Source organism: Capricornis sumatraensis, chromosome 22 (genome assembly GCF_032405125.1).
Source record: "Capricornis sumatraensis isolate serow.1 chromosome 22, serow.2, whole genome shotgun sequence".
In the NCBI taxonomy this organism is placed as follows: domain Eukaryota; kingdom Metazoa; phylum Chordata; class Mammalia; order Artiodactyla; family Bovidae; genus Capricornis; species Capricornis sumatraensis.
This window is the reverse complement of record NC_091090.1, coordinates 24,754,171-24,807,651: the sequence shown is the minus strand read 5'-3', so window position 1 is coordinate 24,807,651 and position 53,481 is coordinate 24,754,171. Positions and strand designations below refer to the sequence as shown.

The following is a 53,481-nucleotide window of genomic DNA, read 5'->3' as shown; positions in this document are numbered from 1 at the left end:
CACCACGTGTTCACAACCTAGTGTGTGCTTTACGCCACAGGTGCCCAGCAGATTTCCAGTGCTGAGGACCCACGTGTATCTAGAAGCTGCTGCCCCAGGGAGCACAGCTTAGAGCATAATCAGGCACAAATGCTTCCGCTGTGCTGTTTCTTTTCTCTGTAGGAACACCAGGGTAGGAAAATGAATTTAAAACAGGCCTTGCCACATCATTCGGGCCCGTCTCTGCAGAGATGCTGCACATATGGGAGCTGGAGGGACCAGAAATCCATAATATTGGGGGTGGCCATGAAGTTCATTGGTGTTCGTGTTCATTCATGTTCGTTTGTAACAGCTTATGGAAAAATCCAAATGAAATTTTGGGCCACCCCCAATACTTTTCTTCCATACAACTCCTGCCCCTCCAAGCTGGCTTGAAAGCCACACTGTTATACCCTGTCCTTGGAGATCGCTGACAAGCATGGGGTATCAGCCCCGGAAAATGGCAGCTTCACGTCTTTTCCAGGAAGAGGTAAGGGCCCGAAGATCCCCATCGCCTTCTTTGTTGAAGGGAAAGCTTGAGGTCTCCTTGGCGGGATGTAGCAGAAAGCACATGGCTCCTGGAACAGAACACACCTTTCCTCATTCTTCTGGACCCTTCACAAAAGCTCTCTGGCCCTTGGTTTACCCATCTGAAAAATGGGAATCATTTTAATTACCTCTTAAGTCTATTTTTAAGCTCCCAAAGCATAGTTTATAGGAATATGTTTTGGAAGCGTCAAGTATCATGCAAGTAAAAGATCATTTTCAGGACTTTCTTGGTGGCCCAGAGGTTAAGAATCCGCCTGCCAATCCAGGGGACACAGATTCAAGCCCTGGTCTGGGAAGATTCCACATGCTGCAGGGCAAGTAAGCCTGTGCGCCACAACTACTGAGCCTGTGCCCTAGAGCTCATGAGCTGCAACTACTAAAGCCCGTGTGACCTCGGGCCTGTGCTCCACAGCAAGAGAAGCCACCACAATGAGAAACCCGCGCGCTACAATGAAGAAGGGCCCCTGCTCGCCACAAACAGAGAAAGCCTGCGCAAAGCAACAAAGATCCAGCGCAGCTAAAAATAAATAGAATTAAAATAACCTGTTTAAAGCAAAAGATCATTTCCAGTATCACTTTGAAAGGCAGAGAGAGGCTGACCACAGGGGAGCTTTGGGAAGGGGACAGTAAGCTCTGGTGACCCTAGTGAGAGTCCCAGGGAGTTCTAAGCCTGGGTGTCAAGGGTCATCAGGAGAGACACAGGGGTCATCAGGGTGGGTAGGGTACTCTTCATCAGATGCCCATGGGGGCATGAGGGAACACGGGACAAATGACTGACTTTGAAGATTTCCTCCAAGGAAATCGTCCTGCCGGTGACAAGATGACTTTTCTCCCAAGGACCCAAAGCACATGGGCAGGTTGGCAATCTTTGGGCAATGTTACTCCAAGACATGCCTTTACATTGATTTTCTGTACTTCCCACAAGGGTCCAGTCTGTCTTCCTGGAGTCCTAGGCATGACCCTGCCCCAGGCACACACAGCCCAGTGGGCATATACCAGACCCCTGTCACCCGCCAGTGTAGGGAGAGCCATCAGAGGCCCAGACCAGCCCCAGGTGCCTTCAGCCCTCCTGCAGGTGGGGACCCCTAGAGATTGACTTCTCGCCGTGACTACCTCAGGGCCCTTTGAGCTCAGGTCAGAGGGCCTGTCCCAGGGGATGAAAGCCCGGGGAAGCAGGAAAGCCTATGAAACCGTGATGAATGGGTTCCCAGGGGAGGCCTGCTCTGAATATGGCCTCCCCAGCATCAGATGGATCCCAGGTGTCCTCTCTCCCAGGAGCAGCAACATCACTCACAGGCCACCTGTCCCTCTGGGGGCTCATTGCAAATCACCCTTTATCTCCGCCAGTGTCAAGCAGTGGCCAAGAGCAGAGAGCAGAATTGCCCCCTGGGCCAGGCCTGACACAGCCCCCTGTCTCTCTGTTCCCATCCCAGGTCCTGAAGGAAGTGGGGTGGGGATGAAGCCCCTGATTGTTCCCATTTACCAACCTCACCGCCCCATCTTTCCTTGTGTCCTGGTGGACAGATGTCGAAGTTTATCCTCTTATATGCTCTCGAGAGGAAGCAATTTTCATGACTCTACAATTAACTGGATATGGAGCAGACAGGGAGAAAAAAGAAGAAAGATGGGCACAATTACTGAAGCCAGCCCTGTGCCAGACTCCTATTATTTATCTCCAAATACTAGTTTCCATGTGGTGTGGGTTTGATCTAGATACAAGCATCTTGTCTATTTTAAAAATAATTATCTAGACATCTCTTTTTTCCTTTTCACCTGAAAACTTTGAGGGGACAAACTGAAAGGTCATGAGTGTCCCCCTTGCACGAATGGGCCAACTTCGGGGATTACTCCAGCCCGTTCTTATCCCAAGGTTTTTATTTTTTCATGCAGAGCCAAGTCCCAAAGGAAGTATGCTGATGACTATTAGAAACTAAACAGCAAATTCAGAAGTCCAGAAAAAAAGCAAACAAAAAACAACAAGAAAAAAAAAAAAAAAACACCAGGGTCTTTCCTCATCATGAAAAGAAACAGGAACTGAATGGGCAAGTCCTGAGCAGATGGCTGCCACCTCCCACTTCCCACGTCCCTGTGTTGACTTAGGACCCCGCCTTTTTGGGAACCACTTTTGATGGGTATCATCCTGGGTCCTCCATCCTGCCAAACGGTCCACCCCTACCCGCCACCCCACTCAATGCAAGAGGGGCCCACCGGCTTCTCCTGAGGCTTGATCGCCACCTGCTGGTTATTAGAGGAAGCGCCTCCTCTGAGCACCTTGGCAGGACCTCGAAGGTGTGCAGCTACTGTTAGCTGGTGGGTGAGAGCCTGGAAGGCGTCGGGCAGAGGACAAGTAGCTTGGGACGGACGTATGAAAGGAATGACAGAACCAGGCACGAAGAATGACTCTCGATGCCCTCCTAACACTTTCATATTATGATCCTCGCAGGAGAAAAAGAAATGATGCAGAAAGCGATGTCAGATTACAGGCACGCAATTGCATTGGGTGTGATGGGTTTGCAGGCAGGCGTGCATTTCTGAGAGGTACTAGCCGGGATCACTCCCTCCTTCTGTCTTTTATCCTCCTTCATGGACAGAGTCTTATTTATGGATCTAAAAGCAAAGCTAAAAGCAGCCCCGGAAATCACCCGGCCCCCTCATTTCAGACAGGAGTGTAGAAGGCAACTTGAGGAAGTAAAACCAGGGCCTTCCAAGCTCCTAGGGACCTTCCCACTTCCCCCTCTATGCGCCTTCTAGAGGGTGAACCAGGATGGTCTTATTCCTTTTTTTTTCATTCACCCGCAGAAACCTACTGCTGGGCTGGGCTTTTGTTTTCAGGCTTTGTTGATTCTGCAGCTGTCTCAGGGCTAGGGACACATCAGCCAGCAGCCACGGCCAGCTGGTAAGGTTTTAGCCTAGTCTCTGGGACACACAGTGAAGAGGGGGCCACTGACTCTGCAGCCAAATGTGATCCAAGAAGATTCAGAAGTAAACAGTACAGCTGCCGAAAGGGCCGGCCCCTTGGGGCAGAGGGACAAGCTGACCCGGCTTTGCATGAGAGGCGGATGACTTCCGACTGCAGGGGAATGTCATATGCCTGGGAAATTACTCATAGCCCTCAGGATAGCTCTCAGCCCTTCTCTCTTGTGCAGGACATCCTTTTACCAAACAAAATCACAAGGAGAGATGAGGCTTAACATGGACCAACCTCCAGGAGAGGGACACAACATATGACAGGAAATGTACCCTCCATGGAAAACAGCTGATAACTCTCTATGTTAACCAACATTTATTGAGTTCTTGCTATTTATTTGGTGCTGTCCTAGAATTTAATTTAAGCCTGACAACAACCCCTGACAGGGTGGAGGAAGTATTCTTTTTCTCTTCATTTTACAGATGAATAAACTAAGCACAGAGAGGTTAATCACTTTCCCAGAGTCACACAGCTCAAGAATGATACCGAATGCAGCGTCTGACCTAGAACATGAGCACATCGCCACCTCACTTGTTGCTTTCCTGTGATGGAGACAGACTCCCACGGTGGGGAGTGTTCTGAACACAGGAAACAAGAGAGGGAGAATCAGATGACACAAAGGGTGGAGAAGTTAAGACATCTCCAACCTTAATTCCACTTTATAATTTCATCTTGGGGCAGCCCATGCTAGTGTTTTGTGCAAACATGGAACCACTTTCTTTTCCAGTCTCTGATGGAGCATGAAAGGATGCCAGCTTTGCTGAAAGTAGATCTCTCCAATCTGAAAGTTAGACAGCACTCTGCACATATTTTAACTCTACGCTCTTGTCTATCATCCCATTTTATTACTCTGTAACCCTGTAGATATTAAAGTGGGCTTAGAGACGTCGCTGGTGGTCCAGTGGCTAAGATTCTATGCTCCCGATGCAGCAGGCTGGGGTTTGATCCCTGGTCAGGGAAGTAGATCTCACATTCCACAACTAAAGATGCTGCAACAAGGACCCCATATGCTACAACTAAGACCCAGTACAACCAAATAAATAAACAGTTTTTAAATAAAATAAAGTGAGCTGGGAGGAGGTAGACAGCTATTACTTCCGTCTGACAGATTAGTAAAGGAAGACCGAGCGTATGAGTGATTTTATGACAGTTGCAGAGCAAGTTACTAATAGATGGCCCATTCAAGCCTGTAGCCAGGGAGCCTAAAGTTCAGGCCTCTTTTCTGTCCACTAAAGCAGCAGTTCTCGCATCAGCATCACCTGGGAACCTGCTAGATGTGCAAATTCTTAGACTCCATCCCAGAGCTACTGAATGAGAAATTCTGGGGGCAGTGCCTGTGATCTGTGTTTTAACCAATCCTGCTGGGTGCTAATGCAGCAAAGGTGCTGACACACCTTTGGCTGGAGAGTCGGTGTTGGGTGCAGAAGCTGCACCTGCTACAGACTCTTCTCACACCTGTGCATGAAAGGGACTCTTTTTAACCCCTTATGTTTATTTCCAGAATGGCCATGAAGTATATGCTTAGAAGGCTGATAATGTAACACTTTCCCAGGTGGCGCAGTATGGTGCAGTAGTGAAGAATCCACCTGCCAACGTAGGAGATGCAGAAGACTCAGGTTTGATCCCTGGGTCGAGAAGATCCCCTGGAGGAGGAAATGGCAACCCACTCCAGTATTCTTGCCTGGAGAATCCCATGATCAGAGGAGCCAGGCGGGCTACAGTCCGTAGGGTCACAAAGAGTTGGACACGACTGAGCAGCTGAGCACACACAAGGGATAGCCTGGACTACTCAGGCTCCATTAAGTACTGATATTTTCTTTTAGGAAACTTCTGGAGCCAGCGTTTTCTGGGGCTTGTGTTCACTGAGGATGGGAACCTCAGCTCTCCTTATTTGACCTCTCTCGCAGCTTTCTTGCCCTGGGCAGTTTTGTCTCCTTAGGAGCTGTGGAAAGAAAGTATGTCTACAAATACTTTCTTCTACCTGATACTTTCAATTTGTTAATAAGATAATTTTATATAGGAATAGTATATCAAATATATTTTAAAACTTAAAAAGAACTGAGGAAGACCTTTTGAATGATTATTCCCCGCCCCCCCCCCCACAATGGACACACACACACACACAAATTCGCATACAATTCTGGACGTTTTGAAGGTACTGACAAAATAGTTATTGAATTTATTAAAGATTTTCCCCTCAAATCGGAGGAGGAAAGCAAATGCTGTTGCTTGGAGAAGCCTTTATTTAAAATTCTTTAACACACAAGATCCTCAAAGAATAATAACACTATTGTGTCCGATGGAAAAACAGGTATTTGAGAATTGGATTCTGGTACAAAAAGAAGTGTGCATTTCATTGTCCATGTCTTACCTGCAGTCGAAAGCAGAGAGTTTCTATAGCTTAGTTATTCATTCAGATATTGGTCCATTCATTTGCTTTTGTTAAGTGATCCCCCGTGCTGGGCCAGGCAGGCTCCCAGGCATCGGGCTAACATGGTAAAGGAGGGTCTGCCCACATGGAGCTTACCGTCTTTGAGAAGGACAGTCTATTAAAGAAATAATTTACAATCAAGTGATATGAGTGCTGTCACAGGACACCCTGGGTACATTGGGAGCACGGAGCAGGGTAAGAGAACCATGTGGGGGCAGGGGTATAGAAAACAGAAGGGTCACACAGGAGGCTGGAGGCAAAACGAGGCTGAAGAAAACAGCCCCAAACTACACTGAGCAGCGGAAGCAAAGGGAGGGCCCAAGGGCAGGGGGCATTTCTGCTTCTGGCTGACGTCCTTGGGCATCATTGCCTTGACCTTTGGTAAAGGATGGAGATGATGGTGAAGGTCAAGAAGATCACGCTGGCCACGCCTCCGATCAGCAGGCCCAGGACGCTGCTGTGCACGTGTATGGCCTGACATCGCTCCCCTGTGTAGAAGAAGGCGTGACCTGAGACGCACCTGGGGAGACAGGACAGAGGGGAGGGTGGGAACCACATAAGCCCCCAGGGCTTCCTGACCAAGAGACCGACTCAGCAACAATAGCTTTGTTAAGAGCATTGGCATTCGTTAACCCCCATTTCTTGGCTTTGCTAATTGGAATTTGGTTACCGAAGATGTTGACTCTAAGTACCGGGAATTCTGTAGTATTGTATCAATGTATCTGCACATTTGGAATTATCTCAAAATAAAAGTTTAACAAAGAAAAAATAAAAGTTTAACAAAGAAGAAACAAAGCGGAGATCAAAAAATGCTGAGAAGGGAACTTCCTGGTAATCCAGTGGTTAGGATTCTGCACTTTCACTGCAGAACAGGTTCTGCATTGGGTTGGATCCCTGGTCAGAGAACTAAGATCCCACATGTCACAGAGTGTGGCCAAGAAAAAAATTTAGTAATTAAAGAAAATTTCCTTTACTATTAAAAAAAAAGGAAAAAATAATACAAAAATCCATGATGAATAAAAAAAAAGTCAAAGTTTAAAGAAAAAAAAGAGGTGAGAAGAAATGTTAATATTTTGAACGTATCAGACCAGCTCCCACATCTGCTACTATTGTGTCAAATGAAAGTGATGCTTCTGTCATCCCATACATCCTTTTATGAAATATTTTATACAAGTAACAAGCATTATCAAAAGAACTGTTAAATGTAACTAAGTACAGACAGTCAGACCTGGATGCAGGTCCCAGCTCCAACATTTACAGACAAATTACTTATGTCTCTAAGTTTCAAATTTCTTATGCCATAAAGGAAGGGACTTTATGTCACAGGGTGGCTGTGAGGAATAATTCAGATCATGAATACATACTGCTTGGGGAAGCACACGACATACAGTAAGCAGCCCCTAAATATCAGATATTTTTATTACTATCATTGAAAACATAACTATGATTATGGGACGAACTAGTGGACAGTAGAAATAATCATAATTAATAACTCATAATAATATCTGTAGTCAGGGAAGATTTAAGCTTGGTCCTGAGTCTCACCGTGATGGAGCATGGAAGCTAAAAGCTCTGGGTCACTTTCAGGACCAAGGAGGAGAGTTCAAAATTCCAACAACATTCAAGCTGTTGTTGACGATGCCCCAGAGGAGATTCAGGACTCTTCTGCTCTGGCAGGACCCTTGCTCTGCCCGTCAATTCAGGGCACAGCCTCGAAGTCAAGAGCAGCCACAGTTGACCATCTGATGCTACGGACGCCTGACCTGAGACTGTGCCTTCTAGCAGGGTAAGAAGACATGGGGCTCCTCTCTGCCACCCCTCACCTGTGCCCCCCCCCCATCACCCCAACCACAGAGCCTACCTGCAGCTCACCATGCCCTTCACGTTCACGCAGATACCCTCGTTTTGACAAGGGTTCGGGTCACACGGGTCTCTGAAGTACTGTGGCCAGTTGTGGTCCTCCAAGGGGCCCGTGTTGTCCACTGACCGCTTCTGTCGGCTGCTCTGCCCCTGGTCCAGGCTGCTCGGGAGGGCTGTCTCTAAGGGGGCCTTTCTCGAATCTTCTGAGGTCTGCTGCTCCTGGCCATGGAGAACAAGGCCTTGGGGGCTCAGCCTGCTGTTTTGAACTTGAACTTCAGTCTGGTTAAGATGGGTGATATCTTGAGGAAATAGACAAAGAGACATGAGGGCAACAATGCCCTTCCGCTCCCAGAGAAAGTCCCTGGGCCACGTCCACCTCTCTTGGACCTCACCTTTAGTGACACAGGAAAGTTGCTTTGAATCCAGTAGATTTTTTTCATGTCAGCTATTTATTTTTTATTGATGTATATAGCTGACAGATATTATATTAGTTTTAAGGTGTTCAGCATAGTAATTTGACATTTTTATAGATTACACTCCCCATAGGTAAAGGTGAAGTTGCTCAGTCGTGTCTGACTCTTTGCGACCCTGTGGACTGTAACCTACTAGGCTTCTCCATCCATGGGACTCTCCAGGCAAGAATACTGGAGTGGACTGCCATTTCCTTCTCCAGGGGATCTTCCCAACCAAGGGATCGAGCCCGGGTCTCCCGTATTGGAGGCAGACGCTTTAACCTCTGAGCCACCAGGGAAGCCCTAAGGTTATTATAAATATTGACTATATTCCCTATGTTGTACATTATGCGCTTGTAATTTATTTCATACATAGTAGTTTGTCCCTCTTAATCCCCTCCCCCTAATTTGTCCCTTCCTCTACTACTCTGGTTCTCTATATCTGTGAGTTTGTTTTATTATATTTGTTCATTTCTTTTGTTTTTCAGATTTCACATATAAGTGAAAACATAGAATATTTGGCTTTCTCTGACTGATTTCATTAAGCATAATACTCTCCAAGTCCATCCATGTTGTCACACATGGCAAGACTTCGTTCTTTTTATGCTGTTTATTTTTTAAAGTAGTCCAATCATGGTTTTATTTATTCTGACTTAAAAAAAGAAGCATAACATGAGCATGGATAGACTGATTGAGACTACACTGAAGTCAGTCTGAAAACTGTCACATTTGATTAATTATGCAAAAAGATGGCACTAAAATTGTAGTTTCTTCCAAGGACACTTAAAATCAAGATAGAAATCTTTGGGAAAAAATGAGTAAAACGTTGTTCCCTTAGAGCACATCTATTTTTTAACCTAATTGCCCCCCAGAATATCCCCACCTTTCATGAGCTGCTTAAAAATCCATGTAGAATCAGTAGAACACCCAGAACATAGGATTACATATTCAGGAAAGCCAGCAAAATACCTTCAAAGTCCACAAAAATTATCAGGTCATCATTTTTAAGGAAGCTTCTCCTTTTCAGCATTTGGTGGGAGATGACAGCACTCCAACCCCAGTCAATGCTTCTGAAACAGTGACAGCTGTTGTCATAGGACCCCACGACCGAGGGCCTGTCCCAGATGACGGAGCCATTTATAGCTGCACAGTTACAGATAATAGAAAGTCACATCATCGCTTAAGCTTTCACTTTCCATTTGTCTTTGATGAGTATAGAGAGTTTTGCGGGATTTTTTTAAATTAAAATATAATTGACTTACAATGGTGTGTTAATTTCTACTGTACAGCAAAGTGAGTCAGTTATACATGTATGTATATAAACATCTTTTAAACATTCTTTTCTATTATGGTTTATCATAGGATACTGAATATAGTTCTCTGTACTATACAGTAGAACCTTGTTTATCCATAAGGGCTTTGTTAATCAGAAAAAAATGTGTTGGAAAAAAATCAGGTTATTTACTTTTTCCAGGAGAATTAAAACTGAGAATTGGGAGAGGGAGGAGCAGAGAACCACTGCTCTGAAGGGTCATGGCCCACTCCTGAGTGACTTCCTCAACGAAGGGGAAGAGACAGCTATATCATCTTCCTTTCAAGGCTTACATCTCTTCTTTTGAAAAAAGCAATAATAATAACTTGCCCGTTCCTTTGTTATGCAAATTTGCTTCCTAGACATACTGGCAGTCAGTAATATTTTAGGAGTCAGTGCCTCAGTTCAGCACAAAGCCTCACAAATTCTGAGGATTTAATAGATGACTAGCAGGATCTGTCTTCTCCGACTGAGCTCAGTGAAGCAGAATCTGCCTGATTTGCTTGTATTCTAAGGAATTGGCACAGAATTTGGCACATTGCAAATCCTGACTAGATGCGCGATGGATGAATTTATGAACACGAGAGAAAATGACATCGAAAATTTTAATTGACCTAGAAAAACGAAGTTGTTACTAAAGGGGAAAAGGAGTACGGGGGATAAATAGGGAGTTTGGGATCTGCAGCTACAAACTACTGTATATAAAATAGATAAACAGCAAAGTCCTACCGGATGACACATGGAACTAAATTCAACAGCCTGTAATAAACCACCAGAGAAAAGAATATGAGAAAGAATATATATGTATGAGTGAATCACTCTGCTGTACACCAGAAACTAACACAACATTATAAATAAACTGTGCATCAATTAAAGAAAAAAGAAAAATTTAACTTAATGCTCCAACATGATGATATTTTTAAAATTTATTTTAAATTGGAGGATAATTGCTTTATAATGTAAACTGCTTTACAATGTCGTGTTGGTTTCCGCTGTACGACGTGAATCAGCCATAAGTATACGTATATCCCCTCTCTCCCAATCCCCAAACCCAGCCCTGCAGGCCATCACAGAGCTCCTGGCTGAGCTCCCCGTGCTATACAGCAGCTTCCCACTAGCTGTCTGTTTCAGGCATGGTAGTCTTAGCAGCAGCAGCAGCAGCAGTGGATATACCAATATGTGCCCAAGGAGGAAGTGTGAGAAGAAAGTTAATTTCTCCTACACAGACGGGAACCGGATCGGTTGGCCTTTCCAGGTGGAGGAGCAGTTCTTCCAACCACCTACCTGTAGACGTCTGGGTCTTGGAGGTAGTAAACACCATGCTGGAGGACATTCTCTTCCTGACATCAGCTTCTTGGTCGAGTATTGTCATGATCACCTGTCTGTTCTCCACTGGCCACTCGAGGACAGCATCGTTCTCTCCACTGCACAGGTGAAAGGCGAGTCCCAAGTACCCAGAGCTCCCAGAGCTCGTTCTGCCCTGAGGGTACAAGGTCAACCCCAGACCGTAGCCCTCTGAATTATAGAATCGAGGGCTCTGGAGTTTGTCCCCTTTCACCGTGTTCTGCAGGACCTGGGAGAAATTCCGGACTGTCCAAACCCCCGTGGGGCATGGGGTTTCCGTCAGAGTGATGTCATCCAAGTAAATTCCCCCACTCGAGTTCTGGGGGTCACCTTTTGTGCCCTGGAAAAGGTAGCGAAACTTCTTTTCCTCTCTGAATGTCACATGGGCAATTTTCCAATTGTGGTCAAAATCTCCTGAGGATAGAGAATAAAGTTGGTGACAACTGTGGCCAACATTTTTGGAGCAGTCTTTTGAGCCTGGTACTATAGCAAGCACTTTACATGAATGATCTCATGTAATCTTCACAAATGAACACAGGAGAGATCTGCTATAAACTTGTTAAGGAATGTTTCCAAAGTCACATATCTGATATGGGAAAACAGCTAAACAAGAAAGAAAGCAAAAAACGACCCACTCTGATTTATCATGAAAATCTTAATCATGAATTTGTTTTCTATTATTCATTCTGCAGGTTCTTTCCCCTGGTACAAATGCACCATATCCCTCGATATTAGCACTGCATGCTCCAAACAGACATTTGATAAGACAAAAGTCAAAAGATGGCAATTTCACATGTCCGTATTTACAATCCTTATAACACAGCAAATTCTTGCCTCTTTAAGGGCACCTACCTGTCATCCCTCCATTTAATAAAGATGCTCTGTAAATTTCAGCCAGAAAAGTGAACTCCTCAAAACCATTATTTGTAGCATTTTCTACTCACAGAGTGGCCTGAGTAGAGACAATCTGGGCCCCTGTTCTTCTGAGTAGTCTTTTACAAAGGAAGCCTCCTCCCTTCAAGAGCAGCGGCTTATGGGGACTTTTCTGATGGTACAGTGGTTAAAACTCCATGCTTCCACTACAGAAAGCATGGGTTCAATCCCTGGTCGGGGAACTAAGATCCCTCATACTCGGAGGCATGGCCAAAATATTAAAAAATATATAAATAAAACCAACATTGACTGGCTTTTGGGACTTCCCTGGCAGTCCAACAGTTAAGAATCCACTCTTCTAATAAAGGAGGCATGAGTTTGATCTCTTGTCAGAGAAATAAGATCCCACAAGTCCCATGGCACAGCCAAAAAAAATGTTTTTTTACGAAAGAGCAGCCACTTCTTCTGGAAGTACAGAGAATGCTTCCTTTACCTGGACTCCTCATTTAAATTGAGAAATTCTTTGCTGAATGAAAAAAATAGAAAAACACATTTTTCCCTCTCTGTTTATGAATGAACCACCACCACAATAAAAGGAATGTAAGTACTTAGCTTTTATAATCCTGGATCCTGATTTTCAGTCAGATTGCTCTCACATCCCCCTAACTACCTTGGCATTTTATTAATATGATTTTCGTGATCTTTTCATAGAAATACACAAAATATCACTTAGGAATATATAAATGATTTTTAATGACGTTAATGTATATGAATGGCTTACTTTCCACCGAATTCATGAGTAGGTTTCGAGGTACTTCAGTGTATTAAATAATGGTATTAAATAATGGTATCCTTCACTTTGCTGAAACAGATGCAGAAACAGCTGTGGTCCACTATCGAGCCACGTTCTTTCCCTCAGCATCAGTTCCTGCTTGCTTTAACCTTCCAGTCTCCACCCTTGAATCACCAGTTTTCTCTGTCCTGGCTTTCTCCAAAGTTCCAGAGAAAACTGGATTTTTACATTCCAACTATTTCCTTTCTTCTTTCCCTGATTGGCCTCTTACAATAGTATAGTTCAGCCTCACCTGAAACCGCAGCTTTTGAATGGTTAAAGCATCCATTGAATGGTTAAAGCATGCCAGGCATTATGCATTTGGGAGACAAGAAGGGAGGCCAAGGAAAAGGAGGAGACAGAGGAGAGGAAGATTGGGAGGATGTGGAGGAATGGAGACGGGCAGGAGGGTGGAAAGGGCGGGGGAGGGGAAGGAGGGCAAAGAGCACAGTCCTGGGTGTGAAGCCCAATCAGTCCCCGCAGGACGCCTCCAGGTACCTTGAAAGGTCTTCACCTTGACCAGCTTGCGCACGTTGCCAGTACTGTCATCCCTCCTGATCCAGACGACCAGTCTGTCTGAAGGGCTGCCTGACATTTTATAGAAAAACTGCAGGCATTGCTGCTTCCTCTTTGGGTAAAGAATCCGAGACTCCAACATGGCCGCCTCCTCCGCTGCCCCGAAGCTGGTGTTCAAGTACATGAAGTAGCCGGCGCCTATGGACAGAGGACCCCAAAGTCCCATCTCTGCCCATCCACACCCCCGGCTTCCCTCAGCCCAGGTAAGGGGACAACAGTGAGCCCCGGCCCTTATCCAGGCAACAAAGGCCAGAACTCTTTGGGGAAAATTGAAAGATTGTTTGTCAATAAATACTCTGTCTCCATAGACAGAACTGCTGGTCAAATCCGTAGCACTCCACTGTCTCTTTTTGATCACCTTTGTTCCCAAAGTTGGGGAATGTACACCTTTGACTTCAGGAAATACAGTGTTTAAGCAAAGTTTGATGGAATTTAGTGTCTATGAGATGAATTCCATCTTCTTCATTAAGTTTGTTGTTAAAGAGTCATCCCAAGGAAAAGAGCTGGCCTCCTAGTTATGTCGAAAACTGTGGGATTCAAAGTTTTAAGGGTTGGATTTTACATATTCACAATGATAAGGATTCAGTTTCAACCTTTTCTAGCCTAATAACTGGGTGTAGATCAGTAGTAAAGAATCACCTTTCCTATGTTGAAAGAAGAGGCATTCAAGGCATGTTAGGGACCAATTGAAGGTTTCCCCTGAATGGAAAGAAAGCCTTGGAAGGACACTTAAAATAGGAGGTAAAGGGTCTATATTTGTGCCAGAGGTTGGGTTCACCCAACTCAGGTATCTCAAAATTCTCTCCCTTCAAACAGGCAAGTGGCTAAATACATACATCACTTGGAAAACAGCTCACTTCTTCAAAGTCAAGGGCAATGAACAATTCTCACATATAAAGAAGTCATTTAAACTTACTCCAGTAGTCATGTATGGATGTGAGAGTTGGACTATAAAGAAAGCTGAGTGCCAAAGAATTGATGCTTTTGAACTGTGGCCTTGGAAAAGACTCTTGAGAGTCCTTGGACTGCAAGGAGATCCAACCAGTCCATCCTAAAGGAAATCAGTCCTGAATATTCATTGGAAGGACTGATGCTGAAGCTGAAACTCCAATACTTTGGCCACCTGATGCGAAGAACTGACTCAATGGAAAAGGCCCTGATGCTGGGAAAGATTGAAGGCAGGAGAAGGGAACAAGAGAGGATGAGATGATTGGATGGCCTCAGCGACTCAATGGACATGAGTTTGAGTAAGCTCCAAGAATTGGTGATGGACAGGGAAGCCTGGTGTGCTGCAGTCCATGGGGTCACAAAGAGTCGGACATGACTGAGCGACTGAACTGAACTGAACTGAACTGAATACTCAACCTCTTACCAAATGCTCCACTCAAAACATTTCACCAAGTAAAAAGGAAGTGAACATCTGGTACAGTTCTGCATTCTGTGACACTATAAATCCCTGCTTCATCCTGCCTCATACATGGGGCACATGCCTTCCTCATTGACTGAAAGCAATGATGTTTAAATAAGCTTTCCACAAAGCTGAAAAATACAGTAATGGCTTTACTATTTCATCAGGGAAAATTATATTTTCCTGTATGTTCTTCTCAATACTTGATCTTACAAGCCTGAGACTTACGTGTTGTGAATTGCCGAGGGCTTGGGTTAAGATAAACAAGAGCTCACAGGTCTAAGAAGGTGTCTAGGTGGTCCTTGATCAGGAATTCCACCAGACAAAGTCAGAAGTGTGAAGTGCAAATTCAATAACTCAGATCGGGGAGTTAGGAGACCTGAATTCTTGCCCTGATGCTGCCACTGACTGGGTGTGCACTCATCTCTCTGGGAATTGGGAAGTGGGAAGTGGCTTCTATCCTTCAAGCTCTTTGGGTCTATGCATCTACCCAAATAATGCAGTGCTCTCTAGCAGAGGAAACCTGGTCCCATTAAGTGCCTCCTGTGGAAGAAGCATAGTGGCTGATCAAGTTAACCTGATAGTTTTTCAAGATCATTCTTCTGGGTCGTGGTCCATTCCTTTCCTACTAAAGTGCTAGAATAGTCAGTCAGCAGATTCTTCTCACAGAGATCACGTTTCCGTTTAGCTGGAACTTGCACGTTAACCTAGTAGCAAGCCTACAGGAGAGATTAGATTAGAGGCTACAATGGGGATTGAGAGAGAACTTCAGGTAAAAACCACCCTTTGGACACTGGAGATTATACATTTAATAATCTGATATGTGACAGAGACTTTCACCCTCTATCAAGGTGGGAGGAAGAGGGGCCATGGTTTACAACCTCTGACAGTCCCCCTGGTGGCCTGGTATCCTGGTGATAAGCTGGGTTCCTTCTGTGAAGGAACTCTAACCAACAGTCACACAGGTATGGACTAAGGGACTTGATAACAGCCCAGTCTTTAAAGGGCAATTATAATCTGTTACCCCACCTGCTTGCAAATAGGGTTGCCATGATTTCAATACCAAGCACATAATAAAAGGGTCTTAAGATAGAAATTTAAAGATAAATAGAACCTCCAGAGAAAAGGGAAAGATGGGAGGAAAAAGTAATAGGGAGTGAAGCGGCTGGTCTGCCCTTTAAGGCTCTGTATGCTTTATCTCCTTCCATGCTCACAATGAAGTATCAATAGCTTGATGGCTTGTTATTGTTATTTAGTCGCTCAGTTTCGTCCAACTCTTTGTGACCCCATGGACCCCAGGCTCCTCTGTCCATGGGATTCTCCAGGCAAGAATACTGGAGTGGGTTGCCACTTCCTTCTCCAAGCTTGATGGCTTACAAAAGCCAAAAGACTTAACGGCAGCAACAAAAACAACTTCTTGTGGTCACAATTAGCCAGATGGAGCCAGATTTTAAACCCAGGTCTCCCCTAATTTTATGGCTTTTTTTTTCACTGCACAAATCATGTGTAGGAACTATCTGAAGTTATGCTATTCATTATGGTGGCTACCAAACATACATGCTGATCAATCATTTGAACTGTGGTCAGTCCAAAGTGAAATGTGCTTTAAGGAAAAAACACCACCAGAATTTCAAATACTCACTATAAAAAAGGGTGCAGTACCTCATTAATAGCTTTTATATTGATTACACATTGAAATGCTGATTTTGGATATATTGGATTAAATAAAATATATTATTGAAGAGACTCTTTTGTTTCTTTTTTTATTTGACTGTTAGAAAATTTTACATTACATATGTGGTTCGCATTGTAGTTCTATTGGAGGGCACTGCTCTAGAGACATTACCCTAATTTACAAACTTTCATCTTTTTTGTTTAATTAAAATTTTTTTATTGAAGTATAGTTGATTTACAGTGTCATAATAGTTTTAAGTATGCAGCACAATGATTCAGTTATATATATATAAACTGAATTTAGTGATTCAGTTTTATGTATATATATATGTATATTATATATATGTATATACTATAACTCTCCCTTATACGTTATTACAAAATAGTGAGTATAGTACCCTGCAGTACACACTATTGCATATAAAATAGACAATCTCTAAGTACAAAGTTGTATCTTATCAACCATCTGTCTGTATCAGTTTTGTTATTGCTTATCTTTCTTTTGCATGTCCAGAACCTGGATGCTTTCCATTGAGTTAATAATAAAGATATGAGAAATGTTTTTTGTCCTCATTTAGAGTGTCAGGTTTGATAACAAACATTCCTACTGAAGCAAAACCTGCGGCTGCCGTTTCCCCTTGAATCTGGTGGGCCACCTCAGCGTAGCTCCTCGCTGCCTTTACTGACCTGTGCATTGTCCCGCCAAGGTGTGATCCGCTTGTCCAGGCTGAGTACTGTCCTCATGGACCCAGTCAGTGTCATCTCTGGTACCCTGAATCATCCCACAGATGTTTGCCTTCTCAAAATCACAATGGTCCAAAAAGGTATGAGTTGTGGCTGCAAATGATATTTTTGTCACCTGGTTAAACACTTGAGGCATACAAAAAGAATGTGTCTCAGAAGACTAGTGAAGCCACTTTAGACAACGACTCCTCTCTGAGGATTAGATGACTCTAGGAGCCACTAAGCCCGACAAAGAATTCTGCAAGATGCAAAATACTTTCAAGCCTGTAACTATCTTGAGCTTTACGTGATGATGCATCCTTCAGAAGGAAGCCAAAGAAGAAGGACAATTCCAGCTCCTTTCATTGGTCCAATACTCTCATTTCATAAAACGCAACTACGTAACTGATTTTCGTAACCATTCTGTCAGGTAGGTGTTGTATTTTTTTCTAAGGAGAGAGAAACTTAGTTTATGTAGTCTGTGCATTTCCCTTAATGAAATGGACAGGAAATCACAAAATTAACACAAAGGAAAATGTACAGAAAACCTATAAGGTCAATGGGGGTACCCAGTCTTCAGACTCAGAGGTACTCACTGCAGTTGTACATTCGGTTCAGCCTCTCCAAATCAATGGCACTGAAATCCATACGCTGCCCAATGATGGAGTTAAACTCAGGGATCTTGGCCGTGATGGTAGGGACACTATCATTCTTGTTAAACGAGAGAGGCCGGTAGTGCATCAGAGACTCGTAATCATAGGGTGTGTTGAGGTCTGTGATGAAGTTGTCATCATAGGTATTAAAGTTGTGCTGGTAACCTGTCAGGAAGGGAGTCCATAGGTCCTGAGTAGTCATGCCATTTCTCTATCCTACCCTTTGACTAGATACTCAAGCAGAGACCAAAAAGGGGAGGGGGCAGAATAAAATTTCTTTGAGTACATATACACATTTAACATATTTTATAATTATATAATATATACGGAGAAGGCAATGGCTCCCCACTCCAGTACTCTTGCCTGGAAAATCCCATGGGCAGAGGAGCCTGGTAGGCTGCAGTCCATGGGGAGCCTGGTGGGCTGCCGTCTATGGGGTCGCACAGAGTCAGACACGACTGAAGTGACTTAGCAGCAGCAGCAGCATAATATATGTAATTATTATGTATTTATTAATATTTACTAATAATATTGCAATGTACTGTTGTTATTTAGCCGCTAAGTCACGTCTGACTCTTTGCAACTCATGGACTATAGCCCACCAGGCTCCTCTGTCCATGGGATTTCCAGGCAAGACTACTGAGGTGGGTAGCTATTTCCTTCTCCAGGGAATATTCCCAACACAGGGATCAAACCCACATCTCCTACACTGGCAGATGGATTCTTTACCAGTGAACCACCAGGGAAGCCCTATTATAATGTATTAGAATGCTATATAATAGTATATAAAATTATTATAATGAATATTAAAGTACATGTTATATTAGTAACAAATATACACATAGAATTGGTGCTTTTAAACTGTGGTGTTGGAGAAGATTCCTGAGAGTCCCTTGGACTGAAAGGAGAGCCAACCAGTCCATCCTAAAGGAGATAAGTCCTGAGTGTTCATTGGAAGGACTGATGTTGAAGCTGAAGCTGCAATACTTTGGCCACCTGATACAAAGAACTGACTCATTTGAAAAGACCCTGATGCTGGGAAAGATTGAAGGCAGGAGGAGAAGGGGAAGACAGAGGATGAGATGGTTGGATGGCATCACCGATTCAAAGGACATGAATTTGAGTAAACTTCAGGAGCTGGTGATGGACAGGGAGGCCTGGTGTGCTGCGGTCCATGGGGTTGAAAAGACTTGGACACGACTAAGTGACTGAAATGACTGATACACATATATAATAGTATATAATATAAAATGCATGTTGTTAAATGTATATTTAAATCAAAGTTTCATTTTTATACATACAAATGTGTGTGTATGCATAAGACTTTAAGAAAGAGAAGATGAGCTATCAAAGTGGAGGCAGATATTCCTTATGGCAGAAAAAAGGAATTTTTGAATTCAGAAAAATATTCAGGATTGATTCATCTCACTAACAGCCTAGTACCTCATCCACCAAGAGTTATACCTGGACAACTCTCCAACAGGTTAGGAAAAAGAAACCTGAGGGGCAAAGGGAAAGGTTAGCAGCTAACAAGAACATCGCATCCGATAAATCAAGGCTCACATTCTCCTTTTCCATAAAATTCCCCATGATGAAAAAAATAAAATAGGAAGAAAACAGACTTTCCTTTCAAAATAGAAAAGGAAAATATTTTTGATGAGATGAGGCCAAGGAAGAGAATACGCACTGTAAAGTGAAACGTCAAAATGAGACACCACTGAGATGTCCTTTTAATCCAGCAGCCACTAGTAACTTCCTGTTGTGGCTGTAGGAGTGGGAAGTTTACAGAGTTTTCATTTTCTCCTTAGGGAGTGACAGGAAAACTGAATGAGAATGCTTAACTCTCCCAATCATGACTTTCCACTTTCATCTCCCTCTCCCTTTTCAGCTTCCCATCCAACTGTATTTAATAATTAGAAGGAAATGTGATCACCTTTCAAAGAAATCAATGCAGGTACACTCAAGACTGGAGCACTCTGGCAGGTGGTCTCCAGATACTTTCGGAAAAGTCCGTGAACCCCTCTGATCAAAAACTTGTTTAACTATAAAACGAGAATGCTGATGTTTCATCCTTCCAATTCACAAGGGTTTTGTGGGGACTTAACCCAAGAGGGATCAAAGGTAGGACTGACTGCAAGAAATAAATGACCCAGATAGGGAAGGAAGAAAGTCATTTCTTCTAGAGCACGTGGTCCTTCGATGGCACTTAAGAGGGTAACATGATAAAAAGCATCAGAGTGGTATGAGGACTGAGGACTAAGTTCTGGGATCTCCTGGTGACTCTCAGCAGCATCTTAGGCAAGGCATTTTCAATTCACCAGCTGCTTTCCTTAACTTTCAATATAATCATTGGATTAGAAAAGATGACTTTATTCTTTATTATTCAAGGAGACTTATCAGAATGCTTTACCCAATAAATGTTTTAATACTTTTTAAAAGTTAATTCAACACAGTTTTGTCATGCCTACTATTTACTGGGAGCTGTGCTAGCTGTGGTGGCCCCTGGAAGTGACTAGGACAGGCATGGTCCTGCCTTCAAGGAATTCGTAACCGAGGGCTTGAAGAGGAAGTGACCTTGTAAAGCAGAGATCATAGGCAAGCCTTTTATGTAAAAGGTCAGGTAGAAAATACTTTTGGCTTTGCAAGCTGTATGGTGTCTGTCACAACTACTAAACGCTACTGATACAGCTGAAAACCAACCATAGGTAATACATAAACAAGTGGGAGTGGCTGTGTTTCCATAAAGCTTTATTTACAAAAGCAGATATGACCCACAGGCTGTAGTTTTGTAATTTGCAGATCCCTGCTAAACCTCGGAAGTGTTCTCCTTAATGGAAAAAAACAGATTCAGGAACCACAATTCTGACTTCAGAAACAGAGATGGATTTGGAGAGAGAATTGTGTTGCCAATAGAGTCTCTAAGGTAAAGTAAGGTAAGGTGAAGTCGCTAAGTCGTGTCCGACTCTTCGCGACCCCACGGACTGTAGCTTACCGGGCTCCTCTGTCCATAGGATTCTCCAGGCAAGAGTACTGGAGTGGGTTGCCATTTCCTTCTCCAGAGGATCTTCCTGACCCAGGGATCGAACCCAGGTCTCCTACATTGTAGGCAGACGCTTTACCCTCTGAGCCACCAGGGAAGTCTCTTGTTAGGTTAAATAATGAGACTGCCATCAGCTGGAGACAAGATGCAGCAAAAGTCATGAATTACCCTGAGTAATAATACTGCCATTGCTTATGATCTTAACTGGACTGAATGTCTCGCTTGAGAACATTTCTCCAGTGATGGTAGGCAGTTTAGGTATAAGGAGTTACACCTGATGAAAACATAGACCAGAGATGAGCAAACATGGTGAGTCATCCACGCTCAACCCAGAGCTAAGCACATCTGCAAATTCTCCTGGCAAATGTGCAGAATCCCTCAAGAAAAGGGATTTCCTATAGCCTTTGTTGTTGTTGTTTACTCGCCAAGTCATGTCTGACCTTTACGACCCCATGGACTGTAGCCCATCCGGTGCTTCTATCCATTGGATTTTCTAGGCAAGAATACTGGAGTGGGTTGCCATTTCCTACTCTAGGGGATCTTCCCAACCCAGGGATGAAACCAGTGTCTCCCGCATTGCAGGCAGTTTCTTTATATAAAGGAAGATCCTTTATATAGCCTGCATGCACGCTAAATCACTTCAGCTGTGTCTGACTCTTTGCAACCCTGTGGACTATAGCCCACCAGGCTCCTCTGTCCACGGGATTCTCCAGGCAAGAATACTGGGGTGGGTTGCCATGCCCTCCTCCCAGGGATCTTCCCATCCAGGGATCAAATCCACGACTCCTGCATTGCAGGTGGATTCTTTACCACTGAGCCACCAGGGAAGCCCTCATTTAGCCTAAAACCATCTTAAAAGCTCTGAGCATCATGTTCTTCAAGACCTGAAAAGGCGCATATTTTCTGCTTCCTCATGTCCTTTTCAGCAGAGTTAAGTGTACAGAGGAGACAGTGAGAAATTCAGGCCTCTAGCAAACACAGACAAAGTCTAAAACCCCCCTGAGCCTCATATTCTGAGATTTGCTTCTTTGACTTTTGACCTGCCCTCTTCTATCCCCTCTACTCCTTTGACTTTTGACCTGGCCTCTTCTGTCCCCTCTACTCTGGGTCTGGGTTCAGACTCAGATATTAAGCAATTAGACCTGGAGACAAGCATATGTTTTTGATCTATTATTTCATACCTGGTAATGGATTAGGGTTTTTGGTTAAGTTTTTATTGACACTGTTATAATATTGCTTCTTTTTTATGCTTCAGTTTTTTGGCCACAGGTGTGTGGGATCTCAGCTCCCTAACCAGGGGTCAGACCCGCACTCCCTGTATTAGAAGGTGAAGTTTCAACCCCTGGACCACCAGGGAAGTCCTTGGATTAGGATTTTACAAACCACATGCTTTCTCCTCCTCCCACCAGCACTCCACATTCATAAAATATCAGAATAGGAGGTGTCGAGAGGGACACGTACTGTAAACCCCATAGGTGCTTTTGATAGAATTAGCCATCTGTACGCCCTCCTCCTGTGAGAACCAGTGATGCGGCCTCCTCCCAAGGAGCTACTTCTGGCAGAAGTCTTTTGGGGATTCACATTTTATTTTAAAGTATGGCCAGTTCTTCCAAGTTCATAAAACTATTAGAGATGCACTACCATCCATGAAGTCATACGTGAAACTGAGATCTAAATGAAACAGATAATTACAAGGCCATGATTTGCTTCATGAAAACCATGAGTGGTCATTGCTAAGGCATTTCCAATCCATTAAGGTTTCATTAAGCTATCACTGCCAAAAATAATGCTTTTCCACCTCCTGGACTAATTCCTATTTAAAAACTAGGTGTTTTCAGAAACATGGCATGGAATTTTCCCCCACCCATTGGGCAACTCTTTGATAATAATATTTTCATGTACTCAAAAGCATTCAGCTTAGTTGTCTCAAACAAAGAAGGTAGGTAGGGCATTTTGTTGAAGGGCATTCAACAAAACTAAAAAACATCAGAAAATAGAAATATGTGAAATAATACTGTGTTATCCTTTACAAAGTATGGGCTGGGGGCAAAAAAAAAGTCACTTAGGAAGGAGAAAGAAAAGATTTATACGTTTTGGTTAATCAAAACTCCAAACTATTAGCTACAGTCAACAAAATTGGAAGTATAATTTCAACTAAAAGAGCTTTTTTTTTTTTCTAATGTAGTTGTTGTTCTGTTTTTAAACATCTATCGTTGATTTGGTAGAGCACAAAAATCCTCAAGTGTCTCAACGTTATTATACAGTTTCTACTTTCCTAAAGTTACGTGAGATTTCACATCCAGAAAAAAAGGACCCTCACATCCTCAAAGATCTAGTTCATTTTACACACTAAGACAGGAAGTAGAATTTTAGATAGTTTCAACAATAACACTGAAGCAAAACAAAAGCATCTGATTAACTTTTCAACCCCATATTGAGATGAACAACATTCCTCATTTCCTGAGACCCTTATCTGGGATCAATTATGATCAGATCAACTCAGCCCAGAGGAGAGGTCATAGTCTGAGTTCCTCCTGGAGAAACTGAAGCTCCTGTTCACACATAGGTTTGGCCTGGTCATCCCAGGGTTGATCCCAGCAAGTGATAAACATAATAGCAAATCCCACCCAACCACCTTGGGTTCATACACACCTGGAAGTATTTCATCCCACCAGATATTCACATAATCATCTCTGTCCGTCCTTGACTGCTCATGGTAAAACCCCAGAGCGTGCAAAATCTCATGTTCAACGATGGCCTTATAGTCACATCCCTGACCAATGGAGAGGTTCTGTCCTACATGTCGGTCGCCAACCTCAGACCAGCACCTTTAGAAAGGAGAGAAATTTTCTTTTAGAAAATTTTCAAGTGGCTGTAATTCCTCAGTTTCCAGAATACAAATCTGAAGGTTCGGTTTGATTTTAAGAAGAAGTTATTATTAGCCTTTTCATAAGCTAATGGTTCAACCTGCGTGACTGGTTAAAAAAGCAACATTTCCTGGAGGGATTATTATGTAGGCTTTACAAGTGACAGACCGTTATAAAAGTGGTATCTACTTAGAAGCAAATCAAACCTAATAATGCATCAGGTAAAAAGAAGGAAAAAATGGCTATTTTCTTCACCTTCACAAACCCATGGGGCATTCCAAAAAATAACACTATTGCTTTTATACCACAAAGGTGTCTCTGAGTGGTGGCTGTGGTTGATTTATACTTTCTCCTTTACATTTTAATGACTTTTCAAATTTCCTGTAATGAGAAGGTATATGTTTTATGATTATGAAAAAGACCCTTATTAAAAATGCAAGTTCATCAAGTTCATATCTTGGGATTTTTCCCAATCTGCAGCATTATGACAGCACACAGCAGGTTGCCTAGCTTATGTCTAAAAGGCTCTAGGCAAGAAGGACCCATAAATTCCCTCAGAACATAGTGGACTCAGGAACTGCTGTCAGATACTCTAAATTCCTCATATGCAGGCTCTTTCCCTCTTTTTCCCAATTATTTTTGTTTTTGCTCAGAAACCTGATTTTCCATCTCTATTAGCAAACCAGGAGCTGTACACAAATTGTCTCCTCGCCCCCTTTAAGTTGAGGAACAAGGCTCTATACACTGACCAGTGCTCAACAGAATGAGAGATTTACCAATTATTTTAAATGCTACCAGTGAAGGGTGAGTTCCTTGGTGACAATCACATTAAATTACCTGCTATTGCTTTCCCCAAATTGCTAACATCATTTATGTTCAAATGCTAATAGACTTGAATTCTACTCAAAAACGAATCTTAGTTATTTTCTAACAACTTTATTAAGGTGTAATTTACATACCATAAAATCCACCAATTTTAAGGGTACAGTTTAACGATCTTTAGTAAATGTATTGAGCTATCCAAATATCACCATGTTCGCCTTGCCTCTCAGATAGTTTGCATTTCCTTACCAAGCCAATTCTTGCAAGATAGTTTGCAATTCTTACCAAGTCAGAATTTACTCTGCAAAACATCCACAATCCAGAGGAAGCATATATTATTTCTCATTTTTAGCATCCCTCCCTCAAAGAAAAGTGTAAGTCGTAAAATACCATAGCATTACCATTCTGAAATTTTGACCTTATCTTTCTGGAAGAGCCCCGTTAACCTCCAGCTTCAGAGCATCAGTATCTCCAAGAGTTTGGGGTGCTTTGGGCCAGTCATTCTTTGGAACGTCTTCCTCCCTTTTCCTCTCCCTCTAACTTAAATGTAAGAGACATCCCAATCACAGGCAATAAGAGTCCCTAGATTGATGTTTTGTTTTGTTTTTTTCTACTAAAGAATTTTATTTTCAAAAAACTTTATAATTTACTATCTATCTTTTATTGAAGTATAATGTCTTTATAATGTTAGTTTCTGCTGCACAACACCACGAATCAGCTATATGTATATATATCCCCTCCCCCTTGGACCTCCCTCTCACCCTTCCCCCATTCCACCCATCTCAGCACGGAGCTGAGCTTCCTGTGTTATGCAGGATTTCCCCTCTCTTCCCGCTCTCCGTTTGTTCTGCCTTCTTCTCTGCCTCTCCAGTCTTCCTCCGGCATCTCTGACGCTCAGCGCTGCTTCCCCTGACCCTTCGATTCCGGCTGTGTTAGAGACCCTGCGTCTGCACTCACCCTAGCATATTAGAGCTTTTCACTTGTTATTACCCCCACGGCCCCTCCTGCCAAGTGCGTACCTTGTGAGGTCTAAGACCCTTTTCTTTAGAAGCTAAAACTAACGCTAACTTCCTTCTTTACCTTTGTTAGTCATCCATGGAGATAAACAAAATCCCCACCTTCACAACTAGACAACCAAATCCAGGCAACACCTAGAGGCTGTGATGGGAACTGCAATATGAAGAGAAACCTCCAGGTAGGTCTTTTTGTTTTTAGTTTGTACTGGACTATAGCTGCTTTACAATGTTCTGTTAGTTTCTGCTGAACAGCAAAGTGAATCGGCTATATGTATACATATATCCCCTCTTTTTTTTTGGATTTCCTTCCCATTTAGGTCACCGCAGAGCACTGAGTAGAGTTTCCTGTGCTCACAGTAGGTTCTCATTAGTTACATGTTTTATACATAGTATCAATAGTGTGTATATGCCAATCCCAGTCTTCCCACTCATCCCATCCCCTTTTCCCCTCCTTGGTATCCCATGTTTGTTCTCTAAGCCTGAGGTACATATATATAATGAAATATTACTCCACCATTAAAAAGAATGAATTGTACCATTTGCAGTGGTGTAGATGGACCTAGAGACTTTCATACATAGTGAAGTAAATCAGAAAGAGAAAAGCAAATATATAGTATCACTTACATTGATAGAACTTTTCAGAAAAGTCTAGCCAACGGAATACTAATAATCGAAAACAGTACCATCAAGAGAATGCAGCTTTAATAAACTTGATTTTTTTAAAAGGCTGTAACTTAAAACATGACCTCAACCCAGAAAAGAACTGAGATGAGTCTCCCTGGTTCCTAGAGGTATCCAAACAATGCATTCTTTATAGAGCACAATAAAAATGTGATGCCGCTTTAAAAAATTCACAGTGAAATATTTGATGTTGCTTTTAGTTTCTTTCCAATTTCTTTGTTTAGTCTTTGAAAGGGATGTGTCGCTTTTTATAAATCAGAGGACGGATTTCACACTCTGTAACATTTCATACTCACCCACTAAACTCCTGAAAGATGATGTATGAGCTCTCGCCTTCATAGGGCTTGAAATCCACGCAGGACTTGAGGCGGAACATTTCAAAGGCATAGAGAATGGCTCCTTTGGCATTCAGTGCTGTAGAAATCAATAAAACTATCAGTGAGCCTTAGCTAGATCTTGGATAATATATATAACCTAGAAACATAGAAACTCATGCTGCTGTATCAAATCCACTGAAGTCCATGATAAATTTTTTGATAGTAAATGTAGCTCTTGGAAACTAAAACTGACAAACCATTTGTGTATATAAACACACTAAATGTTAAATACATAATGTGTGTGTATATATATATATATATCTACAAAATAACAATACACTTATGGTATGTGTGGCTGAACAAAATCATAAAATAATTTCCCCACTTTCTCCCTTTCGTTTTCCCTCATTTAAGCAAAAATTCTGAGTGCATTGCCTCAAGAGACCAATATGGCCGAGCAGAAGACAGAATTGACGTCACTTCTGTCTTCTGGAAAAACAGATAAATTACCTTGAAGAGAAGCAGTGAGAGTGGGGTCCCTTCCCCCAATCTAAAGAGACTCTCCCTCTTGCTGAAGAAAGACAGCTGAGAGAGGTTTGAGGGTTCTGAAATCATAAGAAGTTAAGTGTAATATTTATGCAGCTTCCCTATAGGATCCCCATGAGATGACAAGGCTAGACAGGGAGTTCTGCAGACAGCCTTAGAAAAGATTTCTGTAACCCAAGTTTGGAACCAAAGCAGCAAAAACCTATGTACCTGAGTCAGCAAGAACAGTAGATGCCTGTTAGTAACCTTTGTGGATTGATGATCAAAGATCAAATGTCACTCCTCTTGCTTAACCTGCACGTGTGCCTACCTTGGTATTGCGTAAGACAAGGACGAGGTGGAGGAGAAAGATACACCAGAGGAAAGGAGACCGTTTCTTGCTTTGTGTGTGTGTGGATTTTAACCCCATCAACTCGTTGGTTGTAGGTCTCTAAGTTAAAAATTAAGCTAAGTTCTATAAAATTAAATTGCATTCTTGCATACTTGATTTTTGGGGATTCTCCCAAAGAGTTTATCATTTTTCGCACTTTACCATGTACTTATCTCACATTTTTCTGGTCTTTATTTAAGGAACTCCTGAGTTGGAAACTCTACACTCAGATGTCATAAAATCATATTAAGGTCATTAAAGGAAGTCATTGGAATAATTAGTAAATAAATTATAGAAACATCACACACAACAACAGCAAGAGCATGCATTAAACCTGTTCGAAGGTTTTCATGAACTTTTATGTATTCTCATGGAGTAACATCTTTAAATTGAAGATATGTACCCCAGACAGCTTGGTTGCCACAAAATATAAGAAAAAAGTTTGATTATAATTAAAGTCATGCTGTCTATAAGACTGTGTTGCTTTTGTTATCTTCAACCCAAATGGTGGAAACACTGAGAGTGGTGGATTTAAAAATCCCATCTCATCTGTTTGCAGGGTAGGAATACAGATGCAGACGTAGAGAGTGGCCATGTGGCCTCAGTGAGGGGGGGGAAGGGTTGCACAGATTGGGAGATTAGGACTGACATACACACACTACCATGTGTAAAACAGATAGCTAGTGAGGGCCAACGGTGTAGCACAGGGAACTCAGCTAGGTGCTCTGTGATGACCTGGAAGGGTGGGATTGGGAGGGGAGGAGGAAGGGAAGTTCAAGAGGGAGGAGATATATGTATTCACACAGCAGATTCACTTTGCTGTACGGCAGAAATTCACACAACATTGTAAAGCAATTATACTCCAATGGAGAACATAACTGAGAACAATAGCATTTATTTCTATGTAACTCCTCTCCAGAAAAGGCGCTGGAAGCAACACTGACAAAAGTGATGGAAAATCTTGAAACACAATCTACGTCTCCTGAGAGCCGGAGCAGCCCAGCAGCTCATCAAGACTGAGCAACGCTGTCCTAGCTTCCCCTCTGCTCTGGAGTCTTCCCTTCCACAGAGGATGGGCCTCCAAGGCAGGCAGCGCGTCATCGTGGCTGTTGAGCCGTCAGTCAGCTGCTTGAGGTCAGCCAGTGTCCACACATGGCTTCTAATATTTATTTTATTTCCACCAACTATTATTTCCAACAATGAGCAAAATCTAACTTATTTTTCTTGAGATAGAGAAGAATAGAAAATTTTAATACCAAGGAACGAGAATGATGAACCTATGAAATAAAGCCCTTTCTATTTCTCAAAAGTGTGACATGCTTGTTTTGCAACAGAAAGGGAAGAAATCAATATGCTGAAACTGGTATCCTGGTACCATATTTAGAGTTACTTAAACAGGTGTTGGAGAAGACTCTTGAGAGTCCCTTGGACTGCAAGGAGATCCAACCAGTCCATTCTGAGGGAGATCAGCCCTGGGATTTCCTTGGAAGGAATGATGCTAAAGCTGAAACTCCAGTACTTTGGCCACCTCATGCAAAGAGTTGACTCATTGGAAAAGACTCTGATGCTGGGAGGGATTGGGGGTAGGAGGAGAAGGGGATGACAGAGGATGAGATGGCTGGATAGCATCACTGACTCGATGGACATGAGTCTGAGTGAACTCCGGGAGTTGGTGATGGACAGGGAGGCCTGGCGTGCTGCGATTCATGGGGTCGCGAGGAATCGGACACGACTGAGCGACTGAACTGAACTGAAACAAACTGTTATCTCAGGTGCACATTTTTCATTGCTATGATGTCAAATCGTATTTCATTTCTGTTCTTTGTGTTGCTCTCTTGGTCTAATTAACATGTTAGTGTGTTCTGCATTTTAAAAAGCACTATTTGATATTCTGTATCTTAGACTGGTTAAGCAGCATGGGTTTCCATAAGATAAAGAATCCTCAGAGCTTAGAGACTCCCTTAGATGCTGGCAGTTACTCAACTTTGAAGCTGATGACCAGGAAGAGAGGGGAGAGAGAAGAGTTCAACTCGAGGCTTCTAATGAAGAACAAATAATGTTACCGAGATTGTCAGCCAGGATGTAAGGAATGGGGAACTTCCACCTGGTGCTTGGATCTCTCAGGCCATTTCTGGAATTCTGCAGAAACAAAAGGCAAAGCTGACTGGACAGCTGGTCTCCTTGGCTTCCTTTCCCCTTCTGTAAACTCCCACATCACATACAATCTGTCACACTATTCAAATAGTCAAGTTGTCTTCAAATTATAAAAACAATAAATGTTCATTATAGACAATATAGAAATTTCCAGATAAATTTTTAAGACCAAATTAAGGATGCTTGCTCCTTGAAAGAAAAGCTATGACTAACCTACACAGCATATTAAAAAGCAGAGATATTACTTTGCTGATAAAGATCCATATAGTCAAAGTTATGTTTTTTCCAGTAGTCATGTATGGATGTGACAGTTGGACCATAAAAAGACTGGGCACCAAAGAACTGATTCTTCCTAACCGTGGTGGTTGGAGAAGGCAATGGCAACCGACTCCAGTACTCTTGCCTGGAAAATCCCATGGACTGAGGAGCCTGGAAGGCAGTGGTCCTTGGGGTCGCTGAGGGTCGGACACGACTGAGCGACTTCACTTTCACTTCTCACTTTCATGCGTTGGAGAAGGAAATGGCAACCCACTCCAGTGTTCTTGCCTGGAGAATCCCAGGGACGGCGCAGCCTGGTGGGCTGCCGTCTATGGGGTCGCACAAGAGTTGGACACGACTGAAGCGACTTAGCAGCAGCAGTAACCGTGGTGGTGAGGATTCTTGAGAGTCCCTTGGACTGCAAGTGGGTCAAACCAGTCAATCCTAAAGAAAACCAACCCTGAATGGTCATTGGAAGGACTGATGCTGAAGCTGAAGCGCCAATACTTTGGTCACCTGAAGAAGAGCCTACTCATTGGAAAAGACCCTGATACAGGGAAAGATTGAAGGCAAGAGGAGAAGGGGACGACAGAGGATGAGATGGTTGGATGGCATCACCAACTCAATGGACATGAGTTTGAGCACACTGTGGGAGCTGGTGACGAACAGGGAAGATTGGGGTGCTGCAGTCCAGGGGGCTGCAAAGAGTCGGATGTGATTCAGCGATTGAACAACAACAAAAGAGACCTACATTTCCTCAAAACTGAAATAGTCACTTTCAGTATGGTGGTGGATTTCCTTCTCTCTCATTCTTCACTTCTTAGGAAAATTGGGTGGACAAGGAATTTAATAATTATAGACTCTTTTTTCTGGTCGCTAATGATTTCGTCTTTTTTTAACCAGCAACCAAAGTGGAAGTCTTTGTCCATACAAATTATGGCTGAGATTCTTTCATCTTCATAATGGTCATCTCAGGGCTGGACACAGAGCAGAGGCTCACTGTCCTGTCACAGCCAGTCCTGTGGGAATGTTCTGGTGTCCCTAGAAGGTACTCACCTGCAGGAGGATGTCCCCTTGAAAGAGGTCCAATCCTGCAGCTAGATGTGGATTTAAAAAGAGAAAGATTTGAACAAGAATTGCTAAAGTGCATCTCTTATAAAATGAGTCTTTTCCATTGTTGTCTTTAGTTGTTGATCTTTATGTGGTTAAACTTTTTAAAACAATACAAAAATCCATTTTAATTGAACAAATGTAAATAGCTAATAAATATCATATATCGTCACATCCACTGTTGTCATTTTTTGGAATAAGAAAACTTAGAGGGTATTCTGCTTAGTAAAGTAAGTCGGACAGAGAAAGACAAGTATTCAATGTTATCACTTACATGTGAAATCTAGAAAATAAAACAAACTAGTGAATAATAAAACACAAACATAGAGACACAGAGAACAAACTGTTTACCAGTGAAGATTGAAAAGGAGGTTAGGAAGGGCAAGAGAAAGGTAGGGGATAAAGAAGTACAAACTACTGTTTATAAAATAAATGTCACAAAGATACAATGTACAGCACAGGAAATGTATCCAATATCTTATAGTAACTATGAATGGAGTATTATCTATAAAAATATTTGATCACTATGTTGTACATCTGAAAGGAATGTAATAGTGTAAATCAACTGTACTTCAATGAAAAAAAAGAAACCTTGTCCAAGAATCTTAAAAAGTGAGAGGTGAATTAGAAGGAAACTTTTTGGTCATCGGTATCAAAACTCTTGCACTCGAGGGATCGAAATGGGACTTCTGAGATAGGAAGTGAGGTACTAGGTGATCATTTCAAAATGAAGACTGGAAAAATGAATTTTTTATAAACAAAAATTTTGTTATATATTTCTAGAGCCACTGAATAGTCACTAGTTCTAGAAAGTTCAGTCTAACCATTATTCTCTTTTCATGTTTCCATTTTTCAGAAATGCTGAAAATTCTAATGAAGCACCAATGAATAGTTCTCTCCTAAAGTTACTCAATATCATATTCTGAAAGTTAAGAGATTTTCAGCAATTCTATCACGGGGTTTTAAATTATTTAAAGATATTAATAATGGCAGAAATTACACCCACCTAAGTTGATTTCTGAAATATCCTTCTGTTCGTCAAATTCTCCATCATATACTGTTAAAAGTGGGGAGAAAATTGTTATCAGTCTTGCTGAGCAAAGAAAAGTTCAGAAAACTCTCTATGTATTTCAATTAGTTCTTACCACTTCCTTTAGAAAGATGGTTAATCTGAAAGAAATAAATATACAGAAAAAGGATAACATATACTAGAATTAATATTTCTAAATACCCTGAAGAGCAGAACTCTACTTACCGATACAGCTGCTATGCGGGCAAAAAACAAGATGAAAGAAAGAATGCAAGCCAATCTCGTCCAAATCATTGTTGCAAGTGAACAGATTTTAGCAAAGACATCTTGTGATAAGCAAAGACACCTTGGACCTTGCTCTGGCTGTCTTATTAGAAACTTTGACCCTTACATATGTTCTGTAGCATTGAAGTCACAAGAGAAACTATCTTTGCTGGTTTGAGGACAGATACAAAGTTTCACAGAAAAGCTCAAGTTCCAGAGACTAGAGAAGTTTAAAAAAAGTTAATACTGAGATGAGCACATAAAAATAAGTAACATTCTTACATACCAGCAATAACCATTCATATACATAGCATAATATAACAGGTTAAGATCCACTTCATAATAGGAATAAAAGCTATCTATAAAATGATAACAAATTACTTAAATAAAAATGAATTACAGTTGTATGTAAATATAAACTAATTATTGAAGAACATAAAGAGCTGTCATACACACACATATATATTTATTTACTATATGAAATATTCAGGGACAGGAAGACTCAGTATAATAAAGATGGCCGTTCGTTTGATATTAGTCTATAAACTCAATGTTATTTCAATAAAAATCTTTTTAAAAATATTTAATTGAAGTATAGTTGATTTACAATGTTGTATCTGTTTTGGGTATACAGCACAGTGATTCAGTTTTATATATATATATGCACATATTTTAGATTCTTTTCCTGTATAGTTTATTACAAAATATTGAGTAGAGTTTCCTGTGCTATACAGTAGGTCTCTGTTGGTTATCTGTTTTATATATTTTATATATAGTAACGTGGATATGTTAGTCTCAACCTCCTAATTTTCCCTCCTTCCCCCTTTCCCCTTTGGTAGCCATAGTTTGTTTCCTATGTGAGTCTCTTTCCATTTTGAAAATAAACTAAATATATCTTTTTTTTTGATTTCCCACATAAGTGATATCATATGATATTTGTCTTTCTCCATTTGCTTTATTGCACTTAGTATGATAATATCTGTGTCCATCCATGCGGCCCCAACAGTATTGTTTCATTCTTTGCTATGGCTGAGTAATTGTATATCTGTACCACCTCTTCTTCATCTGTTCCTCTGTTGATGGATATTTAGATTGCTATCAGCCAAATGAGATTTTATCTTTCCCTGTCTTCTTAGACTTATTTGCACAACTTACTCTAGTGGTGAACTTGAAATCAGATGAATAGAAAAATTGAATCCTACATGTACCACTGGGCAGGTGTGGCATTTTGAGCATTTGCTTTCCATGTGTCAAAAAAAAGAGGGGTACCTATTTCATGGGACTAATGTTGAGATTCAATGAGACAACCTACGTAAACCACAAGTACCAGGAACATAGGAAGCACTCAGTAAACTATGACACTTTTATCCATGTACACACCTCCTGGCAAAGGACAGGCGTCCTCTTTGCTTAGCAGAACCTCGGGGTGGGAGCATATGTCTTCAGCAGATACAGTTTCTCTCTGGTGAGTTTCATTTTATGATCTCGATTGCAGGTGTTAATTAGTTACCATTTATTTGCAGTCCCAGGCACTTCTGGCCCCAGGGTGTCAAGTGAGCAAGACTGGAGCGTCAAGCCCTAGGTTTGAAGGGGCCTGTACCTTTGCAGTTAAAAGACAGATTATGCAATCCTTGGGGCAAGGTCCGTGTTTTATTTTCTGTACTTGCCCTGATGTTTGGCGCACAGTAGGCTGTTGGTGATCATGTTGAGTGAAATACAGTAAAAATGCCATTTTTTTTAATGTTTTACATGTAGTGATATGCTCTGAGTTCAGTGAGGGCATTTTACAAATCAACCAGTAGAGAAAGCAGTGTGAATACTGAAAGAAGAAGGCCATCGGCAGGTGGAAAGAGGGACAGCGCTCCCTGAAGTGTTTCAGACATGCTCTAGCTTCATGAAAGCCCAGGCCAGACCTGCTCAGGACTAAGACTGGAGGCTGCCAACATCCTCTCACCCCGTCTCCTTCTCCGGAGTGTCCTCTCCCAACTGCTTCCTCCACTTTCTGCTCTCTTGTGAGACACCTGGTCCTTCTCCTTCACCCACGTAGTTCTGCCCTCAGGTTAATCTCCAAAACACCTGCCTTTGCTGTACCTTCAGGGAATCAGCCTGTTCCCTGGGGATTAGAAGCTTTTAGAGGAAGAGTTGGCAAATCTTTTTCTGAAAAGGTCAAAGGGTAAATACTTCAGGCTGTACAGATCCTGTAGTCTCTGTGGCAACTATTCAAATCAGCTCTTGCAGCTGGAAGGCAGCCAAAGACCTGAGCATAAAGGAGTGAGTGTGACCATGTCCCCAAAACACTTTGTTAACAAAAATATGTAAAGGGGCATAACTTACTGACCCCTGAGTTTTAGAGAATTGACTCCTCAAGATGGTGGAGAGCAGTTCAGTTCAGTCGCTCAGTCATGTCCAACTCTTTGCGACCCATGGACTGCAGCATGCCAAGCTTCCCTGTCCATCACCAACTCCCAGAGTTTACTCAAGCTCATGTCCATCGAGTCGGTGATGCCATCTAACCATCTCATCCTCTGTTATCCCCTTCTCCTCCTGCCTTCAATTTTTCCCAGCATCAGGGTCTTTTCAAATGAGTCAGTTCTTCACATCAGGTGGCCAAAGTACTGGAGTTTCAGCTTCAGCATCAGTCCTTCCAATGAATATTCAGGACTGATTTCCTTTAGGATGGACTGGTTGGATCTCCTTGCAGTCCAAGGGACTCTCAAGAGTCTTCTCCAAGGCCACAGTTCAAAAGCATCAGTTCTTCAGTGCTCAGCTTTCTTTATAGTCCAACTCTCACATCCATACATGACTACTGGAAAAACCATAGCCTTGACTAGACACACCTTTGTTGGCAAAGTAATGTCTCTGCTTTTTAGATGCTGTCTAGGTTGGTCATGACTTTCCTTCCAAGGAGCAAGCATCTTTTAATTTCATGGCTGCAGTCACCATCTGCAATGATTTTGAAGCCCCCCAAAATAAAGTCTGTCACTGTTTCCACTGTTTCCCCATCTACTTGCCATGAAGTGATGGGACTGGAGACTATGATCTTAGTTTTCTGAATGTTGAGCTTTAAGCCAACTTTTTCACTCTCTTCTTTCACTTTCATCAAGAGGCTCTTTAGTTCCTCTTCACTTTCTGCCATAAGGGTGGTGTCATCTGCATATCTGAGGTTATTGATATTTCTCCCAGCAATCTTGATTCCAGCTTGTGCTTCCTCCAGCCCAGCGTTTCTCATGATGTACTCTGCATAGAAGTTAAATAAGCAGGGTGACAATATACAGCCTTGACGTACTCCATGGTGGAGATGGAGATGGTGATAACAGTTATAACAGAAAAAACAGCAGCAGCAACTGACAAGTATTGACCTGTATCCAAATATAGTTTTTATTGTGGCCTGGGCCACTATTCATTTAATCTTGAGAATAATTCTATGAAGTAGGCACTATCTATCCCCATTTTATAGACTGAGAAACTGTATACATACACAATGGAATATTACTCAGCCATAAATAGAATTAAATAATGCCATTTGCAGAAACAAGGATGAACCTAGAGAGTATCACATTAGGTACAGTAAGACAGACAGAGAAAGACAAATATCACATGAGATTGCTTATATGGGGGAACTAAATAAAGATACAAATGAGCTTATTTACAAGACAGAACTAGACTCCCAGACATAGAAAGCAAACTTAATGGTTACCAAAGGGAAAAGGGAGGGAGGGATAAATTAGCATTTGGGATTAACAGATACACACTGCTCTCCACATCCAAGCGGGCTTTCCATAGGCTTTCATCTTGATTTCAGCTTTTCCTCCTCTATCGGATCTAAAGAAGATATTGTCACCCACATTTTATAGTGTGAGGAAGACAGACAAGAAGCTTACTTCATTTTTTCCCAATTCCCTTCCTATTTATTGAATCCTCATACAATACTTGAAATTGAAGCAGACTCAGCTGAGAGCTCTAGGATTGCCCACTGATTTTAGGAAAAGTCTCTAACTCCTGCTGATAACAAGGGTTATCACTCTCCAAGAGGTCAAGTTGGACCATGACATGTGGGAGGAGAGACTAAATTCACGAGAATTGTTGATTAAAGGGAAAATAAAAAGAGGGGGAGAAATAAACTGGGAGATTGGGATTGACAGACACACTCTATTATATATGAAATAAATAGCTAATAAGGACCTACTGAACAGCACAGGGAACTCTACTCAGTACTCTGGAATGAGCTACAGGCAAAAGGAACCTAAAAAAGAGTGAATATATGTATAACTGATTCACTTTGCTATACAGCAGAAAGTAATGAAACATTGTAAATCAACTATACTCCAATAAATAATTTTTAAAAAATAAAGGGAGGGTACTATTGGGATGGGCTTTTCTCTGAAAGGAAATATGACTCTCAAGAGGAAGAGGTCTAGCTAGTTTCTACTGTCAAAGGATAAAACAAAAACAATGTAATGAATTTGATGTCCTTTAAGGGGAAACAATTGATGGCCCGGGGGAGTAGAGGGTGTCACAGGTCTCCCGAGGGATTTGGGGCATGCGTTTCATAGAGCATTTGAAGAAGTGATCAGAAACAAAGGCATAACTGGCTGGGGTTGCATATCTGACCTAATTTAGGAAGATCAAGAAGCAAGGAAACAAGCATTGACCCCAGAGTCGGCTTGGCATTTGGGGACTGACCTGAATAGATTTTCTGTTTGTCATTAAGCAGAGAATTCACGAGAAAATGAAAGCTTGTTTGGCTGATGTATTGCCCTGGGCAGCAGTGGGTCCATCCCGAGCCTAGAAATGTATTTCAACACTACTATCCCTGAAGTCAGGAGACAAAGAAACAGGCTAAAATTTCAGAAAAGACACTCAGTTGTTGGAGGCAAAGCCTTTCCTGATGATCTGAGGATTCTTGGATCCTGCTGTGTTTCAAGGAGTCAGACAGCATTAGCCACAGAGAATAATGCCAGAGCCGCCAGCTGGAGGGGGAGGCAAGTGTGAACAGATGAAATTCTTCAGAAAGAGATGATGATGGAAAAGGAATAGGTGGGGCCTTGCTTGGGGATTTTTCTTTGTCCTGGGAAATCATTCAGTTTTGAGGTCATCTAATGGAAGCAAGATGATGGTAAGTCGGATGTCTCACTTGATCCAGAGAACCAGAGTCTCAGCCTTCTTAGAAAACAATTGAGAATTGCCATCTCATTTCCCTTTGAAAACCACAACATTGTTTTTGGTACAGTGAATTCTGCTATGCAAGGGGCCAGCAGGTCCATTCAGACCAATTACATTATCTGCCACTTGAACAGGAATCTGAGTTAACACCAGGGAAAGGTAAGGGGAAGGCCTCCATAGGAGCATTATGGGAGGTTTCAGGGATAATTGGTCAAAGTCAATCAGGAGGCTTCATAAATTAGCAACTGGTCTGTTTACGTTCCTAGGTTGAATCAAAATTTTCAAAATAAGTTGATCTCATTATCAGTGGGGAAGATGGCAGTGGCAGCCACTTTTCACAGCAATGTTCACTAATGAGAACAGCTTTGCACGCACAGGCAAGCAGGAACATCAGTCACTGATGCCCTGTGAATAGATGGACTACATCAAGGGTTCCCAAGGCCGGGGGCCACAGCCTGGTTCGGAACTGGGCTGCAGAGCAGGAGGTGAGCAAAGGGCAAGCGAGCTAAGCTTCAACGTATATTTACAGCCACTCCTCATCTTGTTCTCCCATAACCCTCAGATGAGACTGTCTAGTTGCAGGAAAACAAGCTCAGGGCTCCCATTGAGTCTGCCTTATGGTGAGTTGTGTAATTATCTCATTAGATGCCACACTGTAATAATAATAGAAACAGAATGCACAAAAAATGTAATGCACTCAAATCATCCCCAAACCATCCCCTCCTTAGTCTGGAAAAACTCTTCCGTGAAATGAGTCCCTGGTGCCAAAAACATTAGGGAATGCTGGGCTACATGATGGCACATCAGGAAAGGAAGAAAACTAGCCATCCCTTCATTTTCCAGTTGAATTTCTGGGAAGAGCAGTTTGTAACCCCCTACAAATTTTCCTACCTTGAATGGCATTTCTTGCTATTCAAATAACAGCAATGATTTGATAACAATCAGATGACGTTTTAGGCATTTATTACCTGGCAGGCATGGTGACAACAAACTCTGGAAAATTCTTAGAGAAATGGGAATACCAGACAACCTGACCTGCCTCCTGAGAAATCTATGTAGGTCAGGAAGCAACAGTTAGAACTGGACATGGAACAACAGACTGGTTCCAATTAGGGAAAGGAGTACTTCAGGGCTGTATATGTCACCCTGCTTATTTAACTTCTATGCAGAGTACATCATGAGAAAGGCTGGACTGGAAGAAACACAAGCTGGAATCAAGATTGCCAGGAGAAATATCAATAACCTCAGATATGCAGATGACACCACCCTTATGGCCAAAAGTGAAGAGGAGCTAAAAAGCCTCTTGATGAAAGTGAAAGAGGAGAGTGAAAAAGTTGGCTTAAAACTCAACATTCAGAAAACTAAGATCATGGTCTCCAGTCCCATCACTTCATGGGAAATAGATGGGGAAACAGTGGAAACAGTGACAGACTTTATTTTGAGGGGCTCCAAAATCACTGCAGATGGTGACTGCAACCATGAAATTAAAAGATGCTTGCTCCTTGGAAGGAGAGTCATGACCAACCTAGATAGCATATTCAAAAGCAGAGACATTACTTTGCCAACAAACTTTGTCTAGTCAAAGCTCTGGTTTTTCCAGTAGTCATGTATGGATGTGAGAGTTGGACTATAAAGAAAGCTGAGCACTGAAGAATTGATGCTTTTGAACTGTGGCCTTGGAGAAGACTCTTGAGAGTCCCTTGGACTGCAAGGAGATCCAACCAGTCCATCCTAAAGGAAATCAGTCCTGAATATTCATTGGAAGGACTGATGCTGAAGCTATAACTCCAGTACTTTGGCCACCTGATGTGAAGAACTGACTCATTTGAAAAGACCCTGATGCTGGGAAAGATTGAAGGCAGGAGGAGAAGGGGACGACAGAGGATGAAATGGTTGGATGGCATCACCAACTCAATGGACATGAGTTTGAGTAAACTCTGGGAGTTGGTGATGGACAGGGAAGCCTGGCATGCTGCCATCCGTGGGGTCGCAAAGAGTTGGACACAACTGAGCCACTGAACTGAACTGACTGAGGCATGGTGTAAAATGCTTTCCATAGGCTATTTCATTTCATTCTTGCAATAATTCCATATGGTAAGAATATTGCCCTCATTTATAAAAGATTGAGCTCAGAAAGGTTATATATAGTACCCAGAACCTGAAAAACATCAAAAGAGAGAAATTGGCTTAATGATGTGTTTCCTTTCTGGAGCCGTCTCCATTCTCAGTCACTTAGTTACCAGTGTATTGTGTTCATTCATTCATTTGTTTATCTATGCATTCAGCCATAGAGTTATTATCAGGTGCATCCTCTGTGCTGGGCATTGTGTTAGGCAATGAGGACGGAGTTGTGAACCAGACAGGCACTGTCCTTGTCCTCATAGAGCTTAGACAGAGGAGAACATCATGGGAGGAAAACATTTACCACTATTTCAGAAGATCCCCAAGTAAAGATGGATCAACAGGTAAGTAGATAAACAAATGGTGATTCACAGATCACAAGAGGACACTGTCACAAGGAATGCTACTGCACAAGTGAAAAGGGTTCTATTACACTGCTATATTTAGAATGAATAAACAACAACGACCTAGTGTATAGCATAGGGATCTCTGCTCAATGTTTTGTGGCAGCCTGAATGGGAGGAGTGTGGGGGAGAATGGATACCCATGTACTTATGGCCGAGTCCCTTTGCTGTCCACCTGGAACTATTGCAACATTGTCAGCTGGCTATACTCCAGTATAACATTTTTAAAAATAAATAAAATAAAAATTAACTAATTAAAAATAAAAATGACTGGTGTGCTAGTACATACAGAAACATGAATAAATCTCCAAAGCATTATGCTAATAGAAAGAAGACAGATAAGAACCATATGTTGTGGAATTCACTTATATAAAATACTGAAAAAGTCAAAACTATAGTCAGAATCCAAATCAACAGTTGCCAGGGACCAGATATTGGGAGTAGAGAGAGACTGGAGGGCAAAAGAAAAGAGTTGGGGTAAAAGAAATGTTCTATATCTTGATTTTGTTGGTGGCTATGCAACTGTGTACATTTGTCAACACTCGAAGAATTGTTTGCTAAAACCAGTGAATTTAATGGCAGGTTAGTTACATCTCAGTATAGCTGACTTTAAAACAATCAGAAACCTGGGGTCCACTTCCCACCCCTTTCACTAACATACAGGTGACATTGGGTGAAATACTGAATCTATGTTTTCATTTATTCTTTTGTAACATGGGGCTCATGAGACCTGTTCTGCATCTTCTGTTACTAAAGTGAATGTGTTTGTTCGATCATATCCAACTCTTTGCAACCCCAGGGACTGTATGTAGCTTGCCAGGCTTCTTTGTCCATAGAGTTCTCCAGGCAAGAATACTGGAGTGGATTGCATGCCTTCCTCGAGGAGATCTTCCCGTTCCAGGGATCGAACCTGGGTCTTCTGCACTGCAGGCAGATTTTTTACCATCTGAGGCACCAGGGAAGCCCCTTCTATTACTAAGCAAGAGAATTTCAAATGTGCAGGATAAAAGCTTTACAGGATATTGAATGTCGTGTGAATATGGAACTTCATTGTTATCGTTCTCTCACTGGAGACTATTCTATTCTAGGTGCTCAGAGATCTAGAGTGAATTTAATTTGGTAGGCTTCATAGCATTTGGGGCCTTGATCTTCTGGTAAGAGGGGCAGCCTCAGAGGCTGTGACAGGGCTTCAGAGTCCCAGGTCAGTGTGTTCCAGAGGAGACCCAGCCATCTGTTTTGGATTTGGACAATCAGGCGACTGAGCCATCTTCTGCAGGTCTTTGCCAATGGCCACACATCCCTACATCATGAACAAATCATGTCCTCTGCCCAGCTGGATAAGAGACACATTCCAAGGGTGGGTCCATGGAGCCTGGTCACAGAGCAAAACAAGGAATAGATGGCTGGCTGTGTGTTCCGAAAAGCTCCTTGATCCTCGTCCAGGAATTTATCTCTTTTGTGTGAACTGTTTTTGAAGAAGCACAAACTCTTTCCAACTCTGAATGCAATTCTCACACCACCAATTTTTATTTAATTTAGTTTACAGTTGCATAAAGCACCGGTATTTACACTATTCACACTGGGAAGGAATATGAGTAGCACAGAAAATCCAGCTTGGCATATGACCCACCCAGCTGGTATTCGATCTCGTTACCAAAATTCTCTTGGTCCCATGCTAGATGCTGAGAAGAAAACAGGAATAATATTGCATGTTCCTTGTTCTCAAGGGCTTTAAATCTAACTTTTTTGAGAGTTCATCCTCCTCGTTTAGTGGGTAAAGAAAACAAAAACAGTTAAAACATGTTAAGATGTTCATTTTGAAACATTTAATAAACTATTTAAAAATATGAAAAAGAAAAAATCACCACCAATCATATTCTTGACATATAGTCTGTTTCTCCCAGTTTCTTATTATTTATATATGCATATTTATAATAATATAAAACTTTATCCACTTAAATGTTGGCCACCAGAGCTCTCAAGGAGTCACTGACACCTATTTTGGCTATATTATCCTTCTTTAGAATGTTCATTTGTGCTCAATCTTTCCCCAATAGATATCCACCAATGCAGAGTTTTGTCAAAAACACAGTGGATACTTAGATGCTTCAGCTTTTTAAAGTGCTAGCCACTCAGTTACGTCCAGCTTTGTGACCCCATGGACTGTAGCCCGCCAGGCTCCTCTGTCCATGGAATTCTCCAGGCAAGAATACTGAAGTGGGTAGCCATTCCCTTCTTCAGGGGATCTTCCTGACCCAGGGATTGAACCCATGTCTCCTTCATTGCAGGCAAATTCTTTACCATCTGAGCCACCAGGGAAGACTTGAACTTTTTAAAGGATCGTGTCTATTAAGTTTTCCTATATTCATCATTACTACTTATTCAATGCAAAAAGTTGGAAGACACGATACAAAAACACTAACTTCAATCCCACCACCAAAAATAACCACTGCTAGGAGAAGGAAATGGCAACTCACTCCAGTGTTCTTGCCTGGAGAACCCCAGGGAAGGGGGAGCCTGGTGGGCTGCCGTCTATGGGGTCACACAGAGTTGGACACGACTGAAGTGACTTGGCAGCAGCAGCAGCAGCATCTTGGTACATGTTCTAGATTTTCCGCCATGCTTGTTTTTCTTTATAAGAATGTTAGTTACGTGAGGTTTATAAACTGGGCTATAAATGTTTCCTCATGTCAGTAGCTATTCCTCAGCATCATACTTCTCAGTGGCTCCATATAATTCCGCTGAATGGATGAGCCAGATGTAACTAGCCAAGCCTGTGCTATGTGTGGAGGTTGTTTTCAGTTGATTCCTCTTATCACAGGCTCTGCTGTAGTAAACATCCCTGCCCTTGCAATTGTACACACTTTCAGTTTATTGCCTTAGAACAAATTCCAATAAGTAGAATTGCTGAGTCAAAATATACTGAGTCACTTCATGTTTTTCAAGGAATATAATGAAAAAGACCTCCAATTTTTCCAAGCTCTGAAAGCATGTCACAGAAAGATGAAGGTGGTTTGAACTCCTTTAGCCAAAGACCCTGAGAATGCAGAAGTTAACTCCTTAAGAGGGAAGGAAAGCAATTGTACGATCGTTTGGAGACTCACAAAAGGTAACACTAAAGTGAGAAATATTAGGATCAATAATATGGACAAAGCAATGTCCATTCTTATTCTTTGTTGAATGCTGTGATGCATGTAATAATACATTTACCAAGACAGAATATGTTTCCAGTAGTAGACCTTTCCCATGGGACAATGGCTATGAGCACAATAGACATGGCAGAATCTTAAAGGGCAACGAAAGTCACCTGTGTTACCTGTATGCTGCAGCCAGAACAGACGGGCATCATTAAATGACTTTAAATCATTAGCATCATTAAATTGCTTAGTCTTCACTCAAGCCCTCTGATGTATGTTACTGACCTAATGTGCCTGGCTCCCTGTCAAATTCACTTGTTGAAGCTCTAACTTACAGTGTGGCAGTATTTGAGGATGGAGTCTCTAAAGAAGTCTTAAAGGTTAATGACTTAGGGGTAGGGGTAGAGCCCTGACCTTATTAAAAGAGCACCACGGAGCTCACTTTCGCCTCTTCATATGCATGCGTTAAGGAAAGGCCAGATGAGGAGACAGCAAGAAGGCAGTCATCTACAAGCCAGGAAGAGAGGACTCACCAGAACCCAAATTTGCTGAAACCATGATCTTAGGCTTTCCAGCCTCAACGACTGTGAGAAAATGAATTTCTGTTCTTTAAGCCACCTAGTCTGTGGTATTTTGCTCTAGCAGCCCAAGCAGGCTAGTACCCCATGAAGACTATCACCATCACCTATGCTATAGATGAGAAAACTGTGAGAAAAATTAATAATGTGTACAAGGTCACACAGTAAGCAGTAACCACCGTTTAAATTCATCTCTCTCTCTGATGCCCATGTTCCATCTGCTTTATCCCTTCGATTCTCCAGTAGGAAAAACTGGTGACTATCCTCCAAGTGTGACTTGAGACACTCAATTCAGTCATTTTAGAATCACAAAAGTGTCCATAGTCGTCCGTCTCTTCCTCTAAAAAGCCAGAGGGAGTGGAAGGTGGCAGGGAGACTCAAGAGGGAGGGGCCATATGTACAACTATGGCTGATTCATATTTTGATGTACGGCAGAGAAGGCAATGGCAACCCACTCCAGTACCCTTGCCTGGAAAATCCCATGGACGGAGGAGCCTGGTAGGCTGCAGTCCATGGGGTCGCTAAGAGTCAGACACAACTAAGCGACTTCACTTTCACTTTTCACTTTCATGCATTGCAGAAGGAAATGGCAACCCACTCCAGGGTTCTTGCCTGGAGAATCTCAGGGACGGGGGAGCCTGGTGGGCTGCCATCTCTGGGGTTGCACAGAGTCGGACATGACTGACGCAACTTAGCAGCAGTAGCAGCAGCAGAAATTAACACAATATTATAAAGCAATTATCCTCCAATTAAAAATTTAAAAAATAAAACAAACCAAAAAGAACCCAGTGTCCTCTCTCCCAGAGGAGAACCCAAAGTCTCCTATTTTGTCCCCCTCTTGTAAAAGTCTGAAATCCTAAGAATAATATTTTTAAGCCAAAGAATCTGACATGCACCCCCCTCTCCAAAGGTACAACCCACATGTAACTTTAGAATTTCTGTCCAGTTATCTAAACTCAGTAAGAAGACCAACTGGGCTTGACCAGTTTACCCACAAATGCAATTATATGGGCAAACAAACGTCAAACAGGAAGCTTGACTCAGTAAGTGGTCATCATTGAAGCTAAATGTAATTATTACATCATTGAGAGCTACTTAATTCTTGTAATGATGTCTTAAAATTCTTTTGAAATTACAGGCATAATGAAAGTTTACTAACAAAAATAATACAAAGAACAAAGTCTGCATTATGTTCTCAGCTTTTTCTTTTTTGAGCCTCATTAACACTTGCAAGCCAGGCACAGACTTTCTCAAATGCCTTTGTTGTCAATTAAATATCCATGTGGATGTACACATTCACAGAAGATTTCAGACTGTGTGTCCTGATCCTAAAAAAACATGTAGACAACTCACCTACTAACTTTTGCAGCCATCTTTACTCAAAGAAGCCCCTACCAGGACTTTCCTGGTGGTCCAGGCGTTAAGACTCCACACTTCCCCTGCAGGGGGAGTGGGCTCCACCCCTGGTCCAGAAACTAGCATCCTGCCTGCTGTGCAGCCAAAAAGTTTTAAAAAAGAAGAAGAAGCCTCTACCTCAGTTACCATCCACCTAACTACTCCAAAGCAGAAACTCAGGAACTATCCTTGCCTCTTCCCCCTCGTAGCAATCAATTTTAGTAAGTTCTGTGGATTCAGCTTCATAACCAACTCTCAAAACCATCTGCTTCACACTCTTCCTAATAATCCCCACTCCATCACAGGTCGGCATCACCCATCCCTTCGAAACTGGATCAGCTTTCTAAGTAGATCCCCCTCCCCCCACCAATTAATTCACTCAGTCTGTGGTGAAAATCGTCAAGAATGTTTAAAGAATGCAGAACAGTAAGACATCACAAGAAGCTGTTTTTTTTTTTTTTTAACTTGCCATTCTACGAGTATGCATTCCTCTTGACAGATATCTCTATGTGGTCTTTTATATTAATGCTGTTTTCATAAAGGGTCTTGAATTCTTAGCACAACCTCAGATTTGTGATGCTTTATGATTTGAAGGCAAGTTGCTAACTTGTTGGAGCTTTGATTTTCTTATCTGTAATATGATGTCACACGTTCATGATTAACATCTCAAATTCTAAGGTTCTGTGTTGTCTTGACTGGAATGGGTGAATTTAACTTAGATGACCATTATATCTACTACTGTGGGCAGGAATCCCTTAGAGGAAATGGAGTAGCCATCATGGTCCACAAGAGGGCGCCCACTTTCCAGCAAATTGGAGGTCCCTGTAGCCTTGGTTTCACAGAAATCATTCTCTTAAATTTCAGAGAAATTTCAGCAAGCACAAGATGTTAGTGAATTTAAAATGCACTTGTAATTTATTCAGATATTTCAAACCATAACTGTTAGTATAAATAAATTTCAATTAAAAATGCAAATGTCCTCACAAATGGAATGAATCTGTGACTTTATCCATGATTTTGGAGTGATAAAATACATAAAATTTATGTGAAGCTAGACTTGACATTCTAGTAAACACTACAGAGAATCCCCAGTTCCCTAACTTACCAGGTCATGCTTTCCAGTTACTTTGGCTTGTTCTACTTCAGAGGGTTGTTACGCAGATTAACTCAAAGTATATGGAAAACTGGTCATATCAAACACCCTCTTCCAACAACACAAAAGAAGACTCTACACGTGGACATCAGAAGATGGTCAACACCAAAATCAGATTGATTATACTCTTTGAAGCCAAAGATGGAGAAGCTCTATAAAGTCAGCAAAAACAAGACCAGGAGCTGACTGTGGCTCAGATCATGAACTCCTTATTGCCAAATTCAGACTTAAATTGAAGAAAGTAGGGAAAACCACTAGACCATTCAGGTATGACCTAAATCAAATCCCTTACGATTATACAGTAGAAGTGAGAAATAGATTCAAGGGATTAGATCTGATAGACAGAGTGCCTGAAGAACTGTGGATGGAGGTTCATGACATGGTACAGGAGGCAGTGATCAAGGCCATCTCCAAGAAAAACAAATGCAAAAAGGCAAAATGGTTGTCTGAGGAGATCTTACAAATAGCTGTGAATAGAAGAGAAGCGAAAGGCAAAGGAGAAAAGGAAAGATATACCCATTTGAATGCAGAGTTCCAAAGAATAGCAAGGAGAAATAAGAAAGCCTTCCTCTGTGATCAGTGCAAAGAAATAGAGGAAAACAACAGAATGGGAAAGACTAGAGATCTCTTCAAGAAAGTTAGACATAGCAAGGGAATATTTCATGCAAAGATGGGCTCAGTAAAGGGTAGAAATGGTATGGACCTACAGAAGCAGAAGATATTAAGAAGAGGTAGCAAGAATACACAGAAGAACTATACAAAAAAGAACACTGTGACCCAGACAACCATGATGGTATGATCACTCACCTAGAGCCAGACATCTTGGAATGCAAAGTCAAGTGGGCCTTAAGAAGCATCACTATGAACAAAGCTAGTGGAGGTGATGGAATTCCAGTTGAGCTGTTTCAAATCCTGAAAGATGCTGCTTTTAAAGTGCTTCACTCAATATGTCAGCACATTTGGAAAACTCAGCAGTGGCCACAGGACTGGAAAAGGTCAGTTTTCATTCCAATCCCAAAGAAAGGCAATGCCAAAGAATGCTCAGACTACTACACAATTGCACTCATCTCACAGGCTAGCAAAGTAATGCTCAAAATTCTCCAAGCTAGGCTTCAACAATATGTGACCGTGAACTTCCAGATGTTCAAGCTGGTTTTAGAAAAGGCAGAGGAACCAGAGATCAAATTACCAACATCCACTGGATCACAGACAAAGCAAGAGAGTTCCAGAAAAACATCTATTTCTGCTTTATTGGCTATGCCAAAGACTTTGACTGTGTGGATCACAATAAACTGTCGAAAATTCTGAAAGAGATGGGAATACCAGACCACCTGACCTGCCTCTTGAGAAATCTGTATGCCGGTCAAGAAGCAACAGTTAGAACTGGACATGGAACAACAGACTGGTTCCAAATCAGGAAAGGAGTACGTCAAGGCTGTATATTGTCACCCTGCTTATTTAACTTATATGCAGAGTACATCATGAGAAACGCTGGACTGGAAGAAGCACAGTTGGGAATTGAGACTGGTGGGAGAAATATCAATAACCTCAGATATGTAGATGATACCACACTTATGGCAGAAAACAAAGAACTAAAGAGCCTCCTGATGAAAGTGAAAGAGGAGAGTGAAAAAGTTGGCTTAAAGCTCAACATTCAGAAAATGAAGATCATGGCATCTGGTCCCATCACTTGATGGCAAATAAATGGAGAAACAGTGGAAACAGTGAGAGATTTTATTTTTTTGGACTCCAAAATCACTACAGATGGTGACTGCAACCATGAAATTAAAAGATGCTTACTCCTTGGAAGGAGAGTCATGAGCAAACTAGACAACATATTAAAAAGCAGAGATATTACTTTGCCAACAATGGTCCGTCTAGCCAAAGCTCTGGTTTTTCCAGTAGTCGTGTATGGATGTGAGATTTGGACTATAAAGAAAGCTGAGCACCAAAGAATTGATGCTTTTGAACTGTGGTGCTGGAGAAGACTCTTGAGAGTCCCTTGGACTGCAAGGAGATCCAACCAGTCCATCCTAAAGGAAATCAGTCCTGAATATTCACTGGAAGGACTGATGCCGAAGCTGAAACTCCAATACTTTGGCCACCTGATGTGAAGAGCTGACTCATTTGAAAAGACCCTGATGCTGGGAAAGATTGAAGAGGGAAGGAGAAGGGGACGACAGATGATGAGATGGTTGGATGTAAATGGACATGAGTTTGAGTAAGCTCCGGGAGTTGGTGATGGACAGGGAGGCCTGGCATGCTGCAGTCCATGGGGTCGCAGAGTAGGACATGACTGAGCAACTGAATGGAACTGGTATGGAAATAGCTTGAAAAAGTACTGAAATATAGGATACTGCTTTTAGACAGGAGTTTATTGCTGAATAATCAGAACTCAGCATGTGTGTAAATTATCTTAAATATCATTAGAAAGTCAAAGAGTTGGACATAACTGACCAGCTAACACTTTCACTTCTTGCAAGGGAAAAAAAAGGTCAAATGAAATCATAAAAGATCCAGTTTTTCTTCTTGAAATGTATTTACTTGGCATTTTCATAAAATGGAAGAAGGATGCTCACACAAGTAGCATGTTTGCAGTCAACAGCATCATCCATTTTATTCTTTTTATGGCGATTATCAAAATAAAGCCATTGAGCCAAGCACTCGCCTTATAAAAGTTATCTGAGGCAAAATTCCTTACAAAAGCAGCGAAATATTTTGGAGAATGGTGAAGCAGTTTTGAAGGAAGACTCTTCCAACTGTTTAGAGAAATTGATTCAAAGATGCTCATTTATGGGGTTTAGGTAAATTGTAATGGGATTTGATGATGGAGAGTGGTAATTATGAACTGGGTAGGGGAAAACTGATAGGGAAAAGGCCAGGGAAAAGAAAGGAGGATGGACAAATTAATAGTCAAAGGGACCCTGTGGACAGGCAGACATTAGGACCTGAGGTGTCAGGACCTCAGCCACCAGAAAGCAGCTGCCAAGAAAACCAGACATTCAAAGGACTTAAAATGTCTCATCAAAGGCAAAGCAGCCACCCAGGAGGCTGATCAGGGCATTATGAGATGTGAGAGATGACATTTAAGGGGCTTAAAAAATAATAATGTTATTTATCTATTTATTTTTTTGCTGTTCTGGTCTTCATTGCTGTTTGGGTTTTCCTCCAGGTGCAGCTAGTGGGAGCCACTCTCCAGCTGTAGTGTGCTAGCTTCTCATGGCGGTGGCTTCTCTTGTTCTGGGGCGTGGGCTCCAGGGCACTGATTTCAGCAGTTGCAGCACCAGGGCTCAGTAGCTGTGGCTCCAGATCCTACTGTGGCACACAGCCTTAGTTGCTCCTTGGCAGGGGGACCTTCCTGGATGAGGGATCCACCCAGTGTCTCCTGCGTTGGCAGGCGGACTCTTTACCACTGACTCACCAGGGAGGCCCACAAGGACTTCTTACATGAGGTTATAGAAGTGGTAGAAAAAACATGGAATTCTTCTACATGGGTTTGAGTGGCTTTGAAAACATGCGTTAACGTCCCTGAGGCTGTTTCTTCAATTGAAAAATGAGATTAATGACACCTGCCTCTCAGTGTTGTTGTAAGGATTCAATAAAGTAATACAGAGAAACCCACATGTGGTAAATACTACAAAAGCGTCATTAGGATCCTCCTTCCTCCCCTTCATCATTATGATCATCGTTGTTTTTCTTCTAAGGCTTAAAGATGGAAGTCTTGAAGTAGACATACCTAGTTATGGCTTCTATGCCTTCCCATGCATGAAAACCAAATCAAAACAAACACTGATAAGGTACAACTCTATGGCCAAGAAATTCCACTCCTAGGTGTTTACCAAAAAGAAATGAAACAATATATAAATAAAATGTTCATTGCAGTTTTTTTTTCTTTTTTTGCAATAAGAACATTTAACATAAGGTCTATCCTTTTGACAAAATTTTAAGTACACAAAGCAGTACTGTTAACCAAGTGTAATGTTATACAGTTAGATCTCTAGAATTTCATCATCTTGCGTAAATGAAATTTAATTTCCACCAAATAGCTACTTCTCATCTCCCAGATCCTGACAACTGCCAACCCACTTTCCACTTTTCTGAGTCTGGCTGTTTAACATACCACTTCATGTAAGTGCAGTCATGCAGTGTTTGTCCTTCCAAGACTCATTTGTTTCACATCAGGTAATATCCTTCATTTTCATCATGTCGCTGTATATTACAGCATTCCCTTCCTTTCTAAGGCTGGTTAATATTCCACTGTATGTATCCACTACATTTTCTTTATCTGTTCGCCTGTTTCCATATCTTTGTTTATTATGAATAAAACTTCGCTGCAGTTTTAGCCATAATGACCTCAAACTGGAAACATCACAAATGTCCGTCAAGTGGTGAATTAATTTAAAAACTTGTGCTATATTTATCTAGGGTACAAACTATGGACTCAGTCAATAACATAGATGCATCTCAAACACACTGTAGTGAGTGAAAGAACCCAGATGCTAAGGAATGAATAGTAACTATTTTCTTAGATAAAGTTTGAGAATAGGTCAAAGTAATTCATGGCAAGCAGGAATCATAACAGAGGTTAGAGGGGAAAGGAGATGGTAGAGATTGATTGGAAAGGGGTCTAAGGGGACTATCTTGGGCTTTAGGGGTATTCTAATCCTGTTTAGAGTAGACATTTCACAAGTATACACGTTAAACTGCTCTGGTAAGCTTTGTGCATCTGATGTCTGTAAATTTACTTCAATAGTCTTCCCAAGTGGCACAGTGGTAAAGATCCTCCTGCCAACGCAAGAGACACAAGAGACATGAGTTCTATCCCTGGGTCGGAAGATCCCCTGGAGGAAGAAATGGCAACCCACTCTAGGATTCTTGCCTGGAAAATTTCACAGACAGAGGAGCCTGGCCGGCTACAGCCATGGGGTCACAGAGTAGGACGTGGCTGAGCACACACACAATATTTTCGTACTTTGGGGGAAAAAAGACAGAACAAATCGAAACAAACAAGACCAATAATGACTAGCCCCAGAAAGCTCACAAAACGAAGCAGGACTACCAAGATATAATGGAGGTCGCACACGTAGAGATAACTTTTCTGGCAAAGAGACAGAAGCAGATAGTGATGAATAAAGCAGGAGCAACTTTCCAGAGGGGCAGGCACTTGCATAGCCATTCAGAAAATAATCAGCTGACGGAGGCCATCTAGCAGAGGCTTCCCTCTGTGACAGCTGAATTGTCAGCAGGCATAATCGAGACCTCGGAAAGGGTTGATGGCGCTCATCCCGAGAATGTGTGTATTTTTCTATGAAAGTGTCTATTAATTTGTCTGTTCATCCAATAACTGGGCCCTCTGCTTGGCTGGATGGCATCACTGACTCGATGGACGTGAGTCCGAGTGAACCCCAGGAGTTGGTGATGGACAGGGAGGCCTGGCGTGCTGCAGTTCATGGGGTCTCAAAGAGTCGGACATGACTGAGCGACTGAGCTGAACTGCTGGCCCTCTAAAATAGGTCCATAATCTGGCTGCTTCTCATGGCCTTTGCAGCATCCATTGTTGCCAAAGCCACCATCCTCTCTAGTCTGATTATGATGACAAGCTCAGTGATGGGGTCCCAGCTTCCACCCTGCCCCTCTGCAGCCTGTTCTCAAGCACAGTAGCCAGATACATGTGGCTCACACTCACCAGTGGCTTTCCATGAACCTTTGAACAGAATGCCTGAGTCTCAGCTTGATCCCAAGGTTTCATGAACCAGGTGCTGTCCACCTCTCAAACCACAGCTCCTTCCCTGGGACTCCTCCCTTCCCTGAGCCCTCCTCCTGCTCCCCATCTATGCTCCAGCCATAGCGGCTTGTTACTGTAGCTTTGACATTTTGAGCTTGCCCCAAGCTCAGAGTTTTATATTTGCCATTCCCTCCACTCAAAATTCACTTTCGCTTTTCCACTCAAAATGATCCTTCTCTACAGCTTTACTCTGGGTCCTTCTGTGAGGGTGTTGGGGATGAAATTGGCATTTAAGTCCCCTTCTTGAGTAAAGCAGTTTGCCCTCCCTAATGTCGATTGGCTGCATCCAATCAGGGGAAGGCCTGAAAAGAACAAGAGGCTGATGCTCTTCCAGGTAAGAGAGGATTCTCGTGTCTGGGGACAGAGAGAGAGAGGAGAAAGAGAGAGAGAGAGATCTTCTAGAGGCTCGGTTTTTTGTGGGTTTTTATTTTCATAAATACTTAATTTTTCCCACAGCACCTATCATCAGCTGATATGCTGTATGATTCTGAGTTTATTTGTTTATTGCCAACCCCCCGTGTGTAAGTTCATGATGGCAGGAACTTCATTTTATTCTCTGCTGTATTTCTACTGCCCAGCGCACAGTAGGTGTTCAGTAAATGCCTAAAAAATTGTTCTATTCCAAAGGCTATCCAAGAATACACAAAAGGCTTTCTCTCCAGACATCTAGAGTGCTGGTCCTCCCACTTCCGTCATTCATGAGAATCCACAGGGGCCTTTTATAGATCTGATTTTGTGCTTTTAAAATACAAATTTGAGAAGAAGTCTGTAAGCTTCACCAGACAACCAAAGGGGTCCAGGGTATGAAACGGTTAAGAACTTACCCTGCTCAAGGAAAATGGCTTGAAGGCAGGAATGAGGGCTTCCTCTTTGGTCACAGAACTTAAAACAGTGCAGAAGCTCAGCACACGTTTGCTGAGCAGAGGGAGGCTGGGGGGCCCCTCAGCGGCCCCACCAGCTCACAGTGGCTGAGCATAGCCTTCGTGCCTGGTCCTGTGTGAGATACTGCATGTGCCTCTTTCCACTTAATTCTCACAGGGACAGTCTTTCTAAGACAGTCCATTAGTCTCCTCAGCTCACAGACGAGAAGTTCAGAGACATGACGTTTCCAAAGTTAAACTCCTCACAGATACATCTGGCAGGGAATCCAAGTTTTCATTCCCTGGGCTACACTGCCTCGGGAGGCTCCTCTCCCCTGGGCTACCCCAGCACTTCCCCAGGTGGTCTTCATGCCTGATTCTTGCCCTGCTCCAATCTGTTTGCACGGCCACTATGTCACTCTCCTCCCCTACCGGGAAGTCCCTCCTAGGCTGCTTGACACCATCTAAGTGCCATCCTAATGCCAACTCTGAGTTGCCTTCATGTTACCCTCCTGGGACCCCCCACCCATCCCCACCCCATGGCCACCCTTTTCACGGCCCATCTTCGTCTGTTATTGTTTTGGGTTGTTTAACATTTTGCCTTCCTAGCTGGATGGGATCTAGTCTGTTTCACTCATTTAAGACAAGCAGCACGCACAGTGCCTGGGCCATGATTGTCAGTAAGTGATGGATCCAATTTGTGAGTCGTAAAGATATGGCTGTCTATTGTGACACAT

The 53,481-nt window shown here is 42.2% G+C and overlaps 1 protein-coding gene across 1 annotated transcript; it reads right to left on the bottom strand.

The window, feature by feature from the left end:
* Positions 1 to 6,329: 6,329 nt before the first annotated feature.
* On the bottom strand, positions 6,330 to 32,178 carry MEP1A (meprin A subunit alpha). The gene is given in 14 exon segments (XM_068994151.1): positions 6,330 to 6,486; positions 7,828 to 8,125; positions 9,248 to 9,421; positions 10,875 to 11,348; positions 13,138 to 13,353; positions 16,985 to 17,134; positions 17,617 to 17,838; positions 23,366 to 23,541; positions 26,396 to 26,513; positions 29,396 to 29,471; positions 30,801 to 30,841; positions 31,861 to 31,911; positions 32,000 to 32,087; positions 32,089 to 32,178. Coding segments are annotated over 14 exon segments (2,331 nt in total).
* Positions 32,179 to 53,481: the final 21,303 nt, after the last annotated feature.